Raw genomic sequence first — 72089 nt, forward strand, 5'->3', positions numbered from 1 at the left:
CCTTATCGGAAATTATGCAAAGATATGAAATTATGCTGATATTTATAATCTTTCTATACTATTTTTAGAAAATCTAGGACTTTCAATTTGCTTTTGAAAACACAAGAAAATGGCCTTATATATGGATATATTCCTTCGCCACTTATTTCCAACAAAAAAGAATAAAACTAAGAAAGAAGAAGACCCTCATTATAGTTAAATTAATAATTGAGGAGACTACAAATAATGAATGTTAAGAAATTAAACGTTAATTAAAATATAGAAAGTGACACTAAATGACCAGGTAGTAGTAGAAATGAACTCTCCTGAAAGGAAATTTAAGAAAAGAAAACTAAAGGTACAAATTGAATCCTAAATTATATTGGTACCTAATCTTTTTGTCCGTAATTGAACTTTTTCTTTTAAAATCGGCATATCAATCCTTCTATTAAATATATATAAATAAGGGACCCATTGTTTAGCAAAATAAAAAGTAATGAACAGTGCCAAGTTGGCCTATTTTATCTCATATAGTATTACCAAATTAAGAAAAGGACTTAAAAAGACTTGTTCTCTTCTCTTTTTTTAATTCTTTTTTAAATAATTATATAGAATCTTGTGCCATAATACTCTCCGGTTAAAAATTTGCTAGGAAAATCCAATGTGATAAAACTTAAGCTAAGAAAAAAAGAATATTTTATATTTCTCACATTTGTAATTTCAATATATATCCATTTTGGCGAATATCTTTAAAGCTCAATAAATCTCTATGATATTTTGGAGAGAATAATGTATTTTTAATAAAGAAATATTTACCTCCAAGTAGTAATATATTTGCTTTTTCGGAGCCTTTAATTATTCTTTTACTATCAGATATATTATTGACATAAGTTTCTTCCATTATTAAACGAGAAAAATATTTATCATCTCTTAATATGATGTGCGTGGTAGCACGGTCTGTAAGACATAAATTTGAATCATTTTTTAATCCTACTAACGATTGAGTATGATCCATAATATTTTACTTTTCTATACAAAGAAAAATAAATAACACGTCAATTAGTATCAATCTTTTAAAGACTAATATATTTAATTCTTCAGGAACATAAAATATTAATTTTTTAATAAATTGGGATACTAAATTTCAAGATATTTAGTCCTTCGGGAATTTATGGTCAAATTTTTTTCAGGAATTTATACTTTTAGTTATTCATTTATTTAGTTCTTCAAGAACTAAAACTAATATTAGTTCTTTAAGAACTAGAATTTATAATGCTAGTTCTTCATGAATTAAAATTTATGATACAAGTACTTCAAGAATTAAAATTTATAATATAAATTCTTCAGGAACTAAAATTTATAATATAAATTCTTCAGGAACTAAAATTTATAATATAAATTCTTCAAAAACTATATATTACTAATTCTTTAGGAAATAAAATTTATAATACAAGTCCTTCAAGAAACTAAAATTTATAACACAAGTTATTCATGAACTAAAATTTATAATAAAAGTTCTTCAGGAACTATATATAATACTAGTTTTTCAGGAACTAGAAATTAATTAATATTAACTAATATCAGATAATATAACTTTAATAAATTAATAAAATAAGATAGAAATAAAATAAAACTATGATTCTACAAAGAATGCAGATTAAATTTTAATTATAATATAAACTAGTATTTGCCTAAAACAAAAGAAGTTATAAAAACTCAAAAGCCACAAAGCCAAAATAAAGATATAAGTGCTATATATTCATTAGGACAACAAAATAGGTCCTTGTGAATTCAATAAAAATAGAGTATAGTTTTATGCAATTTCTTTTAAATATAAAAAGAAAAAAAATAACTCTACCTTAAATCTAATTTTAAGTAATCACGCTGATAACTTGTATATAAAGAATAAGAAGAAGAAAGAATATTGTAAAATAAGGATTAAGAACAAAATAAAAAAGGGAGAAGAGAGTAATTTTCTATATATATATATATGTGTGTGTGTTTATATATTTATGTGTTTATAAGTATAAATGATTATAGAGATAGAGTTCTATTTATACAAGAAAATCTATTCATAGATGTAATAATAGACATTCAATATAATCTAAATATTATTATAACAAAATTTAAATTTTTTCATCCATAGTAGGTGAATATTTTTTATAGTAAATATAAAATATGACTAACCCTATTGTATGATACACGAAACATTAATCCTCCTACAAATTAAAAAAAATTATAAACATAATATTATGGATAAAAATCACAACAATAATCAAATTAATAAAAAAAACCTGCAAAAATTATAAACCCAAAGGATGACTCATTTTAAAAAAATAAAAATGCACATAATTACGACAGGGCTTCTTTCATACATCTTATCAAAATAATTTCCCTTTTTTTCTTATTTAAAGACATAGAAAAGCAGAAGAGGAAGTTACAAGATCAATAAAATCATCTAGTTTCCTGCTTAAATAAATTCATTTGCTTGTACGATAAACTATCATTATTATTATTATTATTTTAATTATAAAATTAAATTAATAGATATAGATTAATTTTGATATTTAATATTAATTTTTATTTTTTAAAAAATAGTAGTAAACTAATTATTTTTAAATATTCTTAATTCTATAATTTTATCAATAAAATCTATAATTCAAAAATTATTTATTAATTTATTTTAATATTTTATAAATAAATATATCAATATAATTAATATTACTATTTTTTAAAATTAAAAATTTATTATATAATTGAAGAAATTAATTTATTATTGTATATAATATTAAAAATATAATTTAAGATGTTATTTTTTAGAAGTATAATAATTATCTAATTATAAAACTAATTTAAAGTTGATATTATATTAAAATATAATTAATATTCTATTTCTTAAAATAGAATTATTATTATTATCTAATTAAAAAATTATTTATTAGTTAATACAATATTTCCTAGAATTAAGGTCACTATTTGATTAGGAATGTAACTTATCAATCAATAAATTAATAAAAATAATTATAAAATTATCTATAAGTTTAAAATTTATGCATAAAAAATAAATACACATGTTAAAGCACAAATCTTATATGTTAAAAATTAAACATATATGTAAAAAAAATTCGGTTTCAAAAATTAATATATATATATATATAGATTCATAATAATTCATTGATCAATCAGAAATTAAAATCCAAAATTAATTCTTAGCATCTAAAAGACTGCAATATGAATTCAAAACAAAATCAATTTAACACCTTGGATACTGATTCTCAAACACATAATGATAATTCTTCCCAATTTCTTCAACTTGGAGTTCTAGAAGAAAGTTGAATCATCTCATCGGTTGCCATAGAAGATTGGTCTTCGGCCAAAATTTGAAGAAGAACATACAAAAGAAAGAAAATAAAAAGAAATAGAAGTGACAAAGAATTTTGAGTTAGTATTAAATTATTTCGATTTACAATTCGATTCATTTTTGCATTCTTATATCCTAAAGTGCTACCATTCTAAAAGTTTACCAGAAGTTGTTCCGTGTCCAAGTATCATATTTCTACCCTAGCGTCCATTTTATGTCCTTATTATATTACTTTTAAGGGTCAGATTGTCACATGCCGACCACCTTCCGTTTAGTTTGTCTTTGAATCACACATCTACTAGAAGAGTCATATTTTGATACCATTTGTAATGATTCAGAACCATATCAAATGAGATATTATCCACTTTGGATCTAATGACTTTATAATTTTATTCCTTTGGTAAATTTGAGTTTTTTAAGAGGTCACCCATCTAAATTTTTTTGAACTCAGCACGTATACCTTTGAAATTTCTACACCACAACAACTCTTTACATGTATGCTATCATTTATTCTCTATCATATTTTAATGTGGAATTCAATTTATTCATGATCTCATACTTTAAAGTGTTGTTATCCTAAAACTTTAGAAAAAATTGCTTTTTGTCTAGGCATTCTATCTCTTGCTTTTTAGCCTACAAGAAATTGATTTATGGTCGGGCTATCACATTGCATGTTGCAATATATTGTAGGTGAGTGGAAAGAGTTGAGGAAAATACTTTTCATTGAGCAAGAAAATGCATGATCCTAGCTTATATTGGCTACTTCTCTAACTAACTATTGACTAGGGTTGTTATTAGCTGTGCCAGTACATAGCTGCAACCCTTCTCACATTATACATGTGTCAAAATATAATTAATCTATAGGATTGAGTTTTTAGTTTTGAATTGCTTAAGAATATATGAAGCACTTATCACAGTATGAGAGAGAAGATAATGATATAAATATTGACCTTTGGGATATGACAAAAAAACATATTATTTTTATATAGTTTTTAAATTATTTCTTAGATTCAAAAAAACTATCTTTATCAAATGTGCTTTCTGAAAACATATCTGAGAATACTATGTTAGCTTTTCATAAGTTAAGGGATTGTATTAATTTATGAAATATCTGTGAGTTTTAAGTTTGTTTTTGTGATCATATCAGTCTGCTAAAACTTTATTGTAAAAGACTCGAGTATTTTGAGTGATAAGATTTTTCACCTTTGAATATTTATTTGATAAGTTTCTTTTTAGAAAACAAAAATTCACATATTGAAACTAGTAAAAGAAATTTCTTCTTTTAAGTTTTGAGGTTTAAATGTATTATTTGTTGGTGCGCGCGAAAATCCGCTAAGTTTTGAGGATTCATGTTTTAATTGAAGGGTGTTTAACAGCGTTCAAAACCAGAAAACTCGCAGTAAGTCCTTTAATTTGATTCAACAGAGTGATAGAAAATAATAAACAGTGAGTTTTTTATTTGTGTGGGTTGAAGTTGTGTTTCTCATTTTAACTTTTGCATTAAACTCGTTTAATAAAATTTAAAAACTAGCATTGATGATTACTTTAATCTTATTTAGTTATTGCTATCAATTTTTATTAAAATAACTTCTTATGATTAATTTTTTATAATTTATAATATAAAATTATTATTTTGAAAATATAATCAGTAGTAAAATAATTATGATTTCATGTTAATGGCATTTAAAATCAGAAATAAATATTTTCATTAATAATACAATAAAATAAAATAAAACTAATAAATTTTTTTTTATTATTAATAAGACATATTTACAGATAGATGATACTCTCAGTAATTATATATCATACTAACAATAACAATGACTTAATTTTTTTTAATAATAACAATTAATAAAATTATTCTAAATAATTTAATTTATCAACTATTAATAATTAGCTACCTTTATGAACTATTTTTTATCGACTGTTTTAATTAGACCAAACCAAATAAGCTCTAAACTTAGAAAAAAAAAAAAGAATTATGTGCCAATGTGCTACCTAAGATATAATTCAGGGTTCCCTTTATACATTTGGCAAAAAAAAAAAAAAGATATTGAATTAATATTATATAATATGCTCCAGAAAAAATGACGGTTAAAAAGTCACATCACTATTTAATAAGGCAGCAATGTTCTAGTAGCTATCACCTTTTTTGAAATTTACATAACATTTTCTTTTTCAAAATTGCAACTAAGAAAATACTAATAATTTTAACGTACCAAATTGTCTTGTACTTTTCTCACTTCTTAATTGAATTTTTAAGGGAAAAAAATGTCCAAATGCATAAAGTCATAATCATCAAACTTATTGGTTTTAAAATAAAATAAGGACAAATATAGGTGTAACTGGTCTTATAATTTATATATAACTTTCAAACGTATATGCAAATTTCATTATTTTAATTGTTAAATAAAGACCAATAGATGTTACCACTTAGTTAAGTATTTGATGCTAGAGACAATGCAAGCTGTAATTAATCTACAATAGATTCCTTAGATTGATATAAAAACAATAAATAACAAAAAAATCAAATAGTTCCATATTCCTTAGTTTTGAAGCTAAAATCATAGGAATATGCATAAGTTTAGTTTGGCTTATTTAATTCAAATTTAAAATCAAATTGATTGAATTAATTTTAAATATCGAACATAACTGAAACAATAAATTAGATTATTTTGCACTGAATTGGAATAAAGTTGCATTAAAATATATGTTAGATGATAAATGATTTTTGAAATAATTATACTAGTGGGCATTTAATTATATCGAATAAAACTGAAACAATAAATTAGATTATTTTGCACCTGAATTGGAATAAAGTTGCATTAAAATATATGTTAGATGATAAATGATTTTTGAAATAATTATACTAGTGGGCACTTAATTATATATTTAATTTCAATTTAGTCACTTAATTTTAATTTGTTTCATGAAAATTATTTAACTTTAATTTGGGCTGTATAATATTCACTGAAGTTCAATTTATTTCATAAAAATCACTTAATTTTAATTTGGATTGCATAATGTCAGTTTAGTTTGAATTTCAATTAGTTTCGTATTTTCATCATTATCAAATTCAAGATATCTAATCTTTTATCTTCTTGTATCATTCTTTTTATCTTTATTATGTTCCTCACTTGCTGAACAACCCCATTTAAAATTGTTTTGCCTTTACTCTCGCTACTTAGAATATCTCTCAACACCTATGTTAACAAACTTCTCAAAAAGTCAATTACCCCAATCTGGCATGTCATAATCACTATCATTTAACGAGGGTGATTCACTTTTTTAGAAGCATATTTAACATAGGTATTGAGAAAGATATTTTAAGTAGCAGTAGTAAAGATAAAATAATTTTAAATGAGTGTGCTAAGTAAAATGAGGAACATAATAAAGATGACTAAAATTGTGAGTAGAAAGGTAGATCAGATATCCTCAATTTGGGATATGAAAAAAATCAAAACTCAAACAAAAGTGACTATTATGTAACTCAAATTAAAATTAAGTAACTTTCATGAAACAATTATGATTCAAGTTTTGGGTTTGCTCTCACACTGAAACTCTAATCAAACCAACAATATGGAAGAGTATCTCTCCACCAAAAGTTGAGATCTTTGTTTGGATGGCAGTTCTAGACAAATTAAACACCAGTGACCGTCTTTATAAGAAAGGCATTATTTCTTGTAACCTTAATTTGTGTCCTCTATGCAACGATAAAGTTGAGGATATTCATCATCTGTTTTTGCATTGCAATGTTTCTTGGCGTTTTTGATGGAGGTTTTCTGAGTGGTAGAAATGCTACTTGTATCCACCCAGTCCACTTTTGAATATATTTGATCAATGGACCTTCTTTGCAAAAGGAAAATTTCAGTCAAAATTTTGGACCTCTTTCTTCTTCTCTACTCTGTGGTGTTTATGGATTTAGAGAAACAATATTATTTCCAACAATGGTACTCCTGATTGGATACAAATCTTTAACTTAATCATCATCAGATCGGCCTCTTGGATTAAAGCGATGGATCCCTCCTTTCCTTATCGAGCCTGTCAGTTGGTTTTCTCCTCCAACGATGTAAGGCACTAGGAAAGTTCTAGTAATCATTCTGTTTGTATACCCTGGACAGCACTGCCAATTTCATTTGTTAAATGGAACATTCATCTAAAGGAAAACCAGGCCCTTCGGGAATCGGTGGTGTTTTACGCGGCAACAGTGGTCTTTTTATTGGTATGTTTTCCTGGCCTTCAAGCCTTAGAGATTCAAATGAAGCTGAATTGTGTGCTATAGCAAAAGCAGTAGAGTTATCAGCCTCTCACCCAAATCTCAAAGGTAAGCCAATTATTGTTGAATCCGAATATTGTATAGCTATTGGATAGGCCAATAGGAATATCGCTAATGGTCAATGGAAACTCTGGAATATCCTTGATGATATTAAGGATAACAGTAACCTAATCCCATTCATCTCCTTCACTCGTATATCCAGAACTATTAACCGTACAGCATACACATTAGCAAAATTGGTTGCAACAAGGGTTAATTTATTGAAACACATATATACAATATAGATATAATATAAATTATTTTTACAATTAAAAAAAATTAAACTAAAATTATCTTACAAATATTTATATTATAATATAAATATTTTTTAATAAATATAAATTATATTAATAAATAATGAACATTTAATGTTTAAATAATATATTTCTGTATATGTTTAATGAATATAAGTTAATCGATATTCAGTACCGAATTAACGAACTAAATTTAAAAAATATATATAAATGTGTCAGAATTTTAAGACGGATGTTACATCTAATCGGAACACGGTAAGATATGATCTGGAATTCATGATATAAGGGCCCGTTACATATGCATTGGTGCAGTTACTAGATATAGGATCAATAATGAGGGTTGTATCAAATGGCTCTACTAAGACTTTGATTCAACCATTTGACTAGTTTACAATTTTCAACATAATTTTGATATATGAATATATAATGAAAGAAAATCTAAGAGGAAAATTTGGTACCATATCATTGTCGTTTTAAGAAATTTTAGAAAATTGTTGACAATATTATAATTAATATTATAATTAATATGTAAGTAGATATGTCGGTTGCTTATGCGGGTAAGTTTGCTTGATATTGACTGATATAATAAATTAAAAACAAGAATATTTAATAGGTCTTAACACTAACTAACACGGCAAGGAAAGGAGAATTTTCATCTATATTTCATGACTTCTTGTGCTTGTCAATTTCCACACACCGTATAATAAGCCTAGGGGCTTAACATAACTAGCCTAATAATCCGCAATTTAATTAAATATTTTTCTTAATAATATAAATTATATATATATATATATATATATATATATATATATATATATATGTTTTAAGCTAAATTATTATCTTTTATAGTAATTATATTAGTTAAATTTAATTTAAATTATTATATTTCTAACATAAATTAAATAATTAATAAAATATATATGTCAAATATTTCTATTGATATTAATTTTTATATTAAATATAAATATAATAACTATCATATTTTGCGGTAATAGAGCTAGCTAGTTACGATTCACGATTCCAATTCTAGCCGGTTTCAGTTAATTTTTTAAAAAATAAAAAAGTTAATTAAAATAAATTATTTTATTTTATGAGTTAGAATTAAAATAAATAGTTCTGATTTCAACATAAGAGAAACCGATCTTGAACCAGTCTTTTAGTTCTAAGCTAATACTAGTCCATTTTAACCAGTCCAGTCCCATTTATCCAATTTATAAATTATCGACTTAAATGCTGAAATCTAATATAAATGATGTGAAAATCTATAAAATATAATAAAAAATTAAAAAAGGTTATACTTAAGCTCTAACTTTGTTGATAATATGAAATATGCATAAATAAATACAACTAATTATTCATTACTCATTGAATTTCAGTAATATAAAGTAAAATAAAATAAAATTAAAATATAGAAGCATAAAGAGAAAAAGTTAATATGATTTAAGAAAAACTTCAATGGCTTCATACCTTCTAATTAAAATAATTTTTTTTTCTTTTTTAAAGCATTTGTAGATAGAAATCATTGGATATTATTAAATTATACAATGTTTAGATTTTTTTAATTAATAAAAAAATAATTGAAGAAAATCAAAAGCTATAAATAAATGTGAATTTAAAAAAAGAATAAAAAATAATTAAACTATAGAAAAAAAACACAAAACTTATTGATGAAATCAAATTAATAAATAAAAAATAAAAATAAAAAATAAATATATTAAAACAATATTTTATACTATACTAAGAATATCTTATAAAATAAACTATAATTAATTAATTATAAAAATTTAAATTTAAAAATATTATTAGAATTATAGATCGAAAAGAAATTATTTATTTATGAATTAGTATTTATACAAAAGTGACAAATATCATATTTTAATAACCCTACATAGTAAGTATGAGTAAATCATTCTATTTGTTTCCATATATATATATATATATATATATATATATATATATATTATATTTCACCAATACAGTTTGTATTTTTGACTTAAGACACCTCTAGACTTCTATATTAACCAATTATACCTATGAATTTTAATTCTTAACCAATCTCACCACTGAATTTTCATTTTATCGTTCAATCCCGTTTATCTAGTGGCAGCACAGAGAAAAGCATGGTCATAAACTATGAGAGGCATGTGAAGTCATTTAACTGAGCTTATATGGAAATCCAACTTTCTCTCTCTTTGTATTGTTGAAGCTCTCTCTCTTTCTGATACTTAGTTTACAAATGACTTTCTCTCTCCTTTATCTCTCAGAAGTCGATTGCTTTCAAACTTGTTTCCATTTTCTGGCTGGAAGGTAACTTCTTTTACGATTTCTTTCTTTCGATTGCTTCTTGTGGTGTTGACATGGATGCAACAATTTATAATTCCAATGTGACATTGTCGAAGTTTTACGAGTTTGAAAACATCATGAAATAATGCAAATTCAAGGAGCAAAGATTTACAGTGGTAGGAATTATGGGGTAATTTGATATTAAACTTGTCAATTGGTTATGTTTATTTGTTTAATTATGGTTTGGTAATTTATTTATTTTTTAAATATACAGAACCTGGAGGCTGGCAATTTTTTCACATGATTTGATTCTGTCATAGTTGAGCAACCAAGACATATAATTTTAGGACTGATGAGGAGGATTAGGGAATTTGAGATTGAGCGAGATAGACAAGAGCAAAGGCCAAGTTAGTGAAGAAAGTGGCGTTTGTTATTAATCTTGTGTGATTTTATTTTATTGTTATTTCGTAGAATGTCAACTGGTTATGGACTATACGATAAAGAGATAGTCATCTCTCTGCACTTGCCATAACGGTCTTTGCCACTTGAATTAGGCCTCAATGATATTTGCTAGTCATTTCCAAGCCATGTTCAGTTGGCATCTAAAAATCAAATGAAGCTGAACTGCTAGAAATTCTTAAAAGTCCTTGAGTTATTGAAACCTAAAGAACATTAGCAAGCAGGTCCTGATTGAATCAGACTCACAAAACGTTGTTGGTTGGGTCAACGGTAATGTTTAGAATTCTCCTTGGAGACTTTGGGATGTGATCCATAAGATAAAAATTCTTTCTTCTTTGTGTTATTCCTTTTCTTTATCACATGTCTTTAGAGAAGTTAATCATACAGCTGATCACTTGAGAAATTTAGACTTGTCTCTCTAGTCAGAGATCCATGGTCGTGTTATCAGTGTCCTCACAAGCTGCTCAGACTATTCTCCTTCATTGTGCTCTGCTCCTTATATTATTTTTCGTTATGGGCCGTTCCTTTTAAGTTGACAGATTTTTCCCTCGCACCAATTATGCTTATTTCTTGTAGGTACGTAACTCACAGTTGATCCCATTATCATTCTCTATGGATCGATTTTATATTATATATTAAAGTATGATGTTCATATAATCTTTCTCCCGCTTGACATGTGCTAATTATTTCTCTGCCTAAAAAAAAAAAAAAAGGAAAAGTTATAGTCATAAATAAAAAGATAGAACATTAATTAAGAAAAATGAAGGAATCTTTACTAATTTCTTATTTTATATAAATATTTTCATAGTGATTTTATTCTTAATTTAAGTAAATCTCTCTCTGTCAATAATTATTCTTAATGCTAGAACATCATTTCATTTCGTCTTATGAAAAAAAAAAAAAAAAAGGAAAGTGAAAAACAAAATAACTGTTCTTCGCCTTCTTTTTAATTCTTTTATAAATAATTGCTTCTCGGATTAAGGCTGTCGATGTGTTGGGCCACTTAATTTATTGGTTTTGACCCCTCTCCAATGCACTCATAACAATTTAAAATAAGTTTGTTATTTTCTTAAATATTATTTTTTTTTTGAACTTTCTATAATGTCGAAAGAGATTTTGAGCGATACATAATTAAATATAGTGTTACCACTATACACCAACCACGGAGAGATCTTTAGTAATTTTACTTTTAAAAGTGAATTTTATTTTATTAATAAATATCATTAAATAATGAATCACAGATCCACCATTAAAATAGAAACAAAAATATAAAAAGACTTGAAGTAACGGCAGAAAGACCCTACAACCATATATGTAATGTTTGTTGTCTTTAAACTTTTTTTTAATTCTTTTGCGATATTTGAGACTTAAAAACTGGTCTTTTATCTGGATTGGGCTTTTATATGCACAGGTATCACATTGAAGAAAAATTGGACCAAGTCTATTGCTATGTTACTATTAGTTATTATTCCAGCGCTCTGTTATTATTTTATTTAAAATTAAATTTATAATTTTTCATATTTAATATTTATTTATCATATTTTAAAAATAATAGTAAATAAAATATTTTCATATTTTTATATTTTATATTTTAAAATTTTACTAATATACAGATTATTTTAAAAATATTTAATAATTAATTTTAATATTAAATATTATACTACAAATATTATTAATATTGTAATTTTTAAAATTAAAAATTAATATATAATTAAAACAATTTTATAATTATTATTTCACTAAAAAATTAATTTGACAGTTAATATAATATTAAAATATAATTAATATGTTATTTTTTATGATAGAATTAAAATTATTATCTAATTAGAGAATAATTTTTGAAAACTTAATTTATTAATTTATAAATATTAAAAATTAATTAACTTACTATTTTTTAAAATTAACATAAGTGTTTAATTAAAAATTATAGACAATATATAAAAGAAAATTAAATATTAAGTATAGGATTAATTTTTGAATCCCGGCGAGCATGAATAGAAAGGGTGTTCAAATGCAGAAAAATATAAAGTTTGGAGGGCCTATCTATTTGGATTAAATAATATTATTTTTATTAAAATTTATCAATAATAATTTGATTTAAATTAATTTTATATATTTAGTTTTTTATCATTCATAATAAATAATTATTATTTTAAGAAAAAGTTTTGAATTCGATATCTCAATTCCGACAGTAAACGAAAGTGTGATAGTTCATTTTTAATCATTTTAACCAAATTCCTAAATTTCATTGTAAAAAAGATTCATCAACAATAGAACTTTAGTCCTCCACATATTTTGCATATGATATAATTTCCGTGAATATTCTTATTTAGTTAACTATACCATTTAATCCTAACTAGAATATTATAACAACCTTAATTTATATATTACTAGTCATTTATTTATGTGTCGCACGACTGTTGTAATTATTTTTATAAAATTAAATTTATAAATAAAATTTTTAATTTTTAATATCTAGTATAATTTTTAAAAATATCAATAAATTAATATTTTATAATGTAATAATATAAAAATTATTCTAAAAATAAATATAATTGATTTTAGTATTATAATACCTTCAACATAATTGATATTATTATTATTTTAAATTAAAAATTATATTTTGTGAATATAATATTAAAATATAATTTAGAATTCTATCTCTTATGATTAAATTAGAATCATTATCTAATTAAAAATTAATTATTAATTAATTAATATTAAAATATAATTAATATGCTATTTGTTATGATAGAATTAAAATCATTGTCTAATTAGAAAATTAATTTATTAATTAATATAATATTAAAATATAATTAGTATAATATTTCTTAATAATATAATCATTGTTTAATTAGAGATATAACTTATTAATTAATTAATATAAAAAATTATAAAATTATATATAAATTTAAATTTTATGAGCAAAAAATAAGCACATATATCAAAATAAAAATTTTAAAAGTCAAAATATAAACATATATGTAAAAAAAATTATCTTTCAAAAATTAATTGCATTATATGTGTATATATATATATATATATATATACTAATGATGAAGTTCAAATAACTTAATATAAACTTTTACAAAAATTAAAAATAAAAATCATAAAAAATATGATACTTCCAATCTTATTTTATTGATATATTAATTTATGTATTCATTATTATTATAATACGCTATTAATAGAATTATTATTATTTAATATTAATATTTTAATTTTATATTAATAACTTATACGTGTAACATATATGACGATTAGTACTAATATATATATGTATGTATGTCGCTTTGTACAATATTAATGAGGAAACCGATTATTTGCACTTCTCTTTTAGATTTTAGTGGTATGAGTGCCTCTTTAGGCTTTTAGAAGCTCATCCCTCTATGGGTAATAGAACTTCATACACTATACCACAATCATCCAACACATACTCGTCATCTTCATCGAAATGCCCAACTATAATCAACCTTTTTCTAACTTTATCCCCCTCATCTCTATCAATACTACGATTGAAATAGTTCCTCAAACTACTTATTATGGCACTTTCAATTCCATGCACTTCTCATTGGCTATGATCTCATAGGTTGGTTGATGGAACACACCTTTTATCTTCATCACAAACTCACTGCTACTAATATCACAATCCAAATCGGAGAAACATGACCAACACTAGAAAATTAGTAAGTATAAAATTACCGAAATTAGTATGGATATATCTGAATACATGTATTATGTATAATATTTAAAATTTCAATATATGTCTTCATTTATATACTAAAATCGATGACTGATTGACATATATTTATTAGTTTTAAATATTAAAATATATATCAATCATCTAACTTTAAAATGCAAAACACTTATATCTATGTGTCATTCTTCTATTACTTAGTTGTAGTGTGTATATAAAGTGAAGATAAAAATAATTATTGCTAGGTAACTTATTATGTAAATGTGGAAGTTTAACTCTATCGCCAAAAATATGTCCAAGATACAACGTCATCAAGGGTTAGTATTCTCATCTTAAACAATTATGCTATAGAAACCGTCTTTTTACATGGCTAAAATTAGTTGAATGATAGTTAATTTACACCCTTTTTTGTTGGCTTTTGGTATACATGTATCAAGATTTTATTTGAAGCATGTCGGGTAACACCTTTAAAAATAATAAAATATCATTTCAAGAATTTTAAACACAATTACATATTTAAAATTTAAATTTGAAAATTTAATTAAATTATACAAAATTTTGACAATCTTGTCCACACGCTCTTAGATAATAAGCTAATAAAAATAGATACACCCAAGTGAGTTTTCTATTTTACCAATTTCATAAAAGAATGTTTAAGGCTATTATATAATTTTATACTCTATATTGCAAAAAATACTATAAGTCCTTGAGTTAGCTTATTTCTCAGCAGAGGCATATATGCAGCTCTCAATTATTCATTTATCAACAAATGATCAATTTTGTACTCATAATGCAACTATGCAAGAGCTAAGCAAAAGGAAATTGTAGCCAGCACTATCAGAATTTGAACCTCAATATAGTCAGATAGTATTAAACAATTGAGCCGACCACAAACAAGTGCATACAAAACAACAAGACGGTTTTGCCAACTGGGCAGTGCTTGAGACAATCATAAAACGACGGTATTCGCCTACCGTAGAACAATGACTGATCAGGTCAGAAGATGCTGAATTTTGCTGGGCTTTGTGGTCACTGGTGGGGTTTACTACTAGTACAAGTTATGAATCCTCGCTTGCCAGTTCCCATACCTCATCTACTGTTGATGTTGACATGGCACGTTACAATTGGCTGTAGATTGTATTGAAAGATGAAAAGAAAGAAGAACTTCGAGGCATATGCACTTGGTTTTAAAGGATGAGTTAATGTCTCGGTTCTAGAAGCAGGCAACCTATTGTCTGCGCATGTTTCGTCCTCGTTTCTAGTAGCTAGTTGCTCCTTATTTTGATTTCTATTTCTTCAGCAATTTAAAATATGTAGCCTGATGCACGTACTTATTTGTTTATTGATTTGTTAGTTTAGTTGTGATAAAGTAGTATAAGTATTTAGTACTTGTTTACTTGGAGCAGCAACCGTATCGTATCAAACATGGCAACAGAAACAGAGATTTGCAGCAGAAAGCAAAGATGGTCTCTCATGGGCATGACTGCACTTGTCACCGGTGGAACCAGGGGCATTGGGTAACTTCTTCTTCCCTTTCTTACTTTTTTTTATTTGGGGGTTAATTAAGCTCTGATCAGGGTTCAGACTGAACCCTCGTAGCCCTGGAGTATAGTTCCTTTCTATTGCTCCTCTCTCTCTCTCTCTCTCTCTCTCTCTCTCTCTCTTTGGATTAACTGGGTTCTAATCAGGCTTCGAACTTGAACTTTTCACATCCCTGGATTATTGTTCCTTTTTATTGCTTTTCTTTCGCGTTAAAATGTTCCATTAATGTTACTATTACTGCTTGCCTATTGAGTTAGTAATGTGTTTGTAAACTAGATATGCCATTGTAGAAGAACTAGCAGGATTTGGAGCAAGGGTGCACACCTGCTCCCGTAACGAGAAGGATATAAATGACAGGGTACAAGAATGGGAGAGTAAAGGGTTCACAGTAAGCGGCTCAGTTTGTGATCTCAGTTGTAAAGATCAAAGAGAGAAGCTGATTGACACAATCTCCTCTATTTTTGATGGAAAGCTTAATATCCTTGTAAGTACTTTAGACCCTAACATGTATTTATTAGTACTCTATTCTTCTGAAGTAAGGTTGCTCCTGTAGGATGCTCAATTTCTTCATATGATGCCTATTCCCATATATACGGTAGCAAGAAAAAGAATCCAGCAAAAACATTATATAGCAGAGTATTTAACGTTATTTTCTGAATAAGGCATGAAACCTGTTTCATGAAGGATCACTTTTTCTTAAGATATTAAAATTATTTACAATTTTGAATATTCAGTTTGAGCGGTTATTTGGATTGGTTTATTATCAGAGAAAAAGTGGACAAGAACAATAAGACAACTCAGCATATCAGGAAAACATGGAAAGACTGCTATTTAAGTTGATAACTTAAACTATCTTTTTGCCACAATTTAAAATAATGAAGAGTGAAGGGACATAGTGGAGAAACTCACATGATGTGCCAAATTTTTCTAAAAGAAAAATATTATAGTAATTAATGGAACTAAACTTGATGAGCCCTCACCTGATTTTAGTTCATCCCTGATTTTATTTTATTTTTTATATATAGTTTCAAACTTCAGCTTGAGTACTCAAGCTCAGATACAACTCTTTTCCAATTTTCCCGTTATTTCATGTCTCTTCCATTATGATTTTCCGAGATCAATATATGGAGTCTCTGACGTGGATGGACATGTTTTTACAAAGATTCAGCTGATTTATGCAAGATGTGCACCTTGGGCTAAAAGTTGCTGAATTTATGGCCTACGAAATCTTTTTCTTTTATCCAAATATTTTTACTTGCTGTAAAACAAAGATGTACAACGTTGTCTGAGATTGCATTTCTATTTACTTTTTAACTTAAATGTGGACTTTCTAAATCTAATTCTTGTTGCATCAGGTGAACAATGCAGGAATATTGAAGCTAAAAGATTGTTTAAGCTATACTCATGAAGACTACACGAGCGTAATGAGCACCAATTTTGAGGCCCCTTATCATCTTAGTCAACTAGCACATCCCCTCTTGAAAGCATCAGGAAATGGAAGTATTGTCTTTATATCCTCAGTTGCTGGGGTAGTTGCTTTGCCTATGATATCTGTATACGCGGCAACAAAAGGTACATACAGTAGAGCTACACTAGAATTTGTTTAGTAAATCATAAATCGTTGCTTGCTAAACACTGCTTTGATGTTTTATAGAAAAAATAATTTACATTATTTCCTCTTTTTCAGGAGCAATCAACCAATTGACCAAGAACTTGGCTTGTGAATGGGCAAAAGACAACATCCGCACTAATACTGTTGCACCTGGGGGTACCAAAACCACAATCACGCACCAGCCTGTAAGATATTCTTCCCTTTTATCATGTCCATGGTTGTTCTTTGTTTCTTTGTTTGTCTTGAAATATATTTTATAGGACATTTATTGAGGCTAACACTGTAGACTCTTTAATGTCATTGATTTAGTCAGTTCTATTGGTGTGAATTCTAGCTAAGTTTAAAAGAGAATGTGCATGTAGTGGATATAATTTTTAAAACAAATCACAGCCTCGTAGCGATAATAATTTTAAGAAAAAATTAATGACTAATATATAGAACACTTAAAAGATAACACTCCTCCAAGCTATTGCTTATCTCCAGCTTCATTTGATGCTTCAGGCAATATGTTTTGCGTTTTTGCCAATATGTTTTGCTGTTCTTTTTTTGTCAGCTTAGGCATAGAAACTTGTTTGCCTCTTAGGCTTATGTATATATATATATATATATGTTAAAATATCATATTGGCAGCTAATAATAAAATATATATCAGATCATCAGTCTATTACATTTGACTATGTTTGACGAGCATCAATGTGGATATAGCTAACAAATTTTACAAAGGATCTAAGGGTTACAAATTTGGACAGAACTTTTGATTTTTTTTGGGTTTAAGTTTCTGCAATTTTGTATAACTAGTTCAATTGAAATTTTTGGGCAGGATCCTCGTGTTTTAAAGGCATATGATGGGCAATTAGCTCAAATTCCAATAAGCCGAATTGCAGAGCCTGACGAGGTTTCATCGCTAGTTGCATTCCTTTGCCTTCCCGCTGCTTCATACATCACCGGGCAGATTATTTGTGTAGATGGAGGATTCACAGCCAATGGCTTTTTGCCTCTTTCTAAATAACATCTTTTCTCTTTCTTTTAATCCAATCCCCATGAACCCAAAAAGAAAGGAAAAGGAAAAGAAGTTCCAAAGTGTTGAGCTCCTGTTACACTCTATCCTTCACTTTTTATTCTTGCATGTTTGCGTGGTTTGTGAAGAATTTAAAATCTAGGGAGAATTTGGCACTTGCATATAATTGTAGGATGCAATACATGTTGCAACACATTAAATATAAGAGGTAATTACAATTTGCTCTTGTATTTTTCCATATTATATTAATTATCCTCTAATACTTAAAGAATATTTTTTTTAATTTTTTGTTTTATGAATTTTTACTAAAAATTAATTCTATCAGAATTTCTGTTAAACAATTGTTAACTAGGTTTGGTTATACTATTTACTCTTGATCTTTAGTGTGATATATAAATTTTTTTTATAATTTATTTATTATACTAGAATTCTTTAGTCTAATTTATGTGGAAAAATTAATTTTAATATTTGTACAAAAATAATCAACTAGTATTCTTCAATTATTTTAATTTTAATATATATGTACTCAATCTCTGCATGAATATATGAAAAAAAAGGAGATCCATCTTCTATACAAGTTGTCATGGTATCGGAGCCTATCACTCCTCGACAGACTTATCTACCTTTTGTTTAACAACTGTGAAAGATTCAGAAACCTCATATATCCTTCTGGAGAATAACAATCCAACCCTACTCTCACTAAATTAACTACAACAATAACTGAAATATTGAACAGACAAAGCAACTATAAAAATTTCTATTATTTTTATTAACTCACTAATTTTTATACTAATAAGTAAAATTGGCTTACCACATCATTTTTCTCATTATAAAATTTAAAAAATTATTATCAAAAAATATTCTTAAAAATAAATTGAAATCATATATTTTTATTTTAAAATTTTAAAATAATTGAATAAAACGATTAAATAATATAAAATTAATAATTAGGCATATATATATATTTATATATTTTATTTCAGTTGAAATATATAATCAAATTAAGATTTATTTTTTTATCATAAATTACTTCACTAAATATGATTTAAAAATTATAATATGATTTAAAATTAAAATTTATTCAGTTGATTAACCAATTTCAGATATATTTATATCATGATATTAAAAAAATCTCATCTTTTTCTTTTGTTATTTATTTTTTTCTTTACTGAATTTTGCACTCACCTTTTTTTTAATATTTTAGATATCTTTTTGCTGCGTTATTTGAAGCATTGTTTTCGCTTCTACTCATTTCATATCGGTTTTAAGGAAAGTTAGCCATGGAAATTTTATTTATTATTAATTATTTATACGTTCATTTCTCAGAGGTAATTTATACAATTTAATAAAAATTAAATTTTAATATATTAATTTATAAAAATTTAGAAAATAATAGTAAACTAACTATTTATAAGTGTTTTTAATTTTTTAAAATTTTAAAATTTTATTAATGTAATAATATAAAAATAATTTTAAAAATAATTAATTAATCAATTTTAATATTATATAAATTAATTAATTAATATAATTGTTAATACTATTTTTAAAATAAAAATTCATTATATAATTAAAAAGATAATTTATTATTAAATATAATATTAAAAATATAATTTTTAAATCTTATTATCTAAAATTAGAATTATTATCTAATTACAAAACTAATTTATTAATTAATATAATATTAAAGTATAATAAATATATTAATTTTTGAAGTAAAATGAGTATCATTAGATTAAAAAATTATTTATTAGTTATTAATATATTATTTCTTATTATTAGAATATTAGGAATGAAATTTATGAATAAATAAATTAATAATATAATTATATAAAAATTTAAATTATATGTGTCAAAAGTAAGTATACATATCAAAATAAGAATTTTATGTCTTAAAAATTAAATATATATGGTCAAAAATTAAATTTCAGAAATTAATATATATATATATATATATATATATATATATATATAAATTTTGTTATCTTTTAAATATATAATATTCTTTTTACTAGTTTTTGACCTTCTATATAACTCAGACCCAATCTCCTAAACATTATGCGATAATCCAGGATTTACTTATCTATATGTAAATATATTTTTAATTTACATAAAAACATAACATAGTTATTTATTTAGCTGCCCCTATATAAAACGTAACATTCCTTAAAAGGTATTCCCATCACTTTGTTGTGTCAGAGTCAGGCGTTACAATTACCCATACAATACCAAATTAATAATCAAATCACATTTATATTGTATTCAATTAAAAATTATAAAATTTATTTATAAATATAAAATTTATATATTTTAAAAAAAATAAAAATAAAAATAAATTTTAAAATTTTAAATATTTAAATTTATTTAAAATTAATTATATCTAAAATAAATTCTAACAAAATAAATAAAAGTAAACATACAATACAATAAATATCAATATATATTATAATATTTAAATATTTTTTTATTTTTTTATTTTTATTTTACATTTTATTTTATATTTTTTAAATAGAATAAATTTCTTAATAAATTTTAAATAATTAACATTTTTAATATATGTTAATAATTAATAATAATAATAATAAATTTCTCTAATTAGATTATTAATTATTTATTTCTTAAAACATTATTATCTAAAAATTATTAATTTATTAAAATAATAAATATGAAAAGATATCGCCGGTACTTTAAAACTCAGGCAATTACAAGTCATTTAAATTCTAGAAGAAATTAAAAAGAATAAATAAGATGGAAGTCTTTTCAATCTAGAAGGATTAGAAACATAAGAAAAAGAGAAAAGAAAGGTTGCTCTGCTCAGAATTTTGATGACACATATATGACTCTTCACCAAGAACGAACACGTACTGCATAAGCCCATCTATTGTCCGTAACTAATCTGGTTGAAGCATGAAAGTATACCCTACAGCCCAAGACTTTCTTGTGCAGACGTCGGCTTCTAAGACTGACAGATGATAGAGGGAAGTTGGACGACGCATCATCAGTTTATGTATCAGATAATTTTTCACTTCAGATGTGGAAAACTTTTCATCTATAATCTTTCTCAAACGTTGGCAACTGATAAAGCCGCCTTAGAAATTTGTTTCTACATATATACACACCCACACCTTGAAGCTAATATTACAATCTCTTCGATCCAGACATTTTTCTTTATTTTGAAAAGCAACATTTTTCTCTAGAAAACATAGTTAATTGATATACAGAAGCCATGGCCGAAGCAAAGCACAGTTTCAGAAAAATGAGATGGTCTCTTAAAGGCATGACTGCTCTTGTAACGGGAGGAACTCGAGGCATAGGGTGAGTAACCAACTTTCTTTTTTCTTCTTTTATTTATTTTTTTTCTTTCTGTTACCGTTTCCACTTACTCTGGTTTCAGCTTTTCCTATAAATAAATGATCTGTGTTTGCATGTGTACGATATATAGGCATGACATAGTGGAATAATTAGCAGAAGTTGAGGTGGCTGTCCAGACATGTTCTCGCAACCAAAATGAGCTTGACCATTGTTTACAAGAATGGAGAAGCAAAGGTTTTAGAGTAACTGGATCCGTATGTGACGTTTCACATAGGGATCAAAGAGAGAAATTGATAGAAATTGTTTCCTCCATCTTCCACGGAAATCTCAACATTCTTGTAAGTTCATCTTAATTAATAAATCATCTTCTCTTACTGCTTAAAATGACAATATCGCACTAAGCTCAATGATACTGTAATTATTTATAGGATTTTCTTTTTCGTTAATTGGGATCCATCCAATTGCCAATGAGCCATTAGTCTAGTGGTTATGGGTGAGGCACTCATAATCTAAAGGTCATAATATAATTCCTACCATCTTTAAAATAATTTCTTAAAGTGTTAGGTAGATGTAGAGGATAGAATTAGTTTTACTAAGAAATCGGTCGGTCCTATATATTCAGGATCCATCATAAACTGTGGTGTCCATACAGTTCCTTTTCCGGGTAAATTACATTTGCACTTTATTCCATTTTTATTTTGTAATTAAATAGTTATTTAACTTTATTTTTAATAAATTCTGACAAGTGTAAGAATAAATTACATGGACAGTTACCGAATTTTATACTTTTAATAAAAATGTACTAAGATTTTACTTTTAAAAGATATATGAGTGATATATTTTTTTGTTACAAATTAAAAGTTTGGTATTATCTTGTTATAAATTGAAAAATTTAGTGGCTATCTATATAATTTACTCTCCAAATATATCGAAAAAAATTTAATTTTGTAATCCTTTAGCTACAAATTAAAATTTTAATATTTTTTTATTAAAAAGTATTAAATTTAGTAATCGCCAAATCCACAAACATGAATTAACTATATCTCTCTCCAAAGGAGAGAAAAGAAAAAGGATTCAATTTGGTTTCAAACCTTACAGTAATGTCAGTCAGTTCATGCTAGTTCTAATAATGTTTGTTTTTATCCATTCGACTTCTTAAATAATACTATTTTGTTTTCTTTATTTTAATCAACTTCCGCTAATTGGCAAACAGAATAGCTTTGAAAGTTATATTTCAAATTTAAGACATTTAGCTTTTCTTTGATGAAAGTCTAAACATTTAGTTAAAATTACACCTAAATTGAATTCTTTAGTTATTAGATCATTCTTTATATGATTATTTTAATTACATGAGAAAGAGTGATGAATGTGAAGGTTAATAATGCTGGGACAACTGCACCAAAAGAAGCCACAGAATATACTGTCGAGGACATATCAATGTTGATGGGTACAAATTTTGAGGCTACTTATCATTTATGTCAACTTTCTCACAATCTCTTGAAGGAATCCAGAAATGGAAGCATTGTGAATATTTCTTCCATTTCAAGTACTGTTGCTTTCCCTCTTTCTTCCATCTATGCGGCAGCTAAAGGCACGTTTCATTTATTTCATTTATCTCACAGGCCAATGACCCTTCTTTTTCTTATTTCCTTTTTTCTCACTGAATTAACAAGATAGGAGTTCTGCAGGAGCGATGAATCAAATCACCAGAAACTTGGCATGTGAATGGGTAAAGGACATGATTCGCGTTAATGCAGTTCTACCAGGAGCCATTCAAACTTCGCTCTTGGATTCTAAACGTGGACTTTTTAAATTATTATTTCTTCCTTCTCTCTTTTTAAAAAAGATTTTCAATTAATATTTCTTAGCTGCAAGAACTTGCTTTTTAAATAGCGAAAAATATATATATTTAACTTTTATATTACAACAGTTAAATAACATAAAAGGTGGGATAAATTATCCTTTGCCACTAACTTAGAGCTTATATCTAATTGATACTAATATTTTAATTTTTTTATAGTATTTTTATTTATGTTTCAATTTAGAGTATTTATAATATTTTCAACTAATTTTTATTGATATATTCATCATAAAGGAAATATTTTTAATTGATTTATTATATCAGCAATGCCAGCATACTAATAACTTATGTCACGACCCCATCCGTGGGCCCGTGACCGGCACTAGGGAATGGATAGGCGTAAGGCCACTGAATTCCGTAGTAAGTCTGACACTCACAACTCAGACAAATCTCATCTCAACTTTTACTATTATTAAAGCCACAAATTATCTTAACATTAAATCTTACACAATTGAATCGGTCTGCCAGAAGAATTAGGCGAGACCCGAAACTACAGAAAATTACCACTGATACCACTACTATTACTACTGCGGAGAATCTAAGATTTTTACAATTTGACATACCGACCCAAACACCACTCGATGATGAAGAAGTCGGGTTACTGAGTAAGAGTCGCGGAAAGACTAACAGTCACGAATCTGAAAAACAGTAAATAGAGACTGTCAGTCTCAAGAGTGAGCTAAAATCATATATCTAAAACAGTTTCAAATATCTCAATATCACATTCATTTAATTTTAAAATAATTAATAAATCACGCAAACCATACGTGTCATGTTAAAACATATGTGTCATACCATGCTTAAACAAAAATTATTCCACACGCAACGGGACGGAGTACTTCAGTAGATCCCTAATCCCAACTCAACATCTCGATCAATTTTAAAAGACAGAGTATTTAAATATGTTCTTCTTTTATCACAAATTTTAATATTGCATGATGACTCGGGATGAGGCTTTAGTAGAACATGCCACCTGATGAGTCGCATCAGGACCGCGTGTGCACCGGTAATGATCAAAGACATGTAATAAGGTTATTATGGATTTGTTTGCCCTGATCGAGCATTGCTCTCTGGGCTGAGTTCAGTTGATTGCCGGAGTTAAAGTCCCTGATCGAGCTTGTTCTCTGGGCGCCGACTTAGTTGGAAATCAAGTGTCCAGGCTGGAGGTAAGGTCCCTGATCGAGCTTTGCTCTCTGGGCGCCAGTCCTGTTGGAATGAGAGAGTTGAGATATAAGTGACCAGGCTAGAGGTAAGGTCCCTGATCGAGCTTTGCTCTCTGGGCGCCAGTCCTGTTGGAATGAGAGAGTTGAGATATAAGTGACCAGACTAGAGGTAAGGTCTCTGATTTTCAAATGAACAATCACAGTAGCATAATCAAATTTTATGCATGACACGTGCATAAGTGATATATGACTTTAACTCACAGGTTTGGCGACCTCCTAACTCTGCTCCGGTGCCTCGGTTGAAGCAAGCCGAACAAACAGATCATCTAATCACGGAAAACAATTTATTAAAACGCTGAAAAAAATCGATCATTAATCTTAGGTCTAGACTCTTAGGACTGACTGTCTAAGAATCTCGACTCGGTAAATTCTACCGAAAATTCGGCAGAGCCTCCCCTACAACACGGACATTTACCCCCCGTAAAATGGGTCCAGGACCTCCCAGAAAAATACTTCAAAAATCTAACAATCCAAACAACGAGAGTCAGGTATACATGGCAGGCAATCCGACAAACAATTATTTTTGACTCACAAATATCATCAAATACTCAACACAATCAATAGATACACAAATTAAATCAAGGAATTCCAAAATTAACGGGCCAGAGAAAATTACCGAGATGCTCGGTCGATTCGCCTCCGGCCACCGAAGTCCGATCGACGATCCGAACACACCATCGGACTCGAAATGACGCGCTGAAGACGATCCCTGCTTCTGATTTTCTGATCTGACACCGGATCATCCAGAGAGAATTTTTGGATGATCTTGGCCGTCGATTCACAAACGAAGTCTGATTGCCACGAAACCGGTGCCGTTGCGAAGCTTGAGCTGAAGAGAGTCGGGATATGCCCTCCGATCGTCCATAGCTCGGCGGAAATGCCCAAAAACCTCGGCTGCCTCCATTTTCTCTTTCCACAGTGAACCTCCATTTCCGTACCACCATTGCCGGCCAAAATAAAGCCAAGGAGTCGATCGCCACCAAAATCAACTACCACCGGAACGCCGCAGAAATTCTCGGGCTTCCTCTCTCGTGGCCATTCTGCCGACGACGCCAAAGACCGGCCTCTCTCTCTCTCTCTCCCTTCTTCCCTGATTTTCTTCCTCTCCCCCGACACTCTCTTCTTTCCTTTCTTTCAATATCGACATTTAACCCCTGAACTTTTTCTTATTACAATTTGGTCCCTCAACTATTTTAATTACTTACAACTTCATCCTGCAGAAATTTCAATTAACCCCTAAACTTTTCTTTAGCCTTTCAATTAAGCCCTTAACTAATTAATTTGGACCAAATTAGAATTATTGAAAATATATAATTACATATATACCCCTGACCGACATATTTATTTACAAAAATACCAAACATACAAATTTCTATTAAAACCCCATAATAATAAAATTTTACTTTTATTCCTCATCCCAAAATAAATTTTTAATTTAGTCCTAACACACCATTAATTTAATTAATCAATTTACTAAATATTTTTCAACTTAAAATTAAATATCACTAGCTAATTAAAATACCAATTTCTCCAAGAAATTTCTTTTATAAAAACATCATTTATAAATTCTTCCATGATTTTTCAATATATAATTTTATTTATATATATGCTATATATATATATTTGGAAAAAATTTGAATAACTAAAATATAATTATTTTTTAATAATTTATTTAATTAATTTCTTAAATATCCAACAAATTAGGTATAGAAAAATAACTCATTTAATTGTCTAATATTAAGATTTCCATTAAATCATTTCAAATTAAACCAAATAAAAATAAAGTAAAATTAATTTAAATAAAAACTCATTTATTAATTATTATTAATATAATCATTGGAAAAAATTTCGGGTATTACAACTTATCCTAGTAAGTATGTAAAATCCATTTTTATTTTTTTTTTCCAAATTACACACTTAGAGGTGGATTCCATATTAGGAGTTAAGTTATTAGTGAGATGGTATAAATAATGTAACAAATCAATTAAGGATATTTCATGGCCACACTAGTAAAAACTATACTGCAAAATTTTAGACACCCAAATTTTTTTTTAAAAAATGATATAAACAAAAATCAAAATATTGAAACTAATTAGATATAACATCCAAAGATTTGATACTAACAAAATAAAATAAATATGTAACGACCTTACCCCAAACTGGCCCAATTTGCTAGTTTTCTATCTTTATCTTTCGTACTTTAGAGTTTAGCAACTCGAAACTCTAACTGATACTGTTTTAATTTTGATCCTACTTTTAAATATCATGCATAACACTAGAGGGTAGAGAAAGAATGAGAAAAACTCAATAAAAGAATAAACAAATAACAAAGAGGAACAAACAAGAATTTAAATAGAAATAATACAATACTTTATTATTCTTGAATATTTTTTGTTAGAGAAAATTTTGTTATTATTTTGAACATAAATATTTGATACAAGACATTCTAGTTAGATAAATAAACTCTTGTAAAACTAATTATGTTAAGAAATCATTTAAATATGTATTTGAAAACTACAATTTCTTATTTTGATCAAAAATCAACTATCTGTATAATTTCGAATCAATATGGAAAAATATCAATACTAAATTAAATTTTGATATCATAACAAAGAAAAAAAAGTAACAATTTAAAACAAATAATTCAGTAGAAATCAATATACACTCATAGATGTACCCTATTAATTTTTGGCAATTTTGAGCACAAAGACGTCTTACATAGCAACCCAAATATAAATTTTAGTCATACGCATGTAGATAATAAGCCTCCAAAGGCACCATCTAGCATATGCTCCAAAGGCGATGTATATACTAAGCGTTGTCTAAAAGACAGTATAATATGATGATACCTGACGTCCAAGGTATAATCTCATAAGTCACATAAATGAGTATATTCTCATTTATCCAACTATATATAATTTTAATCACATATAAAGTAAAACTAAAAATACCATTCTTTGTTTCCTATTTCTATAGAAAATGTCAAGTTTCTAAACTGCAATTAAAATAATATTTTTTAATAATAAACATTCCAACAATTCATAAGGATATAAACATAAATAGTATATTACTGAAAAATACAATATTATAGGTTTATCTACTCACCTAGTATGCAGGACTCAACCAACTGTACCGTTATTCAATTTTTCTGCTAATTTTTTCTGAACTACTATCCGGATGCACATTCCTAAAATTCACGCATAAACATATTTTAGAAATAAATCATGTTTTTAATAATCCTTAACCAACATCTATTTTTGAATTTCTAAAATCAAATTCTAACTCTTTAATTCTCATCTTATTTTAGTATAATTATATTTATTTCCTTCCTATTCCAATTAATTAATTTACATCTCCTATAAACACAGAGTAGTTTCCCCTAAAAATGGGTCCAACACTTGCAAAAAATACATGCACATCCCACAATATTTTTCCATTTGAGACCTCCAAAGTTTTTATTAAATTCAACCTCTCGTTTTTATCAAAGAATTTATCATCATAACTAGCTATTATTTTTACCTTGTCCAAATATTTTTCAATACATGAATTTTAATTATAATTATTTTCCTTTATACCGATCAATAACTATTTTAATAATAATTATTATTATTTTTATTAATTGACCTTAAGTACTCATAAACAACAATTGAGCTTCTCAAAATTTAGGCATTTTGTGAACTAATTATCTCATGCCAATAATTTTATTTATCATATAGTTAATACTAATTTTATTTATTTTTCTCTAACCACTTAAATATAAATTTTATTATATTTATTTATTCTATCAAAAATATAATATTCTTGTATCATTATATCAATTATTTATTAATAAATATAATTAAATTTAATTATAGACTGATCTCTTAATCAAGATCTCACACACACATATATATATAAAAATTAACTACTGAAATTATTGGCTATCGTTTTAAAGTCCACTAAATCATTTATTCTAATTAATTAGCTTTATATTTCTAATATTTATAAAACAACTAATGATAGAACCTGTATAAAATTAAACACATTGCTCAATTTTACTCAATTTAAATAGCACATTTTAATTTCCCAAACATGCATACATGCATTAAATAATTTTTTTCAATTAATATTAGTATATTTTTAATTAACAATTTCTAAAATTATTAAGCTTAAAATCTAATCGATAATTCGAGCTTGTCTATAGACTCAAAATAATGCATAGAGAATGAATTCAGCTTCTATTTCTCCGATCAAACTCTCGATCATCTGAGATCTCATCGACAGTTTTATCCGTTGATTTTTTTTATAGAATTCAATCGCCACAAAATTATTGTCATAGGAAAGGTTGCGACATATAAGTTCCAAATGTGGTATATGATCATCTAAAGCTCAACGACATTAGCCAGGAAATTCTAAAAATCTAAATCAGCCCCACTTTCTCTCTCTTCAATTTCTCCCTCCACATTTCACGAAAATCGTCAAACTTGGTGTCTATGGAAAGCCCAAAAAAAAGAATCCATTGACACAAAAATTGCTGCAATTGGAGGTCGAAATCGCCATCAACTAAGGCCAAAAGTTTTAACCTTTATTTCTTTGCTCACCTTCAACATTTCTGCCACCATTTCCGCCAACTAACACCGCCACTTTGCTTACTTCCTCCACTCTTCATGTCCCGAAAATTTCAGCTTCTAACTCCCTTTAAAACTCCATTTGCCATTAAAGAAGAATGAAGCTTTTAACTTCTTCCTCTTCTTCATTTCTTTCTTTTTCTTTCTTTTTTTATTCAATAACAACATTTAGTCCTTAAATTTTTACTTGACAACCATTACCCCTTGAAAGGATTCCTTTAGACCCTTGAGCTCATAAAGGTTGCTTCAATTAGATCCTACTTACTATTTTTGGGCCAAATTAAAGTTATCTAAAATATATGATTACTTATTTACCCTTGCCTTTACTTCAGAAATTACTAGAATATCCCTACCACCACAATTATTTATAAAAATACCAACCATGATAATTTCTATTTTAATCCCATAATAAATCAACTCTTCTTTTAATCCCTTTCTCATAAAAAATTATCAATTTAATCATAACACTTAATTAAATTAATTAATCAATTTAGAAACTATTTTTAATTAAATCCAATACCGCTTGCTAATTAAAATTTACCATTCTCCAAATAAAATCATTTATAAAAATATTTTTATAGCTTCCAAATTAAAAGAAGAATGTTTATCTATATCAAGAGTACGTCTAATTTATAATTCATATGATAAATAATTAATATATATTATTTATTATTAAATAATTAAAATATATAAAAGAGGTTTAGAGTCAATTATAAAATATTTAAAGGATGTATACGTAACTTTTATTATCACCCTCATAAATGAATTAAAAAATGACTTTGAGTCATTAGAACTTGCTACGGAGTTTATGTAGTATTATATTAGTAATTTGGCAAAATCTTATATGTGGAAATGATCTTACAGTGATTACATGAACTCATTTTTCCAAAAAGCAAAAATGAAATGAGTTGCCACTGTTGTATAAGTTTTTTAAAGGACAAGATGTCGCTAAAAAGGACAGCTGATAAGTCTCACTAAAATCTAAATTTTTATAACGGCTCTTTTTATTGGATAAATCTTAAAGACTATTTTATCTTTTAACTTATCCAACAAATTTAATTAATATTTATATTTTATTCTCTTACTTCATTTAATCTATATTATGTTTTCAAGAAGAAAAATTCTTTAAGTTATTTATATAAAGTTTAAATTTATATATATTTATTTATATTAAGGAATTTAATAAAATAATATCTACATGAAACTTGAATTAATAAAATATGGAGTAAAAATGTTACTATCAATCTACATATAACGTTGATATATTATCATATTATGTGCAAGTTTACCTATGTTTTACATATAACGTTGATATGTTATCATATTATGCGTGAATTTTTACCTATGTTTCTCATTCTTAAAAAATAAATAATTCTATATATAAAAATTGTGTTCTTAAATTTATTAAATAATAAAAGATTTAACTAAAAGTAATCAAGAAAAAATAAAAGTGCTCTTATCATAATTTAAAAAAATAATATTCATGTTGTGAGGTAAAAAATTTAAAAATGGATTTAGATTTAAAAAATAAAATCTATTACAATAAATTAAAAAAAGAAAATAGTAAAAGTAGAATGATTAATTTTATTTTTAAATAATTAAATAATAGAGAAATAATAATTTGTGAAAATTAATAAAAGTTTATCAATATTTATAAAAGTTTTTTAAGTCATTCACAAATTTATGAATTCTACAAAAGTCGTTAAAAATTCATGAACTCTTTAAAAGAGATCATGTTAGTTTCATTTTACTTACAAACTTTTAATTTATTTCATTTTAATTATTTTAATTCTAGTTACAATTTATTCACTTTATTAATAAAAAGTTGATATGGATATAAAATTAAATAAAAATTAAATAAATATTGAGGAAATTACATGGAATACGTTATTTTTTCCTTCTTTTACTTTTATATGCTAGGATTTAGTTTTTTACTTTCATGTTTTTCAACTAATTGGCGGGCTCGGGGGATAGTTGATGTAACACCCGGAATTTTTATATATTTAATAATGAGTTTTTATTTAAGTTAATTTTAGCTTCATTATTATTGGGTTTAATTTGAAATGATTTAATGAAAAATTTAATATTAATCAAATAAATGAGTTATTTTCTATACCCAATTAGTTTGAAATTTTAAGAAATTATTCAAGTAAATTATTTGAGAAATGATTATATTTTGGTTATTTAAAATTTTTCCAAATGCATATTTATATAAGTAAAATTATATATTGAAAAATTTTGGAAGAAATTATAAAGGATGTTTTTATAAAAGAATTTTGGAAAAATTGGTATTATAATTGATTAGTAGTATTAAATTTTAAGTTGGAAATTGATTATTTAATTTAATTGTGTGTTAGGACTAAATTGGAAATTTATTTTGGAATAAGGATTGAAAGTATAATGTTATTTTTATGGGGATTTAATGGAAATTTGTGAGCTTGGTATTTTGTAAATAAATATGTCAGGGGTATTTTTGTAATTGTGTATTTTCAATAATTCGGATTTGGCCCAAATTAGTTAGTTAAGGGCTTAATTGAAAGGCTAAAGAAAAGTTTAGGGGTTAAATTGGAATTTTGCTGGATGGAATTGTAAGTAATTAAGAAAGTTGAGGGACCAATTGTAATAAGGAAAAGTTCGGGGGCCTAATGTCGATATTGAAAGGAAAGAAAATCGGGAAGAAGAAAGGAAGAGAGAGAGAGAGAGAAGAGAGAGAGAGCGTCGGTGGCGAGCGCGGGGCGCCGGCCTCCGTGAGGCTTCCGTATCTCGATGGCGATCGGCTTCCTTTGGCGGCTCGGTGGTGGCCGGATGAGAGAGTTCAGCGAAATGGTGGCAGCCCGTGTTTTCTAGTTTTTCCGACGAGCTCCGGCCGGAGGATGGACGATCGGAGGACGTATCCCGACTCTCCTCACCAAGCTCGCGATGGCACTGGTTTCGTGGCAATCGGGCTCCGTTTGCAAATCGACGGCCGTGATCGTCTGCAAATTTCTCCGGATGATCGGGTGTCAAATCTAAAATCGGGCGGGATCATCGTCGGTAGCTCAATTTTCTCTGGCCGTTGATCTTGGAAATCCTTTGTTTTAAATTTGTGTCTATTGGGTTATATTGAGTATTTAATGATATTTGTGAGTCATAAATAATTGTCTATCAGTTTGCTTGCCTCGTATTTTGTCTTTGTGTGAGTCGGAAATAGTGAAGTTTGGGGACCCGACTCCCGTTATTTAAATTGTTGGATATTTGAAGTGTTCTTCCGGCAGTCCGGACCCGTTTTACGGGGGTAATGTTCGTGTTGTAGGGGAGGTTCTTCTGTGAGAATTCTCCCGAGTCGAGATTCTTAGAGTCGATCTGCGGAGTCTAGACCTAGGATTAATGATCGATTGTCTCGGCCGTTTTGATAAATTATTTTCCGTGATTAGATGATCATGCCCGGCTCGCTCCAACTGAGGCACCGGAGCAGAGCTAGGAGGTCGCCCAATTCTGTGAGTTAAAGTCATTTAATCATTGCACTATTGCTAAGTTTGATTTTAATATGCTATTTTGAAAGTTTATGCTTAATTTGGTTATTAGTATCGCAATGTAAATAATTTTACTGGATTATTAATTAATGAAGATAATATAAGTATTATTATAGTAATGTTATAATAATACCAAATATAGTCAGTTTTCCACATGAGTTGCCTGATGTCTTACTCTTAATTGTTAATTGTTATTTTGATATGGTTGAATGATTTCATTATACAATGATATTTATTATATGTGATGATTTCGATTTGGGGATGTGGCTTTCGTAGAACATGCCACTTTGATGGGTTACATCACGATCATGGACATGTAATCAGATTTTTTATGGGTTTGCCCTGGTCGAGCATGGCTCTGCTGATTTGTGTAAATTCGTCGGAGGTAAGGTCCCTGGTCGAGCATTGCTCTCGGGGCGCCCGATCTTATTGGATTAAGAGAGCCAAAATGGTCGTTAGAATTTGGGGTTAGGGTTCTACTGAGCCACTCGTCCCGTAAAAGTAAAAATATATTTTTATTTATTCATTTATTTATTTATTGTGGTATAATTATAATATGGATTGTATTTACGTGCATGGTTGATATATTGATTTGAATAATCTATGTTTTCCGAGAAGAATGCAATAGTTCCCGGATTATTTGATTTTAACTCACTCTAGACCGATCTCATTTGTCTGTTTTTGATTCGTGATCGTTAGTCCTCTCGCGACTCTTATTCAAGAACTCCTTCATCATCGGGTGATGTATTTGATTTGGTATGTAAATTGGTAAATCTTAGATTCTCGCGGTAGTAATAGTAGATGTATCAGTTGTAAATTTTCCGAGTTTCGGGTCTCGCCCTAGTTTTTCCCAAGTATTTATGTAGAATGTAGCTGTTAAGATAAATTGTGGCTTTAATAATATTAATTTGAGATGAGATTTGTTTAAATCAGTGAGTGTCAGGCTTACTACGGGTTTCGGTGGCCTTAAGCCTACCCATTCCCTAGTGCCGGTCACGGGCCCACGGGTGGGGTCGTGATAGTTGACGCTATACCCAATCTAAAAAAGATGTTATCCAAACGCATTTCAAGTAATTGTAGTAAAACCTGACCTGTTTGACCTTTGGCTTTTGCGGCGATACGAACGTATTTAAGTAATTGTTGTTTTGTAAGACCATAATGAAAACATAATTTTTATTTTTCTTCTAAATTAATATGGTGTTATTAGTTTCTTTTTTGCCTTTTAATGCTTTTTTGAACTTAATACTCTCTTGTTCTACGATTTTTTCTTATAGTACTTTTTGATTTTTTGGTTTTTTCTCATTTTTTTATTTTCTTTATTTTTCTTTGAAACTTACCACTATTTCTTGAAAATCAACAATTAACTTATTCATGCAAGTATTTTTTTTTTTTTTCAGTTTTGGGTTATGTAACTTTCATTTTCAATCTAATTCACATATTCTTAAAAATTTAGGTTTCCTTCTTCTGCTACTACTGGTAAAGACTTTAGCGTTATGGAATCACAATTTTTTCTACTAGTGTAAGACTTTGAAGCTTAGATTTTGAAGAAAAAAAGAAGAAAAGTTTAAAATCTCCTACTAAGCATGATGTAAATTCTCTTATTAAGAAGAAGAAAATTGTTGATGAATCTCATTGAAAAAAGAATATTAATGTTGAAGCTTTAAAAATATGAAAAAAAATGTTGATGCTCGTGGTAAAGTTGCCATTATATTATCTATGAATACGCTCTAAGTGTTTGATGAAATTTAAAACAATTGCAATAAAAGAAAAAAAAAGTGTATGTATAGTTTGAGAGTTTAAAAACTTAGAAGGTAAAGAGAATATAAAATAGAAAATTGAGAGAATGAGACTAAGAGAAAATTTTGATAATTTCTTGTGAACTCCATATTAGGCTCCCCATTTTTTTTTTCTTTTACTTTACTATTATCTTTTGACTTTACTTATTGTAATGATAACAACAGTAGATACTCATTATCTACTCATAATATACTCGGAGTATACTATATACTGTTAACTACATTTTTTGTTGGAATTTTAATTTCTCTCATGTTGGCTTGAAATCTATTGTTTAGTCAATTATAATTATTGGTTGGAAATTGGGGCAAAAAGTTTAATTTTCTTTTCTATTCGCGTGATATGATCTTGTTAGATCATGTTAATCTATGCATAGAAAAACTAAAAAGTTTTGGATTTTAAAGAAGTAAAATGTAAATCTTGTTATATTATTTTTATTAGATCTTCAAGAAGTTAAAACTTATAGTCTTTTTTTTGTAGTTTCTAGTTTTACATATGTATGTTTTTTTATGAAAAAGATCATTTGTAACTATAATTTTTAAACAACAAGCTTATGAACATCGGAAGAGACTTACGATCATTGTTATTCTTTTATGTAAAATTCAAGAAAGATGAAGATTTTTGATTGTGAGTTTGAATTATGTAGTAAGCTTAAGGAGGTGGATATGACAAAGAAGAATTGGAGGATGAACTTAATGTAATTGTCATATGATTTTTTAGTTGACACATTATACATAAAAGATGATTAGAGTATATTTAGTAGGAATTATGGCCATATTTAATATATATATATATATATATATATATAATATAAAAGATGATTTTAAAATTTGAATGGAGAAAATTCAGTACGAATTAACGTATTATATACTTGAAATAAACTCGTTATATACTTACTAAATATTGTTTACTGTATTCATTTAGGTCAATAACAACAATAGCAAAAAAATTATTTGGTTATTTCCGCACATGCATTTTATCAAACATCTAAATTGCAATATCTGATTTAACAAAATAGTTACATTTCCATAATTTGATAATTTTGAGTTCATGAAATATAATGAGAAAAATTCAATAAAAATCAAGTATCATACATTTGAAATATACTCGTATACTTAATATATATTGTTATTGTATATCTTAAAATTTCAAATCGGTATTACACCATAAAGGATAGCGTATGACTCATGAATAAAAGAAAAAATATAAATACTTTTTTATTTTTAATTTTCTAATTCGTTTAATATTTTTCTTGAATAAAAATTATACATAAAAATCTTGAGCTAATTGATTTCCATCTTTCTCATAAAGCTCATTCAAGAAACAATAAATAATATTATTATTGTCTTTTATTTTATGTCTCATATCTTCCATTCTCACATAATCAAGAACATGACAAAATGATATTAATGAGAGCAAATAAAAATGAAAGCTCATCAATATCTAAAAAGAAATTCATTGTATACTTAATGAAACCAAAATCTGAATGGAGAAACTTCAATGAGAATTAGAGTATCCTATACATGAAATAAACTCATTTTATACTTAGTATATACTATCTATTGTATACTTTTAAAACTGTGCTTTGATATTTTCTTTCCAATATCCGTTGTGGTAAAAAAAAAAACATTGTTGCAATGTATGTACATAAAAAAAAATATAAAAGATTATTTCATAATCAGTAACAATCGCAGTATAATATATTTGAAATATATTAGTTATATGTTCATTATATATCTTTTACTGTTTAATTTTAAATCTATTTTATATGCTTATTGTAAATATATACATTTTGTCTACCTGCATATACTTATTAATTCTCAATATACGAATTTTGTAAAAAAATATATATGTGAATCAAAAACTATTTAAATATTAATTTCTTATAATTTCATAAGATACTTATTACCTACATCTATATGCTCATGATATACTTTTTACTGTATACTTTTTTCTCCTAATATATAGTTATTGTATACTGGTTATATACTCTTTATTGTAATTTTTAAAACTTATTTTCTATTTTGTTTTAAACTACTTTTTATAATCTATTATTGATTTATTCTTTATTTTTTTATTTATATTAATATAATAGTAAATACAAGTACTTTATAGGATATATATCAATAACATACGAATTTAAATCTATTTTTTTAAATTTCAAAAGATATACTTATAGTATATCTGTGTATACTCGTTATATACAATTTTTTGAGTTTTCTGCAGATAAGTTTTAATTATTTACTTATTTTCATATCTGAGAATTTAAATTTTTTAATCATCTTATTCTACATGTAAATAGTCAAATAAATCATATAATATACTTGTTTTGAAGGATTTTAAGGTTTTTTTTAAAATAATAAAAAATAGAAAAGATAAATGGATGAGATTAGATTATCTATTTTCAGCTTTCTGTTTTCTTAATTTTTTTGTTGTTTATTACAAATTTCTTGAGATTTTAGTTTGCCAATTTTATTTGAATCAGTTACTGTGATTTTTTGGTTTTTAGACCTGTTGTTTTTGCATGGGTAGTATAGAAGTAAGTTTCTTGGGTATGGGACGTATTTTTATAAAATTTTAGGATAAATGTTAGACAACTCTTATTTTTAGACATTTCTATAAATTGTCGTTCACTCTTGTGCAGGTTTCTGTTTCAAAGTCCAACGGTGGATTATAACCTCAAACTTCCTTATGAGCTTAGTAATCACGCGGCCGAATGGTCCTTATGTATGGGCCGCTCTCATGGACAGATCGATCTAGGTGATCGTCAGTTTTATAAAATGTATGGCCTATTTTATTTTCACATTAGAAAAAAATTATAAAGATTAATAACTGAAAATAAACTAAATAAAAATTATATTCGACTGTCAATATTATATAAAACATTATAAATATATGGAAATTTTGCACTCCACACGTGTCACTTTCTGATTCAGGAGTCGAGGCAATCTCAATATAGCCACATATTTTCCCTCAGAAGCATAATCTAACCTAAGACACACAGAAGCCATGGCCGAAGCAGAGCATAGTTTTAGAAAGAAAAGATGGTCACTTAAAGGAATGACTGCTCTAGTAACTGGAGGAACTCGAGGCATAGGGTGAGGGACTAAATCTAATTTTTCTTTATCTGTTTATTAATGGCTGTTGTTGCTCTTGCTGCTTCCAGTTGCTTTGGTTTTAGCTTTTCCTGTAATTAAATGATTTTGTGTTTGCATGTGCTAGAAATGATATAGTGGAAGAATTGGCAGAATTTGAGGTGGCTGTGCACACATGTTCTCGTAACCAAAAGGAGCTCGAGGAATGTCTACAAGAATGGAGAAGCAAAGGCTTCCGAGTAACTGGATCTGTATGTGACGTTTTGCACAGAGATCAAAGAGAGAAATTGATAGAAACTGTCTCCTCCATCTTCCATGGAAAGCTCGACATTCTTGTAAGTCTTATCTTAATTACTCAGGTTTTACGTACTCTTAATACGTTGATTTTTCTCATTTAAAATCAAAACAGCAACAAAAAATAAACAGTAAACATCTGAGAGAGCAGTGATTATCTTTCCTTCGGAGGAAGCGAAATCGATAGCCGGAGGAGAAGGGAGGAGTCGACGGTACAATCCAGCCATAGCCATTTCTTATTTAGAAAGGAAGTCGAAGATTTTTGGCTCGATTTTGTATCAGATCGAAAAAAATGGAGAAAAAACGAGCTTATTCTCCGTCAAAATGCTCTGAAAATTTGAAACTTCACTGACTTCTGAGCGATAAAACGTCGTTATTGTACGGCCCAACGGTTGTTTGGATGACAAACTTGAGACGCTTCTGGACCGCGTAAACCCATAATTTAGCCCGATTAAATCCTTTTCTCTAATTAAATCAGCAAAAAAAAATTATTTTCTAATTTTAGACGAAATAAAATATTCTTTTATAGTTAAAATAATTATATTTTAATAATCGCATCATCATTGTTCAGCCCTTTTTCTACATGATTATTTCTCACTTTCTAAACAATAATTAATTTTAAATTTTTTTCTTATTGATTTAAATTTGAAAACCTAAGTTTTCCTTTTATTTCTTTTGATTTTGGTCCAAAACTCCTTCTCTTAGATGGCCTTTAATCTAATGCTTAAACTCTAAATCAATCTTTCTAAAGTTTAATAAACAAAAATATAAGTATTAAAATATTATAAAGCCAAAGTAAACGCGGAGGATTTAAAAAATAATGATAAAATTTTTTTTTTTCATTCACTAAAATTTAATATTATGTTTGGTTAAAATATATAAAATAATTTATTTTATTTAAGAAAAAGATATAAAATAAAAATAGTAAAATTGAAAGAAATATTTTAGCGCTGTGAAATCTATTAGTTTACTAATGTATTTACTATTTATTTTGTTGAAATTTAGTTTAATTATAATCAATTTCATACAAATTTAATTATGTAGAATACTAAATTAATTTTTGCTCCATTTAAAACATATAAATTTAAATTTACAAATAAATTTTATAAATTTTAACTGAACACTATATAAAAATTATTAATCTATTTATTTAATTGGAGCAAAGAGTCTATTCTAACTATATATGTTGTAATAAAAAAAGGTAATTACTATTTACTATTTGTATTTGTCTATATTATATTAGTTATTTTCTGACTTTTAAAAAATATATTCTTTTTATTTTTTTATTTTGTGATTTTATATTAAAAACTCCTTCTATCAGAATTTTTGTTAAACAACCGTTAACTAGATTTGGTATTATACTATTTGCCCCTTAATTTTTAGTTTAATATATAAATTACCCCTTATGGTTTATTTATTATATTAAAATCCCTTTTGTCTAATTTTTATACAAAAATCAATTTTAATGTTTGTACAATAATAATTCATTAGTGTTTTTTAATTACTCTAATTTTTAGCATAATCAAATTTTAATAAAATTTAAATATCTTAAAAGTACTTATATTAATTAAAATATTAAAAATTCATATAATTTACTTTAAATTGTTAAAATAAAATAGACAGTATTATCATTATTAATTTTGTTACACTAGAATTGTAACTTTGATAAGAGATTTGAATATCAAATTATATATTTTTATCAATTTATATCTTTAATTGACTTTTAAAATGGAAGGAAATTTTAGTCTAATAAATAAAATACAGGGGCAATTTATATATTTCTCAAAAAATAAGAGGCAAATAGTATAAAACAAAACCTAATTAACGATTTACAAACATAGGTTTTAATAGAAAGAGTTTTTAGTTTAAAATTGCAACAATAAAAAAATAAAAAATTATTTTTTGAATGTCAGGAGGTAATTAGTATAATATGAAAAAACACAAGGGGAAAATAGTAATTACTTCTAATAAAAAAATGAGTAATATATATAGTGATAGGAATAATTTCTAAATAGATATTAATTTTTTTTGTTCCAATTTGGACCAATTATAGATAGGACTAAACTTTATATTATCCTAAGTTATAAATTTTGCAAGTATTGTCTTAAGAAAAATATTTCTCTCTCTCTCTCTCTCTATATATATATATATATATATATATATATATATATATATATATATTATGCTATATTTTGTCTCACTGTATTATAGTTTTATCTTTTTAATCTTATTTGTATAATATAGTAAAATATTAATGTATATTTTCTCTAGGTGCTATCATTTTAAAGATAAAATTAAATATTAAGTTAAAAAAATACTTAAACTCTTATTATGTCGTAACCTCCTCGTACTCATTAATCTTATTTGGTCTCAAGTGTATGACTATATGTAAGGAGGTTTTACTATATATATATATATATATATAATGCATATTTAGTTCCTGCATTTTTGTTATTTTTGACAATTTTCTCTTGCACTTTTATTTTTATTGACATTAGGTCCTTTTTTAACATGAGGTTAACACGTGTATCACACATTGCCGGTAATGAAAATGTAAATGAATTTTTAAGTTTTCTCTATTAAATTTTTTTAAACATTTACCTCCTAAATTTTTAATTTTTCTTAACATTAGTCCTTGTATTTTAATTTTTAGCAACATAAATAGTAAAAATAGTTATTACAATCTAATTTAATTTACATTTTGTTAAGCACTAAAACTGCTAGAAATATAACTTTAACTGCTAATTAGCAGAGCAGAAGAAATGAAAAACCACCAAAGAATACTGCAAAAGAGAATGGGAGAGCAATTTTTTCCATAAACAGTATGAGGATATGAACTTTATGCTATATGAAACCGATAAAATAAAGAAATAATATTAAGTTGAAGATATCATGTGTTAGAGATGAGTAATTAAGAAACATAAAAATTAGACCATTTCTGATTTATCAATAAAATTAATTTAAATTTTATATAATAAAATGATTATTTATTAAATAATAAAATTTCATTAAATTTAAATTTAATAGTCACAATCATACTAACATAATCTATCATATTTTACAAAACATGCGAGGATGTCAGTCCATCACCAACTTTCCTATTTGCCACATCTGATAAATTGTTGAGCAAAAAGCCATTCTTTCCGCTTTACTAACATTGATTTGACAAATATATTATCTTTTTGTTATTATAAATATGTTAATTAGTTATTAGCATTTTTAGTTTTGGGTAATTATTAATTTTTTCATATTTTCTTATATTATATTATTTACCTCTTAATATTTAAAAATTATATTTTTTATTTTATAATTTTATATTAAAAATACATTCTATTAGAATTTTCTATTAAATAATCATTAATTAGATACAACTTTAAACTATTAGCTTCCAGATTTTTGGTGTAATATACAAATTTCTCCTTATAGTTTATTTATTGCATTAAAACTCTTTTACATTTTGAAAATTAATACAATTAAAAAATTAAATTGATAAAAAATAAACTTTTTATCAAAGTTACAATTTTTATGTAATGAAAATAATAATAAGAATAATATCGATTATTTTGATAATTTAAATTTAAATTTTATCAATTTTTAATATTTTGATAAATATAATTACTTTTAAAATATTTAGATTTTACTAGAATTTAATATTTAAAGAATACTAGTTAAATATTTTTGTACAATTGTTAAAAATAGAATTTTATCTTAATTTGATTTAAAAATAAGTTTAGAAGAGTACGATACTTAATAATAAATTTAATAATTATTGAACTATTTTTGTCAATTTAGTCTTTTTACCGTCTTGACTTTGAATGAAAAAGGTAATAGTTAGTTTTATTAAAAGATAAAGAGGTTCTAGTATAATAAACAAACTATAGGGGGCAATTTATATATGATATAAGAAAAACAAGAAGCAAATAGTACAAAATCAAATCTAGTTAACCATTGTCTAACAAAAATTTTGATAGAGGAGATTTTTAATATGAAATTACAATAGAATGATGAAAATATATAATTTTTAAATAAGATAGAATTAGTATAATATAAAAATATAAAAGGTAAATAGTAATTGACCATTTATTTTTTATTAATAGATTTGTGGTTTGAATAATTCTTCATATATTTTTAGTTAAAATAATAAGTTAAATTAGATTATAATAAATATGTTTATTATTTATTGTCTTTTACTATCTTTAAATTTTATCATATTACACCAATAGATTCTTTCTATTTTTAATAATTAATTATAACATCCATCTGATTTAACAAAATCAACTATTATCTCTTCTCATTAGATTTTTCCGTTCGTCAACAATATTCTTATATTAAAATACCAATTATAGAGAAATTTTTAAGTCTTGAGTTTTATAAAATTGCAATAATATATTCATTTGTTTTCAATAATTAATTTTAACATCCTCCTCTGATCCAAAGTCATAATTTATTAAAAAACTAAAATAAAAATAAAAATTTAATTAGAGAAATAATAGTCATTTTTATATTTAGAAATTAATTAGCTATTTAAAATATTTAAAGTAAAAGTTATAAAAATTACTAAAAGAATTTAGTGAAGATTAATATTTGCACTAAAATACTTTAACTAAATAAATTGAAATTAACAGCAACACTTTTTGCTGCTAAAAACATAAAAAAACATTGTTGTAAGTATATGGCAGTAAATATAAAAGTTGTAGCATGTTACTTCTGAAAAAATATGATTGTAAGTAATTTGTAACAAAATCTAAGTTGCTGCCAAAAGAGTAATATGATAACAATAAATTTTATTGTCAAAAATTTGAAATTAGTTATAATCATAATAGTTAGTGTTGCTATATCTTCTTTCTAACTTTTGGTTACAATTTTTAATATCTTTTTTAGCAATAAAATTAACTTTATTGTAAAATTATTGATGCTTACATTTCCTGTAGTGTGTGGTTAGGCCACTCTTTTCCTTTCTTTTATAATCACATGAGAACGAGTTATGCACGTGCAGGTTAATAACGTTGGGACAATTGTACCAAAAGAAGCAACATAGTACAGTATCGAAGAGTTGTCGATGATGATGGGTACAAATTTTGAGTCTACGTATCATCTATGTCAACTTTCTCACAGTCTCTTGAAGGAATCCAAAAATGGAAGCATTATAAATATTTCTTCCGTCGCAAGTATTGTTGCTTTCCCTTATTCTTCCATCTATTCGGCAACTAAGGGTATGTTTCATTTACTTTCATCTAAACTTTTTTTTTTTTTTTTAAAAAAAAAGAATAAAAAAGGAATAAATAATATGATATAGTAGTTCTGCAGGAGCAATGAATCAAGTGACGAGAAATTTAGCATGTGTATGGGCAAAGGACATGATTCGCGTTAATGCAGTTTTACCAGGAGCCATTTGATACTTCGCTCGTAGATTCTAATAGCACGGTACAAAATTTCTTTTCTTTTAGAAAAATAATAGAAAGAAAACTAGGCAATTTCTTTACATGGCATGTTCAGATTTTAGCTATAACAAATAAGAAAATTACACATGTTTATAGTCCGGAAATAGCAAGAAAATCCTCAGCTCTATATATTCTTAATTATTATTTGCTTTATAAATCTTTATCTTAATTACATTTTTTCCCCCTCTTACTTGCATAAAATCATCCTTTAATTTTTATTTTTGATATATTTTTGTTTCTTTGTTCAAAATAATATATATATTTTATTTTTTAATGTTAATATTTTCGTCTTGAATTTTATAAAATATAAATTTTTAGTCATCGTTGGCCGTTTTAGCTAATTTGTAAATTTTAAATCAAAATTGGATTACGTGCCATATGAGTCGCATGATATAAATAAGTTACATTGTCATTGAACTTATGTAGTTTTTATAAAAAATGAGAATTGATTAAGATTATAAATGATTTTATTCGAGCTGTTTTTATCAAAATTAAATGCATTGATCAAAATTGTCCAAAACTACATAAATTTGATTTTTTTTTTTTAACCTTTAAGTCATTAAGGAATGGTTTTGATCATTAAGTGAGAAAAAGTTATGGTTTTATATTGAAGTTTCCAAGTATTAACTGAATCATTATTTTGATTTTATTCAAAAGTAAATTTTCTTTTTGAGAAGTGTGTTTTTTAACATAGTTATGAAATTATGCAGTAGCGCATTAGTAATTTGACAATATTTTATATGTTGAAATGATTTTACAGAGATTATATGACCTGATTTTCTTGCAGAACAATGCTGGGTTTGCTGAATCTATAAAACAGATCAAATGTGGAACTCCTATGCTTCGACTTGGATGTCCTAATGAGATTTCATCCCTGGTAGCATTTCTTTGCATGCCTGCTGCTTCATACATAACTGGTCAGGCTATTGTTGTTGATGGCGGACTTACTGTGAATGCATTGCCAGCTAAAATGAACTAAAAACTAAATCTTTATGCTGTATGATCAGTAGGCCAAGGACTACAAGAATGGCTGCTATAAGTCTCATTTAGTAGAGCTTTAATTAGCTATGAGACCATGTATAATGTTTGTCAATCTTATTGTGTTCTATTCTCCTCGTTTATCATGTTCTATTTTTCAATAAAATAAAAAAAATTGGTTTGCGTTATTTCTCTTCTTCCTTCTCTGTCTGCTCTAAAAAAATGAAAATGCTGTTGGTTTTTTTCATTATTTTTATTTTTATTTTTATTTTTATTCATGGTTTTTTTTTTTTTTGCTTATGGGTAAAAGCACTGAAGTAAATAAGAGCAAAATGCTATGCATTCTTGACATCAATTAACATAATATGGCACTGCTGCTTAAAGGGTTACAGAGATTACCTTGATAAGTAGATTGATAATGACAGCCTCATCAACGTAAGGATTCAACCCTTGTTAAGGCTAAAATTGGGTTATTTTCTCGGTTTCCTATGCTGGCTCATGAACGTAATGACACCCTCTCTTGATGAATAAGAAATAATTTCAAGAATTATAATAGTTTTAATACAATTAATATAATTACTTTTAATTATTTTTTATTTAAAATATCAATATTTATTATTCTTATTTAAAAACTATAATTTCAACATATTCTGGATAGAATTTAATTTCTAAATTAAACAAAATAAAAGTTTTTAGTTTAGTTATAATTTAAGAATATGAAAAACTAAAATAAGCAGATAGATAATTTACATATGTACAATTATATATAGTATTAATTTTCTTAAAATTAAATAATATATTAATTTTGATAAGTTTTAATATTTAAATAATTAGATAATTTCTATAATTATTAAGTTTAAATATTTAAATAATTTTTAAATGGATCAAAATAATTTAGTTAAAAATATCTTTTATGAACCGACTAGACCAACCATGAATATAGGAAAATGGATCAAAGAAAACAAATTGCGACCCTTAAATTTGTATCAAGAGAACGACTAACAAGAAGATTGAAGATAAAGTATTTGTGTATTTTAAAATATTGAGTTTTGGGTTTTACTAGAGTTGAATTATAAATTTTATTTTTAGTTATAAATAATCAATCAAAATTATTTTGATTAACTATTAATTGTAATATTTCTTACCAATTTAGTTTAGTGATAAGTTTATATATAACTTTTAATTATTTATAAGCAAGTATATGAAAATGAATGTTTATTTATAAGTACATTGTTTAAATTTTAAAAATAAATAAAAATTTATAAAAAATAAAAGTTAATGTATTTAGTTTGTCGATAACTAAATATAATATATAAATATTAATTATTTTAATAAATTATTATAGGCTTATAAGATATCATATACTTATATAGTACATTAAAATCACTTTAAAATTTGATTTGATGTCAAAATTATTGTTGAGAGAGAAATGTTAAACACCTCCATTTTGCCTTTTCTCTTTGAATGAGATATATCATATTTTAAAACTAATATAATTATATTAAATAAAATGAATAATAATGACACTTTTATAATACTCTTAAAATATTAGAATTATTTTATTTTATTATACTAACTTACCATTATTGTCTATTTTTCATTTTCTTTCAAAACCTTATTGATAGTTCTACATAAATCGTCAAATAGAAACCATTATATTTTGTTAATAATGAAATATTAATTTTTATATGAAATAATTGCATTCAGAAAATTGAGGCTTAAATTTTTTAAGATTTTATATTTTTAATTGATTAAAAAGTTTATATGAAGATAATTGTTGAGTTTTAAATTAAAACTCTTAATATTATTTGTATATTTATTATTGATATTTATAGAGTTAATAAATTACTCTCTAAAAAATATAATCATACTAATAAAATAATAGATAAATAACAAAGAAACTGATAATGAGAAAAGAAAATTAAAAAAAATTGAGAGAAATCATAAAAAAAGAAATTGATAAAGATTCAATGTATTTGGACTATAAAGACCTAAAATTAAAAAAATACTACAAAATTATGATATTTGTTTGCTTAATTTAACAAGTAAAATATAATTTTATTATACGAAACATGTGTATTTACGGGAAAAAAAGGCAATAAACAGAAAGTCCTTAATCGTATTAGAGTGAAGGGGTAATACGGTAAATGAATAAAATGGAGATGTCGCATCTCGGATAAAGTACAGGCAGAACACATATGGAAAGCATATCAGCATTACCCTTCGATTCGATTCTTTCACTACTGACTCTTGTCTATTGCCTGTCTTTGGGGTTCCCACTCGCCAACTCTTCCTTAAATTCCTTTCAATAAATTCCTATAAAATAAACGTTTTTTCCTTTTTAAATAAAAAGTTTTCTCTTTTTAAATATATATATATATATATATATATAACAAAACCGACAAGGCTCTTTGCCACTCTCCCTTCTTCACTGTCTCCCTCCCTTGCTTTCCCCTAGAAACTCTTCACAAAGCCATGAGTACTCTCTCTCCTTCTCTCTATATATCCACATTTACATAACTGTAAGTTCTTGTTCTAACCTTAATCTTGCTTGCTATTTTCAGGTCTAGGCAAGAGCATCCAGCTTGGAATTAACGGTATCAACTTATAATTCTCCCTTTCTAAAGTTTGATTCTCTTCTCTGTTCAGAAAGTAATTGCTGAAGCTTTACACTAGACATTCCATGATAACTACTTAAATCAAAATACATACTCTAACAGGTTCTTATAATATTAAGAAAAGAAGGGACTATGTACAAATCTTTTCTATGTTGTATTTACTGTTAAAATATGAAAGGAATATAAGTATGAAAACAGGATTATGAATTTTTGTGAAAGAGATAACTGCAACTTCAAATTGGTATTTGGAAAAAAAATTCCTAGTGGAATGATCTGTGTTGGCTTTATGATTTTTCTTGCCTACTATTCTTTTCAATAGCAAATTTAAGAGACCCTGGATCAGAGTTAGTCGCACAAGTCAATAAAAAAGCATTTCAGGTATTACCATTTATTCATATTGTTCCTTTTATTTCTTGTATTAATGGAAAGAGTGAATATGGTATTAAATGATTTTCTTTTTTCTTTTTTCACATTCGTTCATTTAGTCATTTGATGGCACTAAAGAAAGAATTAAGAGGATGTTTGATAAGATTGAACTTTCGGTTTCTCCGTATGACACTGCTTGGGTAGCAATGATCCCATCTTTGAATTCCGTACAAGCTCCTTTCTTTCCTGAGTGCACAAAATGGATAGTTGATAATCAACTTAGTGATGGTTCTTGGGGTCTTCCTCATCACCATCCATTGTTAATAAAGGATACCCTTTCATCCACATTAGCATGCGTCCTTGCATTGAAGAAATGGGGAGTTGGTGAAACCCTGGTTAACAAAGGTACTAATATGTTTTAATTCATAACTTCACCACAAACAAAAAGTGAACAATTACTGTCTTGTTTGTTGCAGGTCTGCAGTTTATTGAATTAAATTCAACTTCATTAAATGATGAGAAACAACATACGCCAATTGGATTTGATATAATATTTCCTGCTATGCTTGAGCATGCTAAAGAGTTGGCTTTGAACCTGCCTTTGAAATCAGATGTTATAGATGCAATGCTCCACAGGAGAGATGTGGATCTTAAGAGGTATGTATATGCTAATGTTTACAATATAATATTTGGGTTTAATGTATATGTCGCAAAACTTTCTTTCCACAGTAATGTGCATCATATTAACACTAGTACTATGCTGCCAACCTTCATTTGTGGCCTTGAATCTAAACTTGTTTCTTCTCTTTCTTTTGTACTTGGTATGAACTCATTGATATGAAACACTATCTCTTTCTCAGAATTTTATGAAAATTAATTGTCATTTTTATTTTATTTTAATTTAACTAGTGTATCATTTAAGTTTGATAAAACTCTGAGATTTTAGTTTCAAATTGCAATATGCTTGTGTGTATGATACTATTATGCAGAATTCGAACTTTGATGTATTTTGTGAAACTGCTCATGTGTGTGTGTGTGTGTTGTTTTGAGAGGGAGGTAAAAAACTTTCTCATATAAGAAACTATTGCAAGTAAGGCATGCATTTGTTTTCAATGTTTGTTCTTTTAGGCACTATAGTATTATTATATTCTGTGTTTAGTTAAATTCTTGTTTACATATGATTAACTTTTCTGATTACCAAAGGTAAAAAGTTCTGAGCAGTAACTGTTGTTGGTTACGATTTTGGTTGCTCATACTGATTAAGTGACACGAACAAATTATAACATCTAGATAAATATTTATTTTAAAAGCACTGTAAAAACATTGAAAATTCTTGTTTATATTTGGTCTGTGTCTAGTGGCTCTGGTGGCAGCAATACAGAGGGAAGAAAAGCCTACTTAGCTTACATTGCAGAAGGGATCAGAAAATTCCAGGATTGGGAAATGGTCATGAAGTATCAACGAAAGAATGGTTCACTGTTCAATTCACCATCTACCACTGCAGCTGCTTTTAGTCATCTTCGTAATGCTGATTGTCTTCAGTATCTGCAGTCTGTTTTACAGAAATATGGAAATGCAGGTACATCCACATCTCTACATAGTATGTATACTCTTACATTTCTCCTGTTTCTCTTTTTATATTGACTTTCTTTTGATCTTTTCAGTTCCAACTATTTATCCACTAGACGTATATTCTCGTCTTCTTATGGTTGACATTCTTGAAAGGTTGGGAATTGATCGGCATTTCAGGAAGGAAATAAAATTAGTACTGGAAGAAACATACAGGTACTGTTTTATATTCACTTTGCATTGCATATACGCTTGTGCTTTATTTAGGTATGCACAAGCAACTCTTTAGAGAACTGAATCTTATCACTTATTTATTATAAACCTGTTGATTAGTATCTGGGGTAATTTAGTGGGTCTGAATACCTGATTGGTTTGTTTAGCTCAAATACATATAGAAGCTTTAAAGCTTTCCGCAAAAGGAGTTGCAGCCAATAATATAACTATGATTCACCTTTAGGGCACTATCAATGAAATCATCAATTATTTGTGCATTTTGACAGAAATAGCTTATTCTTATCACATTCTTTATTTGCAATAAATTCATTTTGAGTGTATCAGTTCTTATTGACAGAATTCTACAAACTGGTAATGATCATTTCATTTAGAATTGGTCATAACCTGTTTCTAAAACTATAAAGTTTGTGCAAAGTTATGAAAAATGATTTTAGGTTTTTCTTGTAATCATGAATTTTTTTTATTTTATAAGAAACCATGAAATTAGCAAAAAGACAGATATTGGTTGCAGGGGAATGAAGAAATATTTCTAGATTGTATTACCTGCGCCATGGCATTTCGAATATTACGTGTCAATGGATATGATGTCTCTTCAGGTATGCTGTTAAGATAGGAGAAGAGTTGTTTGGTTCTTTTATTCATTCATTTATTTTAGTCAGTGAGGCTCTAATCAAAGTCCACATATGGTTGCAGATGTATTTACCCAATTTACAGAGGACCATTTCTTCGATTCGCTTGGAGGATATTTGAAGGACACGAGGACTGTGTTAGAGTTATACAGAGCTTCACAAATACTTTATCCGGATGAACCACTTTTGGAGAAACAAAATTCATGGACAAATCATTTCCTGGAGAAGTGTCTATCCAGTGGTTCCAGTTATGCTGACGGACCCAGGGAATGTATTACTGAAGTGGTCGTTTTCTGTGACCTATTAACAATTGAAGCCATTCTTCTTGAATTGTCCCAGTGGAATTCCTAATTTGTCTACCTTTCATCATCTCAGGTGCATAATGCTCTCAATTGTCCCTACTATGCAGATTTGGAACGTTTAACTAACAGGAGGAGCATTGAGAATTATAATGTAGATGAAACAAGGATTTTAAAAGCCTCATATCGGTATAATTTATTTGTCTTTCTTCTTCTTTTTCTTCTTCTTTTGTCAATTACTCTTCCATATTTCTTTCAGAATAAAAATTTTGTAAAAGAAAAAAGGAAAATTCATTTAGGAAAAGAATATGTATGTACTGCTTACTTTGTTTCCCTTTTCTTTCATATGCAAGTTGTTTGAACACTGGGAACCAACATTTTCTTAAACTGGCGGTGGAAGACTTCAACCTCTGCCAATTGATACACCAGGAAGAACTTCAACAACTTGGGAGGTACATGTCTTACACACTTCCCTTATATCACAATATGTGGTGGCTGGAACATTTGTGGCAGTTGGATGAGAACTTGCTGAAAATGAATTTAATGTGAGGTAGACAGCTGACTCGAAATAATCCTACACTTCACCAGTCATGGTCATAAGTGGGTCCACTCATATGTTTGGGGAACTTTGAATGTCACTTCTCCGTGTTCATAACATGATATGTCTGTGAGACGAAAACAGGTGGGTTGTGGAGAAAAGATTGAACAAGCTAAAGTTTGCCAGGCAGAAGCTGGGTTATTGTTACTTCTCTGCTGCAGCTACTCTCTTTGCTCCTGAATTATCTGATGCTCGCTTATCATGGGCGAAAAACGGTGTGCTTACTACTGTTGTTGACGACTTCTTTGATGTTGGCGGTTCTGTAGAGGAACTGATAAACCTTATCCAGTTGATTGAGAAGTACGTTCTTTTCCTCTTTTGCTTATTAACTCCTCTAGATCATTTTCCACAATTTATAGAAACTGAAACACAGGTGGGATGTAGACGAGAGCACTCACTTCTGTTCTGAGCAAGTTGAGATCATATTTTCAGCACTTCGCAGCACCATTTCTGAGATTGGAGACAAAGCATTCACATGGCAAGGACGTAAAGTCACAAGTCATGTCATCAAAATTGTGAGATCTAATCCCTTGCTTCATTATGTACTGTTGCTTTACCTATCGGCTACAATAATCACTTTATTTTCATATATCTACAATTAAAGTGATGGGAGTGGAGGGTATGGAAATCAAGGATGTCATATCAGTATAGTGATTTTTTAAACCAGAGATGGGTTGCATTGCAGTGGTTGGATTTGCTGAAGTCAATGTTGACGGAAACTCTCTGGACGAAAAGCAAGTCAATACCTACACTTGACGAGTATATGATTAATGGCTACGTGTCATTTGCTTTAGGACCAATTGTCCTCCCAGCTCTTTTTCTTGTTGGACCTAAACTTACAGAGGAGGATGTTAGGGACCCTGAATTGCATGATCTGTTTAAAGCTATGGGTACCTGTGGGCGTCTCCTCAATGATTGGAGAGGATTTCAGGTGGATGATGTTTTTACTGAAAATTAAAATGATATTGCTGATCTCATTCCTTAAGCAGTTGGTTGTTTTGTTAATATTTTTATTACGTTGTAGAGAGAATCCAAAGAAGGGAAATTGAATGCTGTCTCACTGCACATGATTCAAGGAAACGGTGGTGTAAATGAAGAAGAGGCCATTAGAAAGATAAAGGTTTTAATTAACAGTCAGAGGAGTGAACTGCTGAGACTAGTTTTGCGGGAAAAGAACAGTAATATCCCAAGAGCATGCAAGGATTTGTTTTGGAAAATGATCAAAGTGTTGCACCTTTTTTACTTGAAGGATGATGGATTCACTTCAAATGAAATGATCAGTACTGCAAATGCAGTGATTACTGAACCTGTCGCATTCCATGGACCGTAAGTGATTCTATAAATTCAATATTTGAACTCCATTTATGAAAAATTCTCATGTACATGTAACTGCTAGTTTTCTGTCGTGGCTTTTATCTGCCACTATTTATGTGCATTCTATGCTAGAAAATATCAATCCACTATTTGATGGTTTGTCATATACGGTGTATGATGCTTCCTGGTTTTCACTAATGCAGGGAAAACCCATGGTAAGGGAAACAATGAATGCTGCAACATTGCATGTCTTCATGTCACTAGCAGCGGTGAAAGATACAACTGAGAAAGATTAACCGGCGTTGGTAAAGTAAACAGTTTTTTCTAGTAATATGGAATGAGAAACAATTAGTGGAAGGAAAGTTATAATAGTTGCTAAGAATTAGAGTTGCATTGTAGATACAATATTGATAACTTTTATGTTGTTCTTGGGGTCATTAATGACTCTTGACTGAATCTTTTAACTCTCCACAGTGCCTTTAATCGTTCCAATTGATATATTGGTATAGCTAATGGTTTCTATGTTCTGTCAACCTGAATGTCAGTTTAGATGTTTAGCATAACTTTTATTCAATAGTTTGAAAGAAAAAAGAGGATAAGATAGTCATTTTAGTAATTGATTAAGATAAATGGAGTGTATTTATCATCATAAAGTGGGCATTAGAGATAACTTAGAAGTAAAATATGTATGTAAAGGATACTCGTGCTTGTTATTAGGCAGTAGCTTTGTATTTTTTCTGCTGCCCTTTTGTTTTCTTGTTTTCTTTTCTAGTTTCTTGGCTTTGTCCCTCCCCAGCATTAACAATAAAAAGAAAAAAATAAATATAGGTTTTGAAATAATCATTTTAAGAACATAAAATATTTGTAATTTAGTTCATTGCAAGGAATAAATTATGCTTGAACCATATTAAGCATTTACTTGAAAAACAATGGGCTAATTTGGTCCAAAAATTAAATATTGGGTTTTTTTTTTATATAAATATACAGAAAATGAATTGCAAAATTTAAATAAATAATATTATAAAAATAAATTTTTTAAAAAATAGTCAGTAAACTTTCTTTTAAAAGTCGTGAAAATAATCTTTTTTAAACATTTCTATAAAACATCTTTTTAAATTAAACAATTGACATCGTATAAAAGTAATTTAAAATTATTAAAATATGAAAAAGTATAAGTTTTAATTATAAACACTTAAAATTTAAGAATTCTGATTCCAATGAAAGTTATTTAAAAATTACCTTTCCTGTTTAATTTCTTAAGAATTTAAATTTTAATCATAAATTATTTTTAAAAAAATAAAATCCTACTAAATTTTGATGATTTTAATTTTACTTTTAATCAGGAAAATAGATTCTTAGAAAATTTTATTATTTTTCTTATAAAAGTTTTATCATCTTTTAATAGAAATATAGTTGAATTAAGTATAAATTTTAATAATTAGTTTAATCATATCTATTCAAAGAAGATTACAAGTAAAATGTATCTAATAAAGAAATAGTACACAGATCTATTAATGTTATTAAGAAATTTGTGAAAATATTATATTTTTTTATTTAGCCTAATTACTAATTAAATTCTAAATACAATTTTATTCAATTGTTTTAAGATTTTAAAATATATATTTATATTTTTAAATTATTTTTAAAAATTATTTTCAACAATAATTTTAAAATTTTACAACAAAAGCAAGTCAATTTTATTTATTAATATAAAAGCTAGAAATGTAAGATATGTAAAATAATATTCGTATTAGTGAGTAGGTATAATTAATTTTCACAGCGTATTTTTTATTATAAGATTTTAAAAATAATTATTCAAAAATATTTTAAAATAAAAAAAATAAATATAAATAAAAATATTAAAATGTGTAAAATTTTAGTAATTAAATATATAATTAGATTTTTATATTTTTATATTTTCTTATTATCTTTTATTATGTAATATTGTATCAAACATATAAATTCTATGAATGATCCATTTTTAATATATACATTCCGTCTCTGAAAATAAGTATAGTATTTCACTAAGGTGCCCTCTTATCCGTAAAATTACGGTTAGCGTGCCACTTTCTTATCCATCCATCAACATAAATTAATCTAGCGATCGTCCTTTTCCCACGTAGAAACAACAACTCGATTCCCGATTCAGCTTCATAACACAGGGAAAGTATCAAATTTAATCGAATAAAATAAAGGAATAAAGAAATTAAATAATTAATTAAATACATGGAAAGCCTACCCCACGTGTCGAGGAATTAGGTAATTCGGAAGGTCCTCATCTTCCAGAAAGTTCCAGCAGACTCTTGGCGTGGGATGAACAATCCGGAGATCAATTCTTAACAATGTAATATTTAAGCCACGTGGCCGCACAATCACGTGGCATCCAACGTGGCATATACTACATCCTTGTAAATGATTCGCACCATATTTTTAAATGTCATTGCTTAACGACTTAATAAAACTTTTTCTTCTCTCTTTCTCTTTCTCTTTCTCTCTGCATTAACACAGCACGCCTTCATTTTGAGTTACTCCACTAGCCTTTTTATACTGATCGTAATTTGCAACTCCTGGAAAAGGAAAATTAGATTGTCGTTTCTGGTGCTTCTTGTTTTCGTTTTGATGGCAATTAATGGAAATGGAGAAGAAGAGGATGTGAAAATGGAGGAATGCTGTAAAGTAACGGCAGTTTATATGTGTGGTTATCTTCCGGGAATTTCACCGGAGAAGTCGCCGATACTTTCTCCGATTCAAGTGCCGATTTCAGACGGTGGTGGTTTTGATTCATGGAAGGACGTTTGTAGTGGTGGTTGTGGATTTGCTATGGCCATTTCAGGTCTCTTTTCTCAATCTTTAGTCTTCAGTAATTCTCTGTTTCTTGATATGTTCAAGATTTCTGGTCTTTTTGTCTTTAATTTTATGAAATGTGTTTTCTTGAATTTAGAGATGACATAATAATAATAATAATAATAATAATAATAATAATAATAATAATAATAATAAAGCATCCATCTTGGTCTTTTCAGATCTCTAAGATGTTTAGAACCTATCAACTCAAGATTATGCTTTATTAAGTGATAAAAAAATCTCAAATTTTCAGGTTTAAAGGATCTTATTTATTTTTAAGATGGTTATGCCTAATTAAGTGACAAATAATTCAAGATTGCATGAGATTGCTTTTGAATTGGTTGTATAGATGTTGCTCATGTAATCAATAAAATGCAAAATTTTATAGGATCTGGAAATCTGATAACGTGGGGATCCACAGACGAAGAAGGTCAAAGCTATTTGACATCAGGGAAGCATGGGGTAATGCAGTGATCTTCTGATTAATCAAAGTGTATTAACTGCAAATTTTATGTGTTTGAATTGATTTTGCATCTTCTATTTTGGGCTCCACATTGTTAAGGAAATTCCAGAGCCTTTTCCTCTTCCTTGTGAAGCTTCTGTAGTCAAGGCAGCTGCTGGCTGGGCACATTGTGTTTCAGTTACAGGTATTTTCCTATATATATATATATATATATATACATATTTATATATTATTTTGCTGCATGTTAATCATGGAAAGAGTAAAATCCTTCCTTTTGAAAGTCTAGAAATGCAAGAACCCTATTCAATTGATTTCTATTTACTCAATTCCTATGTTTGGAAAGTTCATAGTTCCTAGAACTCATTCTAACAACTTAAAAAGTAAAACATAATAAAATAAAAAATAAAGCCTTTTGAGCGATATCAATGCTAATATTGACCTGAAGAACTGACGTGTTAGACATTATTTAGTCTCTACATTGCCAAAATAAATTTTAAATTTGCAGTTTGCTTGCCTTTGTGCATGAATGGAACTTTTTGCCTTTTGTGGTGACTTTATGTCTGACTGCTAAATTACTGGTTGACCTTTCTTTAATCTTAGCATTTAGATTTTGGCATTTTTGTCAGAAAATGTCATTATTGTTTTCTAAGAAAAACACTAATTATAATCAATATTATACATTGTGCTTATTTGCTTCCGTTATTTATGTCCTCTTTCAAGGAATGTGATATTCTTACCGCCTTCTTTGAGTTGTTCCTCTTATGTAGTTTCTTTACCTTTTCTTCTTCATAACAGATGATTCAGTAATAGTAGTTACTGACCATGCCCGTTTACGAGGCCAGAGTTAGTTCCACAGAAAATTTCCATTTAGAGTCTCAATGAGCTATTGTCATTTATTTATTTGCAGAGACAGGGGAAGTATTTACATGGGGATGGAAAGAGTGTGTTCCATCTGTAAAGATAATTCAAAGAGATAATACTGGCAAACAAAATGCATTGCTGCAAACTGAAAAAGGTAATCTTTGCTGTAGCCTTTGCATGTTTATGACAGAAAGCATCATCCATTTTCATATGATCCAAACTAATCTTCCAAAGTTTTTAATTCCTTAGTGAGTTCAAGGTCTGAAGGATCAAGTTTAACCAGGGGGACAGTTCTTAATTCTGACAGCAAAAGGACCGGAGATGAAATTGTTAAGAGGCGAAGGGTATCACCAACTAAAGAAGATTTTGAAAGTTCGCCATCTGGAGATGAATTTTTCACAGTGTTACCTTTGATGGTAACTTTGGCTCCTGGAGTAAGGATCACCAATGTTGCTGCTGGTGGTCGCCATACTTTAGCACTGTCAGGTAACTGAACTGCTTCTTGGTTGTCAACAATATGCACCGTTATGCATTTCAGGTGCAGTCTCTTCTTTGTGGTTACACTACGTAGTTTTGTAGGTTATTTGAACTACAAAGTAGGTTGTATGAACTGCGAAGATATGGAAGATTTTGATGTAAAGCAAGACACTTGATGCATCATGTTTTAACCGAAGTTTCAGATATGGGACAGGTATGGGGTTGGGGCTACGGAGGCGAAGGGCAGCTAGGTTTGGGATCCCGGATAAAAATGGTGTCTTCTCCTCATCTCATACCTTGCATTGATGCATCTGCTTCTGGGAAAGACCGGTCCTTGATAGTGCATCAGGGAAACTTAACACCATCAGCACAAGCATCTACATTCCCTGGAAGTTATGTGAAGGAAATTGCTTGTGGAGGCCGGCACAGTGCAATAGTAACAGGTCCGTATTTGATTGTGTTTTAGTCATTGTATAACTGGGGCATCTTAAGCTCCTCACCGAATTATTATTTATCGACAATATTTTGGCCATGATATTTTTAGGAACGTCTAACCTTAGTTTCCTCCTTCTGCCCTTCAGTAGTTTTTCCTTAAAAGATAATATGCATACTATATAATGCAATTTTTTCATTGAGTTTAGAGAAGTTGCTTTGCAATTTAAACATGTTATTAATGAACAATGTCTTGATTTGTTGTCTCCCTTCATCATTGCTTTCATTGTAGATACTGGAGCACTACTTACATTTGGATGGGGACTCTATGGACAGGTGAATTATCTAATTGCTGATCGAATTTCATTGCTTCTACTGATTGCTGCCTCTCTTTATTGCATACCATAATAGTTAGTCTGTCTTTGAATTTGAGATACGTAATCTAAAGTAGTCATTTCCATGGCATTCTTGTGACCCAGTGTGGACAAGGAACTACAAATGATCAGCTAAGGCCTGCTTGTGTACCTGCTTTATCGGGAATTAAAGTAATAAGTATTGCTGCTGGACTATGGCATACTGTTTGTATCAGTGCTGATGGTCATGTATATACTTTTGGTGGGAATCAGTTTGGACAACTAGGAACTGACACTGACCAGACTGAGGTACATTAAAGTACTTAGGTTGCTAGTGCAATGTTTTAAATTTTTTTTTCTTTCTTCGCTGATATATGATGTAGAAACTGGGCTCATTATTGATTGCATATACTAACCTATATGTTGATTGACTAGGTTCAAGATTACATATTTGTCTGTCTCAGTCTCTGCCGCTGTCTCTATGATCATTTAACAAACTGTCAAATGTGTTGTGTTTTCCTTATTAACCAGGATTTCGAGGATATAATATGTCAAATTCACTATTAAGTTCGCATGTCTAAGATACCTTGTTATTGGTGCATCAGTTACGCTGGTGTTTAGTTTACTTAAAGCTTTATTATAACATCAAATTTTAAAACTCAGCCAAAGCAGTTGTATGCACCAAGTTTGGGAAGCAAGCATGCGAAAATCGTTTCTTGTGGGGCTCGACATAGTGCTGTTTTGACAGGTATAAGTTGAAAATTGTAATTTTCTCTCGGGATTTCATGATGATTTTCTTGTGGTTGGATATTATTTGCTCCTACAGTTCTCTATACTCCGTAGGAGATTGAATATGTAATGATATATTCTTAGTAAGATCGATGATTAGGGAATTTGAGTACTATAGTAAAATCTCTTTATAGTGATACTCTATATAAGAATAAATTCTACATAGTGATAAAAAATCTCAATGTCAATTTAGATCGATTATAAATAAAAATAAATTCTCTATTGTAATAAGTCATTAATCTTTTAAGTCATATTATAAGAAAATATTTCTATATATAGTAATATTTATATATTTAATTTTAAAAAATATACTGCAGTATTGTTTTGTCTCATTAATTTTATTTGTATAATATAATAAGATATTGATGTATTTTATCTCTGGCTTCTATCATTAAGTATCAAGCCTAAAGAAAATTTTGAGTACTCAAAACCTCTATTAAGTTATAATCTCCTTATAGTCATAAATTTTATTTGATCCTAAGTGTACAACTATAAAGAGATTTTACTGCATAGATTTGCATTTAAATTGTAGGTATACATTCAACGAGGTTGACTTGCATAAAGATGTAGCATTAGGGTTCTCATATGTACCATATCTCATGAAAATATGTACCAAAAGCATATTCCTAACTCATCTTGGATGAGCAAAAATGTGCACCTTAAATCCAAATATATAATGTGATCTTTATTCTTGATCCTAATAGTGGCAGCAGCACTGTCCATTATTTTCAGCTGTAAGTTTTTTGAGGCAGTGTATTTTCTTTCTCAGTGGTTATTATTCATTTCTCACTGACCTTGTTTCTGTGATTGTGAATCTAGAGGATGGCCAAGTATACAGCTGGGGTTGGAACAAGTATGGTCAGGTATGATCCTTTCTGATCAAACTTAGCACATAGTAGAATCACAGTTTTGTATTAAGAGTAACAAATATTTATTAAAGCACAATAGTAGAATCACAGTTTTGTACTAAAAAAGTAACAAATATTTATCAATATCTCCGGCGCAGCTTGGCCTAGGTGATTCCATTGACCGTAACATTCCTTCACAAGTTCCTATTGAAGGTTATCGTCCTAAAAATATTGCATGCGGTTGGTGGCACACATTACTACTAGCTGAGACAATCCTTTGAGTTTTTTTTACTATCAAATATCAGTGATCAACACAGAGGTAAAGCTTTGTAGGATGGCAATCCCTTTTTTCGCGTTAGCATAGCGCCCTTTGACGCACATGCAATGTTCCTATATACAATGTATATACTTGCATGTAAGCATGTGTCAGTCTTCTCTTGCTCTCTTTTTTCTGACAGTTGATTGCAAGAAAAACGAGTGGAGTTCTTACACAAACAATCCTTGTAATGATACAATAGTGTCTTTCAATCTTGTGACTAATGTCTCTAATTCAAACGAAAGTGGATAATATTGCCAACTTCTGATTTCCGCTAGAATCATTAAATTTTGCTTGAGATGGATTTTCTTTTGCGCTGGAGAAGCTGCATCAGAGGCCAGAAAATATCAAGTCTATGGAATCCCTTAGAAGCCTGCAGAAGAAATGTAGATATGTTAACAATCATGGTAACCAGTATATAGCCATTACATTTAACATCTTTCAGGATAGGTCATCTATGATATAATTACCTCTACAACAAATCGAGCCCATGTGTTACTTGATCGGCTTTTAAGTACGCCCTTCAAAATGGTCAGCCCCAAGCCACGGATGACCTGGGCAATCTCCAAGAAGAGGCCATGCTCATCACAAAGCATCTGTGATGGATGTGGTTTGGTTATATTGTATATAGAATAACTAGAAAACCTATGGCAATCAGATACATGAAGAATATACTTTTGAGCGTAGGACAGACCTCAATGAGCATGTGTCCTGGATAAGCAAGATCTTCTACAGCTATAGGGCATACTTGGAACTCGTTTCCTAACTCAAATGCCCAACTTGTTCCATTTTGGTAATTTTCCTCGGTTTCGGAGGGCCTCCAATTCTTGCAACCAGCAAGCTGTGGAGCATTTGGATTCCAGTCACTCGTCTGGCATAGCCTCAATATAGCAATTTTCCAAATATAGTTCCAGCATTGTGATTTTTCAGAATAAACTAATTACCTATGCATTGTTTGTGAAATTTATTTTTGGAGAGAAAGAAATTATATTTGTTTGGTTGTGAATCTGAGAATCAACTGAAGAATCTATGTGGAGAACTTACAACTTTAGTTATTTTTCAACTTGGACATGCTCCACTTTGATGACAACTATTAATTTGTAAGCAACCCAATTCATTCACCCGGTAATTTTAGACTATGATTTTCTTGGGATAAAGGATTAATTTCCCTCTTAAACTTATGTTTAAAAGTAAAATACACAATTAAATCCTTTTATGTTTAAGAATTAAATGCATCTAATTTAAAATTTAGATTTTTTTAATAAATAATTCATTGAATTTGTATTAAGCATCAAATGACTCAATATAAAAGTAATATTTATAATTTTACAATAGCATTTTTAAAAGAACTTAAAATTAGAATGCAATCGATTCAAAAATGACAGATTACATGCATATAAACGGATTGAAATTTGAGTTATTTGATTTTTTTAAAATTAAAATTTAATTTATTTAATATTCATCATTTTAGGTTAATTAAATTTAAATATTAAATTTAATAATACACTATTATATATCGTGTCGCTAAATATTATATAAGTAAAATAATATTTATTTATTTTTAATCTTTATAATTCAATTAGAACTTAAAATTTAATATTATTTTATTTTTAAAAATATTTAAATTAGGTATAACTAGTATTTAAAATACTATTTGCTGAAAAAATTTATATTGGACGGATATACTTAATTCTTGGATATAAATTTGAAAAATTATTTGACCCTCCCACATAAGGGCATGTGCATTATAAACACCACGATACATGCAAAAAGATTTCCTCCTGATGAGAAACAGCCCTATAGTTAGAAATGAAGCCACATACCTCCTGATGCAGACAATGCCTCAATTTCTCAGCCTGGTCAGTTACACTCCTCAAGTACATCATATGCTTTATGGTTCGATCTAAGAGACCGTCAATGCTACACTGGGTTTTTCACACAGGACAAGAAGTTTGTTTAGAGAATAGATAGTAGAAAATATGTTCCACTACGAACCTGTCAAGAGTTGCAGCAGTTATGAATTCCAAGGAAGTACCTTTGCACCATTAGGAACTAGCTCCCGTAATTCCTTTACTCGTTCTTGGATGAGTTGTCTATCCCTTGGTCGTTGCCTTTGGTTATCACTAGGCCTGGCCCTTCTTTTGCTGGAATTCAACGTCCTCCGTTCCTTCCTAAGCTGTGTATTACCGGTTCCTCCTCCTTTGTGTTCTTGGCTAAGAATTGTGTTCATCATGCTCATCAAAGTGTCTGAAGTACTATCTGCATTCCTGTCCTCGGTAATACATGCAGATGTAAGATGGTTCCTTGGTATAGAACTATCCTTTGCCAAGTCACTTCCTTTGTATTGATTTTTTGGGCTAGGAGAAGCACTTCCACGTGGGCTAGTAGATGATTCGAGACTCTTGAATTCATAACAAATAGTATCATCCGAACTATGACATGCATTAGCAACCACAGCTTCCAAAAGATATCCAGCATCACCTCCTCTAGCAAACCATGATGGTTCAGTTCTGTCGCTAGTATTAGGATCTTTACTCGGGGGCAAACTTGAGGTGCCGCAAGTATTCTCAACCATGAAAGATGAGTCCCAAAACTGTTCACTTGTCTGTTTACTAGAAGCAGGTTCAAGAGCTTTATGCAACTCACTGTCCTTGGGAAATCTAAGGAAACTACTTACAATTTTATTATCCAAGTCGATAGCATACTTGTCTCCACATGGCTCCCCTGTCATACTGCCTGCAGGATGAATATTCATTATTTCATTAAAGGATTCTTCAAGAAGCCCCATGTTGTAGCCATTATAGTCAGAATATCTCTGCAGTTCTTCCGAGTGTGCCTGTATTTCTTCCATCAGACAGGAAAGATCAAACAGCTTGCTCTCCATCATCTCCAGTTGACTGTCATTAATTGATACACTTGGATTTGACACTTCAACAAGAGGGACATTAATTTTATTATCTCTATTGAATATGATAGCTTCTGGCAAACCTTCTCCAGTTGGTGTGAATACGTCTTGAAAAGTTACCAGTCGCTGAACATAACTTGCAGTGGCCAGATTGTCATTACCTAGCTCAACAATGTTTGAAGCTATTGACTGAAATACATCTTCAGTCTTCACGGAGGTAAGAATATTAGTTAATGGTACATTTAAGCACTTGTTGGAACTGGATATTAGTGAAGATGACAGCTGAGCTTGAGATTCCTTCTTCAAGGAACAAGGTCCGGTGTTTTCCCCAACACTCTGAAGGCAATTGAATCTATATTTGATATATGCCACTATACTGACATCTTCAGCAACCTGAAAACTAGGAAAAAAAGCTGCACATGCGTAAGATAAAAACTTTGCCAACTTACAAAAATGCACGCTTGCAACACATACATGGTTAAACATGCTTTTAAAAGACAGAAAATTGCATATTCCTCGATGGCTCATGCTATGAAAGGTATCCAACATTTTTACCTATTGATAAGCGAAGATCGGTTAGCAGTCATTTAAGACAAATGATCTCAGGGTCGCTCTATTTATAATTATGGGAACTGCTTAAAAAAGACAACTTTTTTCAAGGAATTTGGCAAGATAGTCCCACAGCTGTGGGAGAAGTAACCCTCAGAACACTGGCCTCGCAAGCAACTGTTTTAATTTGTTATTACCATTTTCTTTTCTATAGTATTGACGAGAGTATAAAACTAGCTGGTAAGAAGCCACCACTATAGGATAGCCAAGCAGTAAGAACAAAGAGTGCACCTCTTCCAATGACCCAAGTTGCAAAACTCCATATGGAAGTACAGGCACCAGCAAAATAGTCTGCACAAACATTAAAACTAAATGAGCCAACATATGTGGAATTTAAACAATTCAGTAACAAGCATTCACATCGAGTTTGGAGCATATTCAAGCAGCAGCGACGTGTCACAAATCTAAGCAGGCATAGAACTTTCAGAAGGAATACAACATATGGAACTGGGAGAGTTCATAAATTAAGTTACCTTGATACCGGATGCAAATTGAAGTAGCCATTCTTCTGGACACTGCTAGCAGAAAGAACAATATTATTTTCAGCTTTCTGTATAGTGATTTCCAAATATAACCCACTATCACTCATCTTGGCGTCTTTTAACATTGGAAACTCACCTCGGGAATTAACTCGCTTTTACCAGTGAAAATATGATGGAAGGAAACCCAGCAATGGTCTCGTAAAGCTGCCACTTTGCCTACAACCCTGAAGGAAAATCCATGGTCAATTACTTGTCTCCTGTAGATTAAATCTCATCTTGCAAGTGCACTTGTGGTTGCTAAAATTATTCTAAGCTAACGAAGAAAATGCAGAGCAAGAAATAAATTGTCATTCAGCCTTTGCTTTTAGACATGTAACATATTCAACTTCATCGAGTGTAACAGAAAAAAGAAAAGGAACAAAACAAAAAAAGCAATATGTGGGGGGCACAGGATACATCATGTAGAGGTAGATGGAGAAAAGAATCGGAAGAAAATAGAAGGATCAAGGGACTTGGCTGTACCCCTCTCCAAAGATGTACTGAAGATGAGACATGTCAGCTACCACAAGTCCAACTGGATACTCCTCTGAGATACCCCTGGATGTGTTTGTTTCGACTTGTGGAGAGACCAAATCACTTGCACCTTTGCCGTAGACATCATCTGATATAGTTCCAACGAGTTCTCTTGATTTGGAATAATTAAAGTATCCATCTTCCCAAGTCAAAATCCTGTGACAGTAGGTTGAGATTGTATTAACAGATTTTAGTATTCCATAATATTGGACACATTTACCCATATATGTCACGAATTTGTAAATTACAATAGATGATGAATGATGAATATGCAACACTTGTAATTGAAAATTAAATATCCTATTTTCACAATGATGCGAAAACTCTGATTAAGAAGCTTTCTTTTAAACTAAGCCTCAACTGAAAAGCGTCCCTATACTTATGTAAATCTAAATTGTCGTTAAGTTATAATTCGTGGTCCACATAATGGCTCCAACATATTTTTAACCTGCAGTCACTTAAACACAAACCTAACTAAAAATCAATGGAACAAAAGAAAAAGAAAAAGACAAGGGAACTTACATAGGACTGCCATGCCTAAGCTTCCATAAAACTGCATAATTCCAGGTAGAATTGCTGCAAAGACTTTTCAACAACTGCCTTAAAGCAGTAGCTCCCATTCTGTGTTCCACTTTCCAAGAAATGCGACAGAAGAATTCTCTATTTCATACAACACAAAAATAAAAAATTTTGCTTTAAACATAAAAAAACACTTCGTCTAGCTTCCCCGGTACGATCCTCTTCCTGCTTGCTTTATTCGTAAACCTGCTCGTCGTTTTATCGGTGGTTCTGTTAAATTCAGCAGCATAACACCTCCCATTGGTGATATTAAATTTATTAACCTCCACACTCTGCCCCCTCTCTCTCGCACCTATTTATATTATATAATTTAATTACAACACTTCAAGTACAAAACAATATACACTAGTAAGCTCCATCTTAACAACCACTTACTGTAACCAATAATCCAGACGGACTTTGTACTTTGAGAATTTTTTTTTTTTTTTGAGAAAGAAGCCTGAAGTAGGATCGATGCAAACGAATAACTCACTTTCGCTGCAACAGCCAGAAGAGGAAACATCAGTAATTGCACGTGACTCTAGGGATTGTTATCTGTTTGGTTGCCGAGAAAATTATGAGAAATTAGAAAATTGTAAAGAAAATCCAATTACAAACGTTTTCTTTTGTTTTGAACCACAGAGCATCCATTTTCTTAGCAGCCAAACAGCGAGTAATACTGGAAATTGAAAAGACAAAATTAAGGAGAAAAAGGTAGAAGATGGATCGGTTGATAAATTGCTTACCTAAAAAATTATTAAGTTTAAAGATATTACGGGCGATGTTCAAATTCATGGGATTCCATTTGTTTGCACTAAAGATTGATATTTAAGAGATTCAGGAAAAAGAAAGAAAGAGAAGAAACACGAGTGGGCAAGTGCTTTTCCACTCTCCAAAGCACAACCTTCTATTGGGACTTCACCAGCGGAGCCCACCTTATATACTTCTCTCTGGGATTCCGGTCCCACATCTTATCAGAAGCCTTTTTTTTGCTTTTATCACTCTTTTCAATATTTAATATTCAGACCAAATGCATTACTTTTCTGTTTTATTGTATTCATTCTTTAATTTTTATTTTATTTTATTAAATTTTTATTTTTATTGTTATTAATAAAAATATAACAGATCAATATAACAAATAAATATCTCATAAAATATGTATCAAAAATTATAATTATAACTAAAAGTAAAAAATATAAAATTTAATAAATTAAAATAAAAATCCTGAAATTTGCTTTCTAACAAAATTATAATTATAACAGTCAAATAATAAAGACCTAATTACTAATTAAATCCTGAATTTTATACTTTTTAACAAAATTTTAAAATAAATACCTATGCTTTCAATTTATTTTCAAAAATATTTTTTGGTAATAATTTTTGAAATATTACAATGAGAAAAATGACGTGGCAAGTCAATTCTGCTTACTAACATAAAATTTAAGAATTAATAAAAAAATTGTTGTATTTAGATGTAAAATATATGAAAGAATGCATATACATGAGGTTTTTAATGTTATATTATTAAGTATATGATAAACTATTTTTATTGATTCATAATTATTATTCTTTTAATAAGTACAATTAAATTTTTACATCATATTTTTATTGTGAAACTTTAAGAATTGTCATTGGAAAGTATTTTTAAAAATAAATTAAAAGAATGAATATTTATTTTAAAATTTTAAAAAAAAAATAGATAAAATTGTTACAAAGCGTAAAATTCAAGATTTAATTTGTAATTAGGCCAATGATAAAATTAAGAATAATTAAGCTCTAAGTTCATGTTATCAAATACAAGCAACATAATAATAATAGTTGATCGGATAGTAAGATACTTTTCTATCACAATTTATGACCAAATATCTCTCTTTATTTTGTAAAGTAAATGTTCTTTTATTTAAATATTTTTGTTTAGCTCCTCTAAAAGGGCATTTTAGTTTTTTTCTTATTTATATATTTGACCGATATATAAACCAGTTTTCTGTATTTCGGCTTTAATTAATGCATAATATATTTTCCACATTTTACCTTTCTCTCTCAATAATTATTATATTCTTAATCAAAACCCCAATTTTAGGATTTTATTCATAGCATCAGAGCTTCAATCTTGAAGAAAATATGTCATTCTTAATTCTTAATTCAATCAATTACTCATAACTGCTTCACGATCATTATTGCTGCTATGACTTCTATTAATCGCGAGTTAGAAGAACATTCTCACAGTGAAAAAGATAATCATACAACGATGGAAAAGAGAATGATGAATCTTTCAACTGGAGATTCTCTTTATTTGCATAATTCAAATCATCCTGGTAGTATTCTGGTTAGTAATCAAGTCAATGGTAATAATCACCTTTCTAGCAGTAGATCAATGCGTATTGCATTAGATGTTAAGGTCAAGTTAGGTTTGTCACTGGTAAATGTGATATGCTTGACAAGTTGTTTGAGGAGTATGATTAATGGTTATATCATGATTGTATGGTGACTTTTTGGATTTTAAACTCAATTTCAAAAGATCTAATTGATGATTTTCTTCTGCTAGGAGTTATGAGACAGTTTTCAAGCTAGATTTTGTGAATGTAATGGTCCTCTATTGTATCAAATGTAAAGGTTATTAGCTCAATATCACAAGAGAATATCTCTTTATCATTGCATTTTACTAAGTTGAAAAAGTTGTGGGACAAATTAGCTTGTTCTATAAACCATCTTGAATATACTTGTGGTGCAATTAAGTTGATTATAGAAAAAACTGCAAATACTCAATTGCTTGAATTTCTTATGGGATTAAATGAGTCGTATGATTCAATTAGAAATCAACTTATCATGATGGAAACTTTGTTGAATGTCAACAAAACATATTCTACGGTACATAGGATTGAAAAAACACATGCAAGTCTAATACAGGCTGTGAATATTCTGTTATATATTTCAAATTTGATTATTCCTTATCCTTAATGTTCTGTTGTAACTACTCTTTAAGTTTCATTCAAATCATTTGAATTGTTCAAACTTAGCAACTGTTAGTTAGTTGTTGCTGAAGCACTCTAGTTGTATATATATTATATCAGTCTAAATGAAAGGGGGTGACGAATTCAACAATTCTGGCAGCCTTCTTATGGTATCAGAGTAAAATTTCTTTTCCCTAATTCGTCTCTAAAATAATGACCACCACTAATGATACTCCTACCATTCAAAATACCAATGATCCACACAAAACATTAATAACCATCAATGTAGCTGCTCAAACACCTTTAAAACTCACTACCTCAAACTACCTCTCCTGGAAGCTGCAATTCAATACACTCTTTGTGGGGTATGATCTTCTGGGTTACATTGATGGTTCAAAACCATGTCCTCCTAGAACCTCAACTGATGGTTCTCTCAATTCAGATTATATAATCTGGACACGCCAAGATCAACTCATTTTCAATGCTTTAATAGGGTCTTTATCTCCCTCTATCATTCCTTTCATTGCAAGAGCCAAAACTTCAAAAGAAGCATGGGAAATTCTTGCAAACACATATGCCAAACCATCACGAGGTAGGATCAAATATATCAAAAACCAGATCAAAAACCTCACCCAAGGAACCCAAACCATTACAGAATTCTTACAATCCATCAAAGCCAAAGCTGATGAGCTTGCAGTGCTAGGATCACCTATGTCTGATGAAGATATTACGGACAAAATTCTTGACACCTTGGGTGATGACTACAAGGAAATTGTTTGAGCCGTTCAAGCACGAGATACTGAAATTTCATTCGAAGAGTTACATGAAAAGCTCCTCAGTTTGGAAGCATCACTTCAACACAAGCAAGAACCATCATACTTTCCTGCCTCAGCCAACATTGCAAATCATAACAATTTTGCCAAAAGAAACACAACACCCACTTTAAATAATAACCAATCCACTGCTCCAATCAACCACAATCAACCTCGAACCTCTAACAAAACACCACGACCATATCTTGGCTTCTGTCAAATCTGCAGAACTCAAGGACACTCAGTAAAAAATTGTCCAAATTATCGCATCATTCCCATTACCCAATACACCAAATCAAGCCCACAAAATAACCTCAAGCCACCACAAGCAAACATTGCAACTCAGTCTTCTCAAAATCAATGGCTACTTGACAGTGGAGTAACACACCATGTCACCACAGATTTGAATAATCTTGCAATTCATGCTCCATATACTGATTCTGATGATATATTGATAGGAGATGGTACTGGATTATCAATTACTCATACTGGCTCTACCTCTCTATGCACTCCAAATTCTAAATTTCAGTTAGATAATGTTCTTTGTGTTCCCAGCATGAAACATAATCTAATTTCTATTTCTAAATTTTGTACTACAAATAATACCTCCATTGAATTCTTACCAAACTCTTTTGTTGTGAAGGATTTCCAAACAGGTGCAATGCTGATGAAAGGTAAAGCTACATGTGGAGTTTATGAGTGGCCTACTTCTCAACCTATTCTTGCATTTTCCAGTCTAAAAGCAACATCCTCTGAGTGGCACAGTCGTTTAGGACACCCAGCTCTTCCAATAATGAGGCATATTGTCTCCAAAAATAATCTTCAAATATCTTCTATGTCTTCTGATTTTTGTAATTCTTGTTAGTGCAATAAAAGTCACAAACAACCTTTTTCTTCCTCTTCTTCTCTTGTGTCAAAGAATCCTTTAGATATCATATTCTCCGATGTCTGGACCTCACCAGTAATATCATCTGAAGGATTTAAATACTATGTGATTTTTATTGATCACCATACCAAATACATTTGGTTTTATCCTTTGAAATGTAAATCTGAAGTTAAGGAAGTGTTTATTAGATTCAAAGCCATTGTTGAAAATCACTTCAAAAATCAACTCAAAATTTTATACTTCGATAATGGTGGTGAATATATGGCTTTAAAACAATTTTTAGTAGAACATGGTGTTACACATCTCACTACTCCTCCTCACACACCTGAACACAATGGCCTAGCTGAAAGGAGACATCTCCATATTGTTGAAACTGGGTTAACCCTTTTATCTCATGCATCTATTCCTTTATCCTATTGGAATTATGCCTTTTCAACTGCAGTGTATCTGATAAACAGAATGCCTACCCAAACCCTTAATCTTCTCTCCCCATATGAAATTCTTTTTCAAACAATACCTAATTATTCAAAATTATGAATTTTTGGGTGCTTGTGCTACCCTTGGCTAAGACTATATACATCATATAAATTAGAATCTCGGTCAAAGCCATGTGTTTTTCTCGGTTATTCCTTAACTCAGAGTGCTTATCTATATTTTGATACATCCTCCTCTAAAATTTACACTTCTAGACATGTCAGGTTTGTTGAGTCTATCTTTCCCTTTAAAACTCTTAACTCATCAAAATCTGAAATACGTGATCTATCAGTATCTACTTGGATTCCACCAATCATTAAAGTTTAAATTGCTGATTCATTATCAAGGTCACTCATATCTTCAACTGTAGGTAACACTCTATCAGTATCTGAGAATCAACAATCAGCTCAACCGCAATAAAATCTCTCCTCATCAAATCCACAACCTTCAAACACCACCCAACCCCACCATATGAAAACAAGATCACGCAATAACATTCATAAACCTATTCAGAAACTCAAACTAAACACTCAACTCCAACAATCCAACTTTCTTGAACCTGCATCAACCAGTCAAGCTTTAAAGGATCCCAAATGGCGTAAAGCCATGTCTGAGGAGTATGATGCTTTACTAAAAAATGGAACCTGGGAATTAGTTCCATTAGATCCTTCTAAAAATGTGGTTGGCTGTAAATGGATTTTTCGTACTAAATTTTTCTCTGATGGTATTGTTGACAGGTTTAAAGCTCGTCTGGTTGCTAAAGGATTTCATCAAAGGCCAGGTATGGATTATCATGATTCCTTTAGCCTGGTGATTAAACCAACAACAATACGTCTTGTCTTGAGCATTGCAGTGTCTAAAGGCTGGTTGCTACGGCAACTAGATGTAAATAATGCATTCTTACAAGGACATCTTCATGAGACAGTGTACATGTATCAACCACGAGGCTTCATTGATCCAGAAAATCCTTCACATGTTTGCAAACTAAGGAAAGTAATTTATGGCTTGAAGCAAGCCCCAAGGGCATGGTACCATGAATTAAAAAAATTTCTTCTTCAACTGGGATTCAAAAATTCATATGCAGATACATCTCTCTTTGTACATCAGTCTAAAGGTGATCTAATTTATATTTTGGTCTATGTTGACGATATTATTGTTACAGGTAATAATGTCGACAACATAGAACAATTTATAAGCACTCTTGCTACAAAGTTCTCAATAAAAGATCTGGGACCATTATCATATTTTCTTGGTGTCGAAGTTGTTCCGAATCAGAAAGGTTTATTGCTATCTCAACGAAAATACTTGAGAGATTTATTAACTCGCACCAAAATGATAGATGCAAAGCTCGTGCAGACACCGATGAGTCCTCCATTGTCATCAATGATGCACTCAAGTGAACTTCTTCAAGATCCCTTAGAATATAGAGCTGTCATTGGCAGTCTTCAATATCTATTAATGACTAGACCTGATATTGCTTTCCCAGTCAATAAATTATCCTAATTTATGCATAAACCGACGAATGAACATTGGCTTCTTGTGAAAAGAATATTGCGCTATCTTGTTGGCACTCAGAATAAATCCTTACAACTTCATCGGAGTTCAGATGTCACCTTACATGCCTTCTCAAATGCAGATTAAGGTGGAGATAAAGATAGCTATTATTCAACTGGTGCTTATGTGATTTGTCTTGGCAGAAATCCTATTTTATGGAGCTCTAAGAAACAACGTACAATAGCAAGATCCTCCACATAAGCTAAGTACAGGTCAGTAGCAAATACCGCTGCGGAAATCAATTGGATCACTTCTCTTTTACGTGATCTTGGCCAGCAAATCAATTCTGCTCCAGTTATATATTGTGACAATTTAGGTGCCAATCAACTATGTTCTAATCCAGTTTTTCATTCAAGAATGAAGCATTTGGACATTGACTTTCATTTTGTGCGAGATCAAGTTCAGAATGGTACACTTCGTGTTTCACATGTCTCCACAATTGATCAACTAGCTAATGCTCTAACCAAACCGTTGACAAGAACTAGATTTCTTCTTCTACGAGACAAGATTGGAGTCTTGGACAGACCTCCATCTTGAGAGGCCATAATACAGGCTGTGAATATTCTGTTATATATTTCAAATTTGATTATTCCTTATCCTTAATGTTCTGTTGTAACTACTCTTTAAGTTTCATTCAAATC

General features: G+C 28.7%; 4 protein-coding genes, 1 long non-coding RNA gene and 2 pseudogenes across 10 annotated transcripts; 5 read left to right on the forward strand and 2 right to left on the reverse strand.

Moving 5' to 3' along the window:
- Positions 1-15440: 15440 nt before the first annotated feature.
- Positions 15441-18799, forward strand: LOC8261980 (tropinone reductase homolog At5g06060). The gene is made up of 5 exons (XM_048379844.1): positions 15441-15865; positions 16167-16374; positions 17246-17462; positions 17578-17687; positions 18323-18799. Exons 1-5 carry the CDS (start codon positions 15774-15776, stop codon positions 18509-18511), a joined length of 816 nt encoding a protein of 271 aa, XP_048235801.1. The 5' UTR covers positions 15441-15773; the 3' UTR covers positions 18512-18799.
- Positions 18800-21208: 2409 nt separating this feature from the next.
- LOC8277654 lies at positions 21209-24263 on the forward strand (annotated as a pseudogene).
- A 13207-nt stretch (positions 24264-37470) lies between these two features.
- Positions 37471-44822, forward strand: LOC8277653 (annotated as a pseudogene).
- A 2168-nt stretch (positions 44823-46990) lies between these two features.
- Positions 46991-52769, forward strand: LOC8277650 (ent-kaurene synthase, chloroplastic). Of its 2 annotated transcripts, none has more exons than XM_025159862.2 (16): positions 46991-47113; positions 47199-47231; positions 47572-47630; positions 47738-48023; positions 48095-48275; positions 48977-49197; positions 49283-49403; positions 49920-50017; positions 50115-50317; positions 50426-50538; positions 50703-50801; positions 51032-51247; positions 51321-51462; positions 51633-51878; positions 51972-52273; positions 52465-52769. In XM_025159862.2, the coding sequence occupies exons 1-16, from the start codon at positions 47110-47112 to the stop codon at positions 52478-52480; spliced, it is 2340 nt and encodes a 779-aa protein (XP_025015630.2). In that variant the 5' UTR covers positions 46991-47109; the 3' UTR covers positions 52481-52769. The 2 variants fall into 2 exon arrangements, with proteins under 2 accessions (XP_025015630.2, XP_015583550.2); XM_015728064.3 differs by having other exon boundaries at positions 46992-47113; positions 50115-50335.
- A 1927-nt stretch (positions 52770-54696) lies between these two features.
- Positions 54697-59905, forward strand: LOC8277651 (ultraviolet-B receptor UVR8). Of its 3 annotated transcripts, XM_002533649.4 has the most exons (11): positions 54698-55094; positions 55494-55567; positions 55668-55752; positions 56476-56583; positions 56679-56915; positions 57110-57349; positions 57631-57674; positions 57818-58000; positions 58355-58439; positions 59300-59343; positions 59487-59905. In XM_002533649.4, exons 1-11 carry the CDS (start codon positions 54881-54883, stop codon positions 59607-59609), a joined length of 1437 nt encoding a protein of 478 aa, XP_002533695.1. In that variant the 5' UTR covers positions 54698-54880; the 3' UTR covers positions 59610-59905. The 3 variants fall into 3 exon arrangements, 2 of the variants coding, with proteins under 2 accessions (XP_048225774.1, XP_002533695.1); XR_007214331.1 differs by lacking the exon at positions 59487-59905 and having other exon boundaries at positions 54697-55094; positions 58223-58439; XM_048369817.1 differs by lacking the exon at positions 58355-58439 and having other exon boundaries at positions 54697-55094.
- On the reverse strand, positions 59388-64976 carry LOC8277652 (transcription factor EMB1444). 2 transcript variants are annotated; one of them, XM_002533650.4, is made up of 10 exons: positions 64736-64976; positions 64163-64369; positions 63777-63864; positions 63632-63673; positions 63390-63449; positions 61680-62942; positions 61468-61569; positions 60339-60485; positions 60115-60240; positions 59388-60017 (listed from the first exon to the last, which is right to left on the reverse strand). In XM_002533650.4, exons 1-10 carry the CDS (start codon positions 64831-64833, stop codon positions 59928-59930), a joined length of 2223 nt encoding a protein of 740 aa, XP_002533696.2. In that variant the 5' UTR covers positions 64834-64976; the 3' UTR covers positions 59388-59927. The 2 variants fall into 2 exon arrangements, with proteins under 2 accessions (XP_002533696.2, XP_015583551.2); XM_015728065.3 differs by having other exon boundaries at positions 63632-63676.
- A 106-nt stretch (positions 64977-65082) lies between these two features.
- Positions 65083-65734, reverse strand: LOC125368636. Of its 2 annotated transcripts, none has more exons than XR_007214332.1 (2): positions 65518-65734; positions 65083-65269 (listed from the first exon to the last, which is right to left on the reverse strand). It is a non-coding gene; the product is annotated as an uncharacterized LOC125368636 (long non-coding RNA). The 2 variants fall into 2 exon arrangements; XR_007214333.1 differs by having other exon boundaries at positions 65083-65326.
- Positions 65735-72089: the final 6355 nt, after the last annotated feature.

The sequence above is a fragment of the Ricinus communis genome, chromosome 10 (genome assembly GCF_019578655.1).
Source record: "Ricinus communis isolate WT05 ecotype wild-type chromosome 10, ASM1957865v1, whole genome shotgun sequence".
NCBI classification, from domain to species: Eukaryota; Viridiplantae; Streptophyta; class Magnoliopsida; order Malpighiales; family Euphorbiaceae; genus Ricinus; species Ricinus communis.

Bases quoted from the DNA above. Each gene is read 5' to 3' on its own strand.
- LOC8277650 (XM_015728064.3), top strand. The intron at 50,539-50,702 runs GTATAATTTATT...TTCATATGCAAG, and splicing joins ATTTTAAAAGCCTCATATCG to TTGTTTGAACACTGGGAACC. The intron at 51,248-51,320 runs GTACGTTCTTTT...ACTGAAACACAG, and splicing joins CTTATCCAGTTGATTGAGAA to GTGGGATGTAGACGAGAGCA.
- LOC8277652 (XM_015728065.3), bottom strand. From the start codon at position 64,833: ATGGGAGCTACTGCTTTAAGGCAGTTGTTGAAAAGTCTTTGCAGCAAT. The intron at 63,865-64,162 runs GTACAGCCAAGT...ATTTTCCTTCAG, and splicing joins CAGTACATCTTTGGAGAGGG to GGTTGTAGGCAAAGTGGCAG. The intron at 60,241-60,338 runs GTCTGTCCTACG...CATCCATCACAG, and splicing joins CAGGACACATGCTCATTGAG to ATGCTTTGTGATGAGCATGG.
- LOC8277651 (XM_002533649.4), top strand. From the start codon at position 54,881: ATGGCAATTAATGGAAATGGAGAAGAAGAGGATGTGAAAATGGAGGAA. The intron at 56,584-56,678 runs GTAATCTTTGCT...TTAATTCCTTAG, and splicing joins ATTGCTGCAAACTGAAAAAG to TGAGTTCAAGGTCTGAAGGA. The intron at 58,440-59,299 runs GTATAAGTTGAA...TTGTGAATCTAG, and splicing joins ACATAGTGCTGTTTTGACAG to AGGATGGCCAAGTATACAGC.
- LOC8261980 (XM_048379844.1), top strand. From the start codon at position 15,774: ATGGCAACAGAAACAGAGATTTGCAGCAGAAAGCAAAGATGGTCTCTC. The intron at 16,375-17,245 runs GTAAGTACTTTA...TTGTTGCATCAG, and splicing joins ATGGAAAGCTTAATATCCTT to GTGAACAATGCAGGAATATT. The intron at 17,463-17,577 runs GTACATACAGTA...CCTCTTTTTCAG, and splicing joins TGTATACGCGGCAACAAAAG to GAGCAATCAACCAATTGACC.